This window comes from Triturus cristatus, chromosome 4_2 (assembly GCF_964204655.1).
Source record: "Triturus cristatus chromosome 4_2, aTriCri1.1, whole genome shotgun sequence".
Lineage (NCBI taxonomy): Eukaryota > Metazoa > Chordata > Amphibia > Caudata > Salamandridae > Triturus > Triturus cristatus.
Genome location: NC_140586.1, coordinates 36919056 through 36991144, shown reverse-complemented (window position 1 = coordinate 36991144; position 72089 = coordinate 36919056). Strand labels below are relative to the sequence as shown.

At 46.3% G+C, this 72089-nt stretch overlaps 1 protein-coding gene across 4 annotated transcripts; it reads right to left on the bottom strand.

Annotated features, from left to right (window-relative positions):
* Positions 1-22944: 22944 nt before the first annotated feature.
* Positions 22945-67361, bottom strand: NABP2 (nucleic acid binding protein 2). Of its 4 annotated transcripts, XM_085600312.1 has the most exons (8): positions 67236-67305; positions 63913-64040; positions 51049-51157; positions 48104-48242; positions 47601-47672; positions 27836-27917; positions 27368-27437; positions 22945-24550 (listed from the first exon to the last, which is right to left on the bottom strand). In XM_085600312.1, exons 3-8 carry the CDS (start codon positions 51125-51127, stop codon positions 24369-24371), a joined length of 624 nt encoding a protein of 207 aa, XP_085456438.1. In that variant the 5' UTR covers positions 51128-51157; positions 63913-64040; positions 67236-67305; the 3' UTR covers positions 22945-24368. The 4 variants fall into 4 exon arrangements, with proteins under 4 accessions (XP_085456438.1, XP_085456437.1, XP_085456440.1 ...); XM_085600311.1 differs by lacking the exon at positions 63913-64040 and having other exon boundaries at positions 67236-67361; XM_085600314.1 differs by lacking the exons at positions 63913-64040; positions 67236-67305 and adding an exon at positions 66647-66740.
* Between the last annotated feature and the right edge of the window lie 4728 nt (positions 67362-72089).

Here is a 72089-nt window from a genome sequence, read left to right as displayed (position 1 = left end):
GCTTGTGTGAAGCGCCAGCTCTTGGAATGCCTAACTATGAGAAAGAGTTTGAGCTCTATTGCAGTGTGCGAGTTGGGTGTGCACTTTCTGTATTGGTACAGAAGCATGGAAAACTGAGACGACCCATTGCATATTTTTCAGCTGTATTAGATCCTGTAGCTGTAGCATTGCCTGGTTGTCTGAAAGCAGTGGCTGCTACCTGTAAGAGTTTGGAACAGAGTGAAGGAATTGTGATGGGATACCCTGTAAAAGTGTTTGTACCCCATGATGTGGCGATCCTTTTAACAAGGAGCCGCACTCAATTTATGAAGCATAGTCGTCTAAGTATGAGAAATTCATTTTGGGTGCTACGAATGTGAGTCTTGTGAGGTGTCTCAATGTGAAACCCTCAACATTGCTGCCTGATGCTGCAAATGTGGAAGTGAAAGATGACGTGGATCATGATTGTCTGGAAGTGCTTGACTTTTGCACCAGACCGCGTCCGGACATAAAAGATGTGCCTCTGAAAGAAAGTGAATATGTGATGTTTGTGGATGGGTCATGCCTGAGAACGGAAGAAGGAATATTGAGTGCAGCGTACGCAGTATGTACTGTAGCAGCTGTATTAGAAGCGTCTTATCTGAAATGAGTGAAATCCGCTCAGGTTGCTGAATTGTTTGCATTGACAAGAGCATGTAAATTAGGAAAGAATCTGAGAGTCACTGTGATTACTGATAGTCAGTATGGATTTGGAGTTGTGCATGCCTTTGGGCAGATTTGGTCCCAAAGAGGGTTCTTGACATCGAGTGGAACACCTATAAGAAATGCTGAAGTGGTTGGGTAGTTGCTTGAGGCGATACAGCTGCCTAAGCAACCGGCGGTAGTCAAATGCGCAGCCCATTCGAAAGGTGTCGACTACGTGTCGGCTGGAAATGAATTCGCAAATGACCTAGCGCAATATTGTGCGCGTAACCAAAACTCAGTTAATCGGAACAGGGAAAAGGAAATGAACTCATGTCCCTTACTTTTTACTAACACTGTGAATACTTGGGAGGAGGTGAGGCAGTTACAGGAAGAGGCAGGAGAAGAAAAAAAGAAACAGTGGATAAAATCAGGATGTGCACCACGCGAGGTAGACAAGGTTTGGGTTTATTGGGATGGAAGACCAGTTATGCCTGATAGCATGATCTCTACCATGGCACGGATGTACCATGGACAGGCACATGTGGGCAGGGATGCTATGATCAGACTTTTCAAACAGACGTGGTACAATGCCAAGATCCGGCTTGTAGCCGAGAGCCTTTGTCAAAGATGTCTTATATGTCAGCAATACAATCCAGGAAGAAAAACAGTGGTGAGCTTGGGAACAATAGGACGGGAGGGAGGTCCTTTCACTAGAATGCAGATTGATTTCATTGAAATGCCCCCATGTAATCGGCTAAGGTATGTTCTAGTCGTTGTTTGTCTGTTTTCACGCTGGGTGGAAGCATACCCAACCAGAAGGAGTGATGGGGTTACAGTAGCGAAACTTCTATTGAAAGAGTTTATTCCTAGGTTTGGTTTCCCAGTGACGATTGAATCAGATAGAGGAAAGCACTTTGAGAATGAAATCATAAAATTGATTTGTGAAGCATTGAATGTACAACAGAAACTACACTGTACCTACCGTCCAGAGGCTTCTGGGGTAGTGGAAATGATGAATGGTACCATTAAGAACAGATTGGGAAAAATGAGTTTGACCACAGGTTTAAAATGGCCTGATGTCTTGCCTCTAGTACTCATGACTATTAGATCAATTCCTGATAGGAATACTGGATTGAGTCCCCATTAAATTGTTATGGGTAGAGCAATGAGACATGTTTTCTATCCTGTCAACAAACTACTGCCTATATCTGATGACTTTGTGTTGGATCACTGCAAGAGGTTGGCTGATTCAGTTCATTCTGTGTTTCATCAGGTTGGATCGGATGCAACCACCCTTGAAAAGAAGCCAGCTCATGATTTAAGTCCAGGAGACTGGGTGAGGATCAAAGTGCATAGAAGGAGAAATTATCTAGTACCACGTTGGGGAAAACCACGTCGGGTGATTTTGACAATGACGACGGCTGTGAAATGTGCCAGAGTAAAGAACTGGATTCATGTGAGTCATACTCTCCGAATCCCGAGTCCTGCAAATAGACCTGAAGAAGAATATTTGGGAGAGTCGGATACCAGTTCGGAGTCAGAATCCGAAGAAACTAGAACCAGACCAACTCCGAGAGGTGGAGAGTTGGAACCAAGCCAAGTTGTGGAATTAGAGAATTTGCCATTGAGGAGACGACTGGAAATTTCTGATACTAGCTCTGAATCAGATACTGAACAGGTGAGAGTACAGGAGAAGGTACAAGAAGACATTGAGGAAACTGGCAAAGAGATCCTTGTTAAAGAGGCCCCACATGCAAGTACGAGAGAGATTCCATCGGAAGTCATAGAGCTAGAAGGTGAGGAATTAGATAGAGAATAAGGGTAAGATTGTTGCGGAAGACCTCCGAGGAGGTGTAGGGACTATACACATCCAGGTAGAAAAAGTGACAGTAAGTCAGCAGGAAGATTGTGTGGAAGAAACACGAGGAGGGAGAATTGTAGATATGAAATAGGATATCGTGAAAGAAAAACTCAAAGAAGGTAAAGGTCAAATCGAGACCGAATCTGAAGAAAGTGAAGGAGAAGCACAAGAAGGACGAGTCTTGAGGAAGAGAGCTTGGAAAACCGAGTGAGGTGAGAAGGGAACTAGGTTAAAAAGGCCAGCAAAGGAGGAAATTTGGCCAAACAAAATAAAAAGACTGAGATATCGATTGACTAGAGTGAAAACACCCAAAGCAGAACAAGTAAATAAAGTGTCTAGCCAAGAGAAATCGGGAGACACTAGTCTGACACACTTGAGGAAAGAGAAGCGAACTAAGAAACCCAACCAGAAGTATAAGTCACCGGAATGGACGTACGTGGCACTTCCTGAATTACAAGAGGAAGCAGATAGCCAAGAAAGCCTAGGTGTGACTGTACAGGAAGTGGTTGAAGAGGAAGAAGATTCGGAAATCCTGAGAGTTATCTTGTCTGATATCAGAGAAAAAACGGATGTTCAGGAAATTCTGAATCGAGGTTGTGAAAATAAGGACAACGACGATCAAATGCCAGACTGAAGTGGCAAAAGAAGATGCAGAAAGATTGAATGGCCAGATAAGACATATAACCGAAAAGGGAACCAAGTAGGCGCTTAGAGCCTTGGGTTTAGACGAAAGTTAGTTGTGAATAAAAGAGGCTAAGTCAAAAGACGCTGATCATTTCCGAAATGGCAAACACAGAAGGCTGAAAACCTACATGTGGGTTCCTTCGAAGATGGTGCAAAGTGTGTTGTTGTTGTACAGGATTACTAATGCTTCTGTGGAGTATATTAGCTATAATAATTTCGTTTAAAGTAACATTTGAAAACCTAGAGAATCACACTGAAAACAAGACTAATATAGAAAAGAGTTATGATACTCATGCAACTAGAATAATAGATAGAACCGACTTACATAAGGATAGGTCTATAACTGATTTTTCTAATAACGTTTTTTCAAAGTTATTGTAGGAATATGTGAAAACTATTGATGTTAGAGATTATTATGTTTGCATGCAGTTACCTGCATCAGTGTCAGAGGGTGCTACATATCACCTCCTTCCTGTGACATACAGGATAACATGTAGTGTATTAGCAAGTTTGTTTTATAAGACAGGGAAATTAGCGTACCATTATTCTGATGTAGATAATGTTTTTTCACAAGTACCCGTTGTTCCTGAACTGAATAAGATCAAACCTGGTAAAACTTTAGGTGAATATTTCCTACATACTAGAGAATTAACTTTAGAAGAAGTGTTTAAAAATAATCTTACCTGTAGTTTAAGAAAGGAAGAAAATACCTTGTTAGATATGGTGGAAGAGAGGAGAATTAAGATGCAAAGAAAGGTACCTGAGGATAAGAGAGAGTCAGCAGTTTGGGACGTAGGAAGAGGAAACCTTTCAAAAGGAGAAAGAAGTCCAGCAATGGCTTTAGATTGGCCTCAGAGAGGGAAATTGTGTATCAGAAGAAATTAAACTGTTTATGATAATGATTTTATAGGTGCGAGTGATTGCCATGATACATATAGAATCATGGGAGGATGGGGATTTAATGGAGGAAATGATCCGTTATTCCCTGGGTTATATTTTATCTGCTGGAACAAAGCGTATTATCGGTTGCCGGACCATTGGTATGGCACATGTTACCTAGGCCTGGTCTTCCCGAAAATATTTCATGTGGGAAGGGGAAAAGATGATGTGCACGAAATAGGTAGGCAACTAACACGTAGAAGGAGGGAAAGTTGGTCAGAAATTGTAGGGGATATTTTTGGAGCACTGATACCAGCCGTTGGAATATCTCTGAATGCGCATAAAATTAGAAAATTGTCTACAGTAGTGGATCGCTTATCGACAAGCACTGCTGGAGGGTTCTTACTGGTAAATGCCGAAATGGTTGTCATGAGAGCCATAGTGATGCAGAATCGACTTGCCCTTGATATCATTTTGGCAAAAGAGGGAGGAGTCTGCGTAATGCTGAAGGTGCAACATTGTTGTACTTACATTCCTGACGAGAGTAAAAATGTAAAGAAATACATTAAAAACATAACTGCTTTGCATGAGGAAATCGTTCCATTGGAGGTTGAAAGTGTTTGGGAAAGGATTGGTAAAGGGTTTTCTGCTATAAAACGCTTCTTAATAAAAATAGGTAGCTCATTTCTAGGTAAGATTCTAATACCAGTAACTTGTGTGGTAATATTAATATTGATTGTGAGATTAGGATGTGTGTGTGTAAAAAGAAGAAAGTTGTGAAATAAAATAAAAAGAGAAGTTGCAAAGAAAAGAGAAAGAAACAAGGGAAAGAGAAATGGGCATAGACTCAGGGGTTTCCCAGGGTCAGGTAGGTACAATTGTTACACCCTCAGTGGCACAGGGGCAGCCGAGTGCAGAGTGAATCAGGCCCAATGTTATCCTATAGAAGGCAGGGGGCCCTTGGTTGGTCACTGCTGGCTAGCAGGCCACGCGGCTGTGGGAGCTGGGCTCCTGGTCACTTACTCAGGGCAAGTGGGGAAGTAGATTAGAGTAGAGGTTGCACTCCCAGGGGCACTCGGGCAGCTGGGTGCAGGGTGCTTTTGAGCCGTCGGCGCTCAATGGATTTCAATGGAGAAGCTCAAGGACGAACAAAGGCTGCAAGCTCGGGGACGAATATTCTTTAGGTGCGCCCACCGCTTCGAGAGGTAAGTTGGGGAGTTGGAGGATATGTAGGCACCCAGGAGTTGGGCACAGGGGGCCGCTGGGCGCCGGGTGCAGGGGTGCCTTTTGGCATTGGGAAATCTTACCCTCTGCTGGTCGCGGTTGGAGGGGTCCCTGGTTCTGAGGCTGCAGGCGTCATCAGGAGCGTCGAGGTGGGTTCTTGGGTGCTGGATTCGAGGTCACAGTCGCCGGGGGGACGTCCTCGTGGTCTTTGTTCACTCCGGCACAGGCCAGGCTTGGCGGGTGCAGAGTGTGCAGGAGTCGCGGTTCTTGGCTGATGCCAGGGGCTTGTTACTTGCTTTGAGCAGTACCACTGCTCGTGGGAGTCCCAGTTAGAGTCACAAGGCAGTCAGGTCCTCCGGGGTTTAGCAGGAGCAGGTTTGAGGGTCAACAGGCCAGTAGGGCTGGGGCCAAATCAGTTGGTGCCTTCCTCTTGTTAACAGCTGCACGGCAGGTCTTCTTGGTTCTTGATCTTCTTGCTTGTTTCGGAATCTGCATCTGAGGAAGGAAGGTTCAGGGTGCCCCTAAATACTAAATTTAGGGGCGTTACAGGTAGGTAAAGGGCAGGGACCTTCCCTGGGGTGGGTACACTCCCAATCCTGCCACTCTCCTGTGGGAGGGGGGCAGTAGCCTAATCCTGATTGGGCAGGGCTCCCCATCTTCAAGATGGCGAGAGCCCGGAGATGTGCTTCATCTCGCCTCCCCCACCTGAGGGGTGGGGTTGGCAGAGGCTGGCACACCCCCTTTCCTTCCTTGGGGTTTCCCGCCAGTCTGCCTGCCAGAGTGGGGGTCAGAACGGGTGGGGGCCAGTTGCTGAGTACAGCAAGTGGCCTGGAGAAACTCACAAAGGCAGCATGCCTTTGAAGCTTCCCCTGCCCATCCTGGGGGAGGAGACCTAGCACCTCGCCCAGGATGTGCATTGTTGCAGGCCCAGGAGAGCGGATGGCTGTCTACCCAGGGGTCCAGCAACATGTCTGCTGTGTGGCAACCTAGGCAGCCCCTCAGACAAGACGTGGATTGTAGGATAGGTTCAGGGGGCAACTTTAAGTTGCCCTCTGTCGTGCATCTTACAGTAAATCCCCCACTGGCATTAGTGTGGGTGTACTGTGCTGGGAAGTTTGATACCAAACTTCTCAGTCTTCAGTGTAGCCATCATGGTGCTGTGGATTTCGTGTTGACGACCTCCCAGCACCATATACTCTTAATGGCAGCACTGCACTTACAGTGCTGAGGAATGGACCTGGATACTGTTGGGGCACAGGGCTCATGCACCTTTGCCCACACCACTGGCATAGGGCACCCAGCTAGAGGGGTGACGGAGGTATGCCAGGGCAGTGTGTGTTGTGGGCGTGGCACACAGGGATGTGTGTCATGTCGACTCTGTTTTGTTCTGCACCAAGACACTCAGCCTGCATAGGCAGTGTGTGTGTCAGGGTACAGGGTCTCTAAGGGTGGCACAATAAGTGCTGCTGCCCTTAGGGGCCTTCTCTGGTCACAAGGCCCTGGGTACCTAGGGTACCATTTACCAGGGGCTGACATGTGACCAGAGATGCCAATTGGGTTTTGGCTGTTTAGCCAGTTTTTAGTGAAGGAACACAGGCCCTGGGCACCTGATTGGCAGGAGCCCAGGGCACACCAAGGAAAAGTGCATCACTTATCAGGCAAAAAAGTGGGGGGGTTACTGCAACAGAAACCCACTTCCTTACATGGACCACTATTAAATCGCTACTGGAAGGGGAACCTCCTCTTAAGCAATTTTTATTACTTAAATCTCAAACCAATGCACAAAAATACAGAAACAAATATACATCATAAATACAAATGATTAAATATATAATTTCACCCCAAACAAAAATTATGCATAAATCGAGATATGAATTTTAATGTGAAGGTTGGCGCTTTTCAAAATTGTATTTTATTATAAAAGACAAAGCAATATGTTTAAATCTAGCTTATCGTCCAATCTACTGTTTGCTGTACTTGTGCTGCTCCCATTAATCAAGCTACAGATAGAGCCTCAAATTTCTTCTCATTTACAGAGTGTATTAAAATTTTCACTGTAGCTTTTTATGTATATATACTTTATTATTTTCTACCATTGTTATTTCATTTCCTGAATAGTCGCAGACCCTGTGTATGTACGGCAGACCGAGGTAAGAATTGCTGCCATACAGCTTAAGTTAATTATGGAGCAGATTGGCAAGAAAGGCATTTCTAGAATGTGCAAGTCATTGGTGGGTACCACACCGGACCTCCTTAGAAAGCTCTGGCAAAATGGTGGTTGGACCGGGGTAGGAAGCTAATGGGGGTACTGAATGATGATACGTTGGTGGTGAGAATAGCCTTGTGGTCAGTGGCCATCTCATCCTGCTTTAGACTGATTCAATGTAAATACGTTCACAGAACATACTTCCACCCGTCCAGACTTTGGCACATGGGAAGTGCCCCCATCCGCACCTGCCGACGTTACACCACACCCAGAGGCTCCTTTCTGCACACGTTTTGTGAATGCTCAGTGGTTGTGCAATATTGGCAGCAGATACATCATGCACTGAGGAGGGTACTGAGCTATGCAGTCGAACTGAACCTTAAAGTAGCAATGCTCAGCATAATGGAAGGCTGCAAGAGGTCAAGGAGGGCATGATTGCTGTTGTCAATAGGTTTGTTGGTGGCCAAAAGGGACATTGCATGGCACTAGAGAAGTGAAAAAGCTTCTACACCGGGTTGGTGAACAAGAAGCCTGGATTACTGCCTCAAAGTCGAAGAAATGATTTATAAGGCAAGGGGATGTCCAAGCAAGCATAAAATAATGTGTCCATCTGGAGGGCTCAGTACCACAAAATTAGAGACGGGCAACAATTGCTGCTTTCTGTATATCACATGCATGGCATAACATTGCTCTGTCTGATGCTGATGATAGTCACCTATCATGAGTTTATAATATTTAACATAAATAGCTGTACCAAAAAAAAAATGTAGATTGGACACTGATCTGTAGCTGCTATGAACATTGGGAGAGTAATTGCCCCTTCTTTCCCACGCAGATTTCTTTTTAAAAGACTGACTGGGTAACCTTGCAATATTAAAGTCTCCCATATTTTCATTTAGGCGAACTTTCCCATATTTCTGGCCCTCGGATACCTTTTCAGGGACCACCTACTATCCATATCCAGAGGATACACATATCTATTTCACAGACAAAAAATCTGTCTACTGTAAGCTTTTTTATTTTTTTTTAAATACTAGGACCTTCACGTAAAAAGGGTCAGTGAATTGGCCAGTCGTGTCCACAGCCCTTCTTTTTCTCATTTTCACAAAGCGATCACCATATCTACAACTAAACGTTATACTCCCTTTTGTGTCACGTCTGGCAGCTCTTCAGAAGCCAGGCAATCCTTCAACCAGAACGTCATACCGCCTCTTTGTGAACTGAAGCGGGATACACTTTGGGCCTCATGTAGGTAGCCAAATACCGGTCGGTAACGGCCGATTTTCGGTAATTATACCGTTACCGACCGGTATTTTGGCTATTGGTATGTAGGGGGACAATTTTTGGTTTCGGAATTTACCGAATCGGTAAAATTACCGATTCGGTAATAATACCGAATCGGTAATGTTACCGAATCGGTAATGTTACCGAATCGGTAACTTTTCCGAATCGGTAATTTTACCGATTCGGTAAATTCCGAAACCAAAATCGAGATGTAGGGGGAGTGTGTGGGTGTTGTTAAGAGTCGGTATTTACCACCAACTTATAGTTGGTGGTAAATAATGAATGTATGTGTATGGGCATTTTGAAGCGCGTAGCAGTGTGCAATGTGGCATACATACATGCCCTTAGGGCATGTATGTGTGCCACATGTGCACACATGGCCGAATCAGGGGTGCAACAGGGTGTCAATGTGACACCCTGCCACCCTTGCTTGTTCTCCACCATTACCGAATCGGTATTTACCGATTCGGTAATGAGGCATACCTTCCCCTCAATGGGAAGGTATGCCTCATTACCGAATCGGTAATTACCGAATTGTAACGAATCGGTAAAAAATACCGACTCATTACCTACATACGAGTTACCACTTCTAAAATACCGATTCGGTAACGTTCGGTATTTTAGAAGTGGTAACTGGTATGCTACCTACATGAGGCCCTTTATGAGGAGCAGCAAGGCAAGTTCTTTGGGTCAGTGAAGGTCAGGCTGGACAGGGCTCCTGCTCCAATCAGGAACAGCACTTCTTTTGTAAGTTCAGTTTGGTGCAAAGCCCGACTCCTACTTTTCCCAAAGTGGCAGCCATGAAGCAGTATTAGCCACAGATGGAGGATTGCAGACAGCAGAAAGACAATGCCTTGAGATATAATGTGGAGAAAGAGACGCACAAGGACACGCCTGAAATTTGTAGAGGGCCATGTATAAATGACAGTCATTATAACCATAGCATAGTGGACACAGAAGAGAGAGGTAGCATTGCATTGGCATTTACCCCATGCATAATGCAATTGTGCAAAAGAAGTTTAACACGCACACACACACACACACACACACACACACACAAAAAGACACACAAGAGGTGACCTGGTGGCATTCAGACTGAGGCAGTGCTCCTCACCCTGTGGAGTACAGTAGAATGGAGTTTACAATTATCCCACTCAAGGACAAAGATTGGTCAAACCAACAACAACCAACTATTTTTTTTTGTCAAACCGTTTTTATTGCAGGACCAAGTATATTGTACAGCAACCAGGGCACATATCAGTAAGGCGGGTTCCCCGTCCTCCCCTTGACCATTATTTTGTGCATCATACACAGCCGTACTGCCCACATCCCGGAGGCCGGGCGGCAACACTCATTCGTATGGTACATTGAGACAATACTGACAAAAACGAGCTTCCGGTGGGGAGACCCGCTGCCCGCTTTTAATCGTTGTCCTCTTGCTCCCCCTGGCCCGTGCAGAATTTATAATCTACTTCTATAAAACCTTAACCTTGCAAGTCCACCCTCCGCCCTCCCCTCCCCAGTGCCCCACCCCCATTGCGCCCAGTTAGGAGTAATTAACATATGTGGTAGGCAGCAGGAGAAAGTCAGTGATCCCTACTCGTGTGTGCTTGGCACGGGAGCTGATGTCGCACCTCCGTCTGCCACGTCAGAGTTCTCCTCCTCCTCCCCACTGACCAGGCTATCCCGCAACGCCTGCACTAACAGTTCCCATTCCATTGCCGCCGCCTGAGCCCTGTCATCCGGTCTGCGGTGAGCCAGCTGGTATCTGAGTGTGCTCTCGCTAGCCGCCCATTTGAGGAATTCGTTCAGCCACCTTCGGTGTGTGGGACCCGCCCTCGACTTCCACCCTTTCGTCACTTCCCTCTTTGCTAGGATAAGGCCCATATCTATAAACTTGCTGGATATTTTAGTCTTGGGCGTGTGCGGGAACCAGTGGAGTATACAAACGGCCGCGTCGTATTGTAAGTCTCTGTCCGCAACGTCATTCAACGTGCTGCCGACCCCCTCCCAGTACTCCTGCAGGTTTGGACAGGTCCGCAACATGTGGGTCAGGTCTGCTCCCACCCTGTTACATCTAGGGCACGCAGCTTCCGCAGCTCCGAAGTATTTCCTAATTTTGTCTGGGGTAAGGTATGCTCTGTGGAGCACATAAAAGTGAATCAATTGAAATCGCGCATTTCTCGTGCTTTTTCTGGCCCTACGCACCAACTGCGCCCATGTGGTGTCAGGGATGTCCACCTGCAGGTCCAGCTCCCACTTGTTTTTTAGCGCAGTCAGGGGCTGAAGGGCCTCCCTCACCATCCGTGAGTAAAGGCACGTCACTGCCTTGAAGGTGCCAGCCGACATCATTGTGTATTGGCACACCTGCGTCGTTGCGGGCTCAAGTAAACCCTCACCCCAGTGTGCCTGCACGGCTCGCACCACCACCGCATGTAAGAGGTAATCCCCTCTTGGGAGGTCGAAGCGATCCCGCAGAGACTGAAACGGGGACAGCATGCCGTCCTCGTACAGGTCCCCCAACATCTGCAGACCCGCCTCCTCCCACAACTGCAGCCTCGACCAATCCCCCCCATGAGGGAGTGCCGTTACCATACCCAGTGGGATTTCGGGCGCATATGGGTGTCTGACTCCTGCTCGTCTCTGCGAACTGTTCCAGCATAGGCGGAACGTGCGCTCCTCCTGGGCCAGGTCCCCTTGTGCCAACCTCTGTTGGAGGGTGATGTAGGCCAATACATGGCGGGGAGTGCCCGCGTCCCTTTCCCTCTCCGGGCCACGGTATACTCTCGCTACTTCCTGCGTGAAGGACTGCAGTTGCGCAGCTAAGTAATAGAGCTCGAAGCTCGGGACCGCTAGGCCCCCCTCGTCTTTTGCGCTACTCTGCGTCTGCCCGATCCCCACAGGAATGATGTTATCAGCGACCTGAGGTGCCTAAAGATCGCTCCGGGAACCCACACTGGGAGTGCTCGGAAGAAGTATAAGAATCGGGGCAAGGCGATCATCTTCAGTAGGGATATGCGGCCCATGACCGATAGTGGCAGGGTGGCCCAGAAAGACATGCTTCCTTGTAGGGCGCGGATGCAGCGCCCTATGTTGCCCTCCAGCAGGTCCGAGACGTCATGATATACGTGCACCCCCAGGTAGTCGAGACAGCGAGGCTCCCACCTAATCAATTGGCAGGCGGGGGGCTGCACCTCCTCCCGCTGCAGGGGGAACAGACAGGTCTTATTCCAATTAACCCTGAGGCCAGACATCCTGCCAAAGCGCTCCAGGAGCTCCTCCGCCCCCTCCACCGCGCTGTCGGAGTTCTCCAGAAAGAGGAGGAGGTCGTCCACGTATAATGATATGAAATGGCGGTGCCCTCTAAAATCCAGCCCGCCACAGTGGTTGCCCAGTCTGGCCATGGCCACCAGAGGCTCTATCGCCAACGCGAACAGCAGGGGGGACAATGCACACCCCTGCCTGGTGCCGCGACACACCTCAAATTGCTGTGACACCAGCGTGCCCACTTTCACACGAGCCTTCGCCGAAGAATATAGCACTTTTGTCCAGTGGATATAGTTGTCGCCCAGGCCGAAACGCCGCATCACCTTAAACAGGTATTCCCATTCCAGGCTATCGAACGCTTTTTCAATGTCGACCGACAGCACCAGGGGGGTCCGCGCCTCGGGCGGCGGGTCATTTACAAGCCTAAGCAACCGCCGGATATTGTGGGTGGTGTTGTGGGTGGGAATAAACCCAGACTGATCCTTGTGGATCAATTCCTGCATATGGCGCAATAGCCTGGTCGCCAATATGGTGCTAAGGATCTTGTAATCGGTAGTTAACATTGATAGGGGCCGGTAGGACGCAGGGTCAGTGCTTTCTCTGCGTGGCTTTAGTAATAGAATCATGATGGCCTCACGCATGGAGCGCGGGAGCCGTCCACTGTTCCTGGCCTCATTATAAACAAGTTGGAGCCGGGGAGCCAACCGCTCCAGGTATTGGCCGTAAAACTCTATGGGCAGGCCATCCAGGCCCGGGGTTTTATTGCGGGCCATCTGCTTCACGGCTCCCCTAATTTCCGCTAGCTCTATTGGGCCACCCAGGGCATCTGCGTGCTCCTGTTCCAGCCGCGGTAGCTGCAGCTCGTCAAGGTATGCCTCTACTTCTTCATCCTGTGCCAACAATGCACTCTTGTATAAAACGCACGTAATAAGACCGAAAGCCGTCCAAAATGGCCGGTTGCGTGGTGGCTATATGGCCCTCCTCGCCCCGTAAGGCCAAGACAGGATGACTTCTAGTGGGGTTCGCTAAGCAGGCCAGCAGTGTCCCAGCTTTATCCCCCTCGGCGTGTGTTTTAGTTAGGTACGTTCTGTAATCGAAGCTGCGAAGACGCTCCACCTCCACCGCAACCGCCTCCCGCTCCTCGCAGAGTCTGTCCTGCAGCTCGGGCCGGTCGGGGCGCGCCACTTCGGTCTCTCGTAGCGCGCGTTAGGCTCGGTCTAAGTCGTCCAGCAGGGTCTTTCGTACTCCCGCATATTTCCCTATGCAATGACCCCTCACCACGATCTTAAAGGCATCCCATTCCGCCGCCCTAGAGGTCGCGGTACCGTCATTCTCTACAAAATAATGCCCAATCCTTTCAGCGAGCGACGCTCGGAACGGTGGGTCATCTAGTTTGTCCGGCCGCAGTCGCCACGTCGGGATCTGAGAAACTACGTTCATCCAACCTAGCGTCAGGAGCAGGGGGTTATGATCGGAGATGGTGCGCGCTAGATATTCCGTCTTGGCCGCCGCGGGGAGGACCAACGGAGAACATAGGAAGGCGTCTAATCGGACATGAAGGTCATGGATGCCGGAGTAGAAGGAATAGTCCCTCCCCTCAGGATGCTGAGCGCGCCAAGCGTCGGTCAGAGCCCATTTGTCCTGCCAATCCGCTCTAGCTTTCGCCAACCGGTGTACCGGGGACGCGGGCAGCGGCGGATGTGATCTTTCTAGTGTAATATCAGCTATGGAATTGAAGTCCCCCCCTAAGAGTACTGGGCCCGCTAGGTATCCAGCCAGCGCACCAGAGAGTCGCGCGAAGTAGGTCGCTTGGTCCACATTAGGCGCATAGATGCTTCCTAGAGCGATGTGCCTGCCCCTGAGTCTGCCCTCCACCGCAACGTATCGACCCTCCGGGTCCGCTATGTGTTTGGTCACCTGAAAAGGCGTGCCCGCCCGTATCCAAATTAATACCCCTCTAGCAAAGGCAGAATTCGTGGTGTAGAACAGTTGGCCCTACCATCTACGCTGCAGGGCTATGCCCTCCTTCTTCGTAAGGTGGGTTTCCTGCAGAAACGCTATCTGCACTCCCCGACGGATCAGATAAGCATGTACCTTGTGCAGTCTCGCCATGGAGTGGAGCCCCCTCACATTCCAAGTCACACATTTTATCGACCCCGCATTAGCCATTGTCCCACAGTGTACGGCATTGAACACAGGCAGTCCGTCCCCAGGCGCATATGGTGGCACTATTCCCTCCCTCCCTAAACACAACCCCTAACTCCCCCCCCTGCACTGCGCCTTGAGCCCCCCCAACTACTCCAGGCCCCCCCCCCCCAGAACAGGACCTAACTTCACAAAAGCGATTCCCATCCAAACTATGCTTGAGCAACCGCGCTCTCACAAACCCACTAATCCGCAGTCTACACTACGGAGGCCGTATGGGCCCTGTAGGGCGTTGACTAGTCACAAGATCCCAGCCATCGACTCGTCCCCCCGCCCCACAACACTCATGAAGCTCACGAATGTCCCAGCTTACTGTATCCTGCTCCGGTGTCTGTTATGGCGAGCCCCGGCCGCCGCTGCACATCGGAAGTCTCTTGTGCGGCGCTCAGCCCTCGATTATGTCCTCCGAGGTCTGAGGCGTGACCACCGGGCCTTTCGTGCTGCTAGAGTCTGAGTGTCCCGACTCGGAGTCCGTGGCCAGGTCCTCCGAGCCGGAGGCCCGTTCGGACTGAGCCAATGCCGCGCCCGATAAGTCCATCACCGCCTGCAAGGCAGCCCTTCTGCCGTCCTCCGTCTGGGAGTCAGTCGGTCCCCTGGGCCCCCGCCTGCGCCCACGGACCCTCTGCGACTTCCTCACCGGTCGCTGCTGTTGCCGGCCCCCAGTCCCTTCAGCCTTGGTCCCGGCCGCGTCCGCCCTGTAGGTGTCCCACCAGGTCCATGCCTCCGCCGCCGTGAGGAAGAACATCGTGTTACCATCAGCCACTACTCTGAGCCTGGCAGGGAAGAGCAGCGAATACTGGAAGCCCTTGGAGCGGAGTTCCTTTTTGATGGACAGGAAGGAGGCGCGCAGCTTTTGGGTCTCGAATGTGTAGTCCGGGAACAGCGTGACCCTGCTATTGTCCACCTGGAAGGGGCCCGCTTCTCTGGCCCTCTGCAGCAACCAGTCCCTGTCTTTGTAGTGCAGGAGTTTGATGATCACGGGGCGAGGCGGTTGTCCCGGTCTAGAGGGTCTGGCAGGTACCCGGTGCGCGCGTTCCAACGTGAAGAAGGGCGATAGGCCCTCCGGGGCCACGACCGTCCGCAGCCAACCATCCAGGTAGCCCACCATGTCGGAGCCCTCCTTTTTTCCGGCAGGCCTACCAGGCGCACGTTGTTGCGCCTGCTGCGGTTTTCAGCATCCTCGGCCCTCCGTTCCAATGCGTGTATACGATCCAGTGCCTCCGTTAGTCGGCCCTCAGCAGATTTTTGCGCCGGTACGAGGTCTTTCAGAGTGGACTCTGCAGTCTTGACCCTGTCCGTGAGCTTGCCATGGTCAGCCCGCAGGAGTCCCAGCCCCGTTGCCACCTGCGCTATGTCTTGGTGTAGTGCGTCCTTCGTGGTCGCGATGGCCTCCAGGATGCGATCCTGCATCTGTTGTAGGTCCGTAGGGCTGTGTGGGACCCCTGCAGGTGCCTCCGAGGCGGGGCCTCCGTCACCTCTTCCCCCTCTTGGTTTACCCATGTTGAGGCGCAATGCTCAGTCCAGCTGCCCCCAAAGTCCCGTGGCGGGCGATATGCCCCTGCCGCCGATACTGTAGTCCGCCTGGCGTGCGCCTCCCAGCGGGGTCGGCCGGCCAATGGCCCCTCAGCCACGTCCCCTCACCCCCGCTGCAGTCCAGGCTCCAGAGCCGCCTCCCCGTCAGGTCCGCTGCTCCTGTGCAGCCGCGCCGCAGTCAGCCACGGTGCCCCAGGTCGAGCCGCCTCCCTCGGTGGGGTCCAGCGCCGTCTCAAGGCCCCGCTGCAGTCAGCTCTTCAGATGGCTCCACTCGGGGAGCAGGGGAGGGCCACAATGACGTGCGCGGCGTGTGTGGTGCCCCCGGACAGGGCACGGGGCCCCGGTCAATCCACAGTACACTATTGCTAGCGGTGCCGGCCCGCCGGCCGCACCGCCCCCACTCCGCCAAGCAGGGCCCGGGACAACAGGAGGCCCACCGCCGCCGGCGCAAAGGAGAGTCCGAGTCCTCGGTGGGTCCAGAGAGCGCGCGGCCGCCCCCCGATCTCCAGAACAGGGGCGCCGGGCTATGCAGCGTCCGTCTCGGGGAGAGGAGGAGCAGAAGATGGCCGCCTCGCCGGCCCCTCCCGACCGGCCGCGGTCCGTTACCAGGAGCGCCGAGATCCCGCAGGCCGGGCAGACGAACTCCAGCGGGGGACAAGTAGGCCACGCCTCGGCCTCCAGAGCTCGCGGCGCCCCGCAGGTCAGGGCCACCAGCCTTTGTCGCGGCCGAAGAGGGGGGGGGGGAGGAGCCCCGTCGCGGCGGACCCGAGCACCCGGCCGGTCCCTCTAGCGGCCGGCGCTCCGGAGATCCTCACCCCAGCAAGGTCCCGTCACTCCGTCCCAGGGCGTCACCTCAACCGCAGCGCCTCAGCGCCTCCGTGGGTCCCGTCACTCCGAGGCCGGGGCAGCCGCCTCTTGGCTGCCAGAGCTCCAGCGCCGCAACGCTTCCCTTCTCCGCGCCGGTTCGACCGCCGGGGCGCAGCCCAGACTGGAGCAGAGCCCAAGGTGTCTCCTGGTACCCCCCCGGTTTTCCTCGGGGTTCCCAGGCGTTTTCAGGATGTTTGAAGCGGAGAATCGGGCGGGAGGTCGGGAGCCTCACTAGGCTGCGACCATCCTTGCCGGCTGCTAGCCACGCCCCCCCAACAACAACCAACTATGCAGTAACCCACAGTTCATCAGGGAAGTTATTACCCTGGGACAGAAGGAAGAGTGCTCCCGTTGGCCCTTCACCAGCCGTTCTTTCTCTGTCTGACAGCACACAAGGACAACTAGGACTTTTACCAAACTGAAACAGCTGGAGATCCTTACGAAATTAACAGACTATTCCAAATGTGGAGTGCAAACAGATGTGCGGCAGAGGCCTTTGTACTGATTGTAAGTATGAACGTTTCAGAAGGGTGCTTTTGCTGGAGTGGAGTGAGTATGAATCTTTTCAGAGCCAGAGTGCTTTGCATGTTTTAAGATGGATAACTCGGGGAATCATCAAGGGATGGGGCATTTTAAGCTTTGTGCATTCTCAGGCAATAAGAGATGCAAGGATGCCACATGGGTACTTAATGTTCTGTAAAACGACTCACTGGATGCAAGCTGGTAAGCAGATGACCCATTTTGGCTGGGCTGGTCTCTGTGTCTACTGTTATTCAAGGATTTTCTATGCTACTTAGGAATACTTGGTGTGCCGGGCGTACAAGTTCACTGCACAACACAGCCAGATTTATACTGTATTTCCAAGGCCCTTCTTTGTGTTCAGAAGCTCTCCAAAAATAACTCAGTGGAGCAAACCATGAAGAACAAGTTACTTACCTTCGGTAACGCTTTTTCTGGTGGATACAGTATCTGCCTGTGGATTCCTCACATTGTGAATATCCCCTGCGCCAGCAACATTCGGAAATTTGTGTAGCTCTCCACACCGACGAGGACGACGTCACAATAGAATGGCTCAGCTCGCAGCTCCGCTGACGTCACTGGAGCCATGAGAGGGCCTAGTCGGCGTGATGACGTCAGTTCCACCCTTTTTTTCCATGCCTTCGAGGCACACGGGCGGACCGACAACAATATATATACAATATACACAGAACATAATATACAAACCAACACACACAGTGTGAAGTCAATGCAGGAAAGCAAAAGAAATAACACTTCCTTTGACAGTAAAAAGATAAATTTGACACATTATTACTACTAAAGGTATACAAGGGTGGACAACGGGGAGGCGGTGGGTCAGTGAGGAATCCACAGGCAGATACTGTATCCACCAGAAAAAGCGTTACCGAAGGTAAGTAACTTGTTCTTCTGATGGATACATCTGCCAGTGGATTCCTCACCTTGTGAATAGATTCCCACAGCAGTCCCCACTCCCGGAGGAGGGTGTCCACCCTTCTATACCAAAAAGTCCTGAAGGACGGAACGTGCAAAGTGTCCGTCTCTCCTCACCTCGGAATCTAAGCAGTAATGCTTCGAGAAAGTGTGGAGGGAGGCCCAAGTTGCCGCTTTACAAATCTCCTCCACAGGAACACCTCTAAATAAGGCAGATGTAGAAGACTTTGCCCTGGTAGAATGAGCCCTTATACCCTCTGGAGGTTCCTTACCGGCCAAAGAGTAACAGATCTTGATGCACAAGATAATCCATCTGGAAAGGGTGTGCTTGTGCACCGCTCTGCCTTTCCTGCAGCCAATGAAGCCCACGAAGAGCTGGTCATCCACTCGAAAGTCTTTAGTTCTATCGAGGTAAAAGCTCACCGCCCTCTTAGGGTCCAAGCGGTTAAGCCGCTCCTCTACCTTGGAAGGGTGAGGGGGAGGATAAAAGGTAGGAAGGGTAATGGACTGCCCCAGATGGAAAGGAGTTACCACCTTAGGCAGAAAAGCAGCCCTGGTCCTGAGTACCATTCTTTCAGCATGAATGGTCAAGAATGGGTTTCGAACTCAGAGCTTGAAGCTCACTTACCCTCCTTGCCGAGGTAATGGCAATGAGAAAAACAGTTTTAAAAGCCAATAGCCTCAAGGGACACTTATGCAAGGGTTCAAAGGGAGAACCCATCAAGTAAGTTAAGACAAGATTTAAGTCCCATTCAGGCACAATAAATGGAGTGGGCGGAAATTTGTTGGTAAGGCCCTTAATGAACCGTACAATAGGTGATTTAAACAAGGACGGCTGATCCGGCAAACAAAGGAATGCCGACAAAGCCGATAAATAACCCTTCACAGTAGCTACAGCAAAACCTTGCTGAGCTAGAGAGAGAGCAAACTGAAGGATGTTGGATAAACGAGCCCTCAAAGGGTCAATAGACTTCTCCCCACACCAATGGACAAATTTGGACCACCTATAGGAATAGATAGACTTGGTGGACAAAATCACGTCAACCACGTCAGGCGGGACAGAAAAAGAATTCAGGTTGCCCCGTTCAATCTCCAGGCATGAAGGTGTAAGCTCAGGAGGTGGGGGTGTAGAACCTGCCCCTGCGACTTCGAGAGGAGGTCTGCCCTGAGAGGGAGACAGAGCGGAGGGCACGAGGAGAGGTGGAGAAGATCTGTATACCACACCCTTCTTGGCCAATCCGGGGCGATCAATATGATTTGGGCCCGGTCTTGGCGATTCTTCCTCAGAACCCGAGGAATCAAGGGTATGGGAGGAAACGCGTAAAGGAGATGTGAGTCCCATCTCAACTGAAAGGCGTCCCCCAAAGCTCCTTGCATCGGATACTGGAGACTGCAGAATGACGGGCAGTGAGCATTCTCGTGAGTGGCAAACAGGTCCACCGAGGAGTTCCCCCCTTCAGGACTGGAACAACCACTCCATTGTAAAACAAGGGAATCATTTCCTGTATGTCGAGAATCTTTTGAGGAGGTGGGAATGCTCGACACACAGTAGTGTCCACTACTGCCCCTATGAACAGGTTGCGCTGAGAGGGCACCAGGTGAGATTTAGGCACGTTTATCGAGAAACCCAATTTGTACAACAGCTGAGTTGCAACCTGCAGATGATGAGGCACCTTCTCTGGCGACTCTGCTTTGATCAGCCAGTCGTCCAGATAGGGGAAAACTGGAATCCCCGACCTTCTGAGATGGGCTGCCACCACTGCCATCACCTTGGTGAAGACTCAAGGTGCAGTAGTAAGACCAAACGGGAGAACCGCAAACTGATAATGTTGCGACCCTACCGTAAAAGGGAGATACTTCCTGTGCGACATCAGGATGGGGATGTGGAAATACACATCCTGCAAGTCGATCGACACCATCCAGTCCTCCTGTTGCAGCGCTTGAAGAACCTGCGCAAGGGTGAGCATCTTGAACTTCTCCTGCTTCAGAAAAAGGTTCAAGATCCTGAGATCCAGTAGTCTGCCATCCTTCTTGGGTATCAGGAAATACCGGAAGTAGCATCCCTGACCCCTTTCCCGCTCTGGAACCACCTCTATCTACCTTTTTTCAGCAATGTAAGTACTTCCTCCTGCAGGAGAAGAAAGTGGTCCTCCGAGCAAGCACCTTGGCAAGGAGGGTAATTTGGAGGCAATTCCCGAAAAGGAAGAGCATAACCATTTTTTACAAGATTTAGAACCCAAAAGGTCTGTAGTGACCGATTCCCAATCTTGTAGAAAATGGGTAAGCCGACCCCCCACAGGACCAACATGATCCAGAATGGTGGATCTAGGGCTGCTTTGCAGTGGTAGGAGGGAGGGAGGAAGAGGAGGAGGAGAGCTGACGACTTTGTGGACGACCTCTGTTCCTGCCCCTGTAGTTCTTATACAGGGTATTTTGCTGCTGCTGAGGCTGCCTATAGGTCCGAAAGGACGACCTCCCAAAACCTCTGTACCTCCTGTAAGAGGAACATCAAGGCTGTGCCTGCAGGCCCAGAGACTTAGCCGTGGCTTTGCTGTCCTTGAACCTTTCCAAGGCTGCATCTTCTTTCTTCCCGAACAGCCCAGAACTATCAAACGGCAGGTCCAAAAGTGTTGCCTGCACATCAGGAGAGCACTCCGACCATTTAAGCCAAGCACTTCTCCTTGTGGCAACCGAGGAGCCCATGATCTTGGCAACAGAGTCCGCACTGTCCAAACCACTCTGAATAACCTGTCGTGCAGCCGCCTGAGTGTCCGACAAGACTTCATTAAAATTCTGCCTGTCCTCCTCAGACAATTTAGGAGCCAGCTGTTTTGTAGAATCCATAAGAGCGTGTATATAATGACCCAAAAGATAGGTGGCATTTGTGGACTTCAAGGCCATACTCGCCGAGGAGAACACTTTCTTGGCCGACTGATCAAGCTTTTTCGACTCCCTATCAGTAGGAACTTGTGGAAATGCCCCAGATGACTTCTTTGAACAGGCAGCTTGAACCACCAGACTTTCAGGAGAAGGATGGGATGTAAGAAAGTCTGGATCTCCTGGAGCCGCCCTATACCTCCTAGCAACAGATTTAGACACTGCCGGAGCTGAAAAGGGCTCACGCCAAACCTCCATGATTGGCTCAGTGATGGCTTCATTAAAAGGAAGCAAAGGCTCTACCACAGTGGAGGGAGAATGAAGAACCTCCTTCAGGATGTTGCATTTAAATTCAGCCGTTGGGAGCTGCAAGTCCAAGAGCTCCGCTGCTTTCCTTATGACAGTGTCGTAAGGAGCCACATCCTTAGAGGGAGCATCTGTAGGAGGAGAAAGCTCCCATTCTGGGGACAAATCAAGGCCACTTGCCTGTTTTAGTTCCTCAAACAAGTCATCTGACTCTAGGAGCTCACCCTCTTCCATTTCTTCCACCTGATACCTCTGCTCTTCCAAAATTCTCTGTGCCTCTCGCCTGTATCTAATCCTCAGAACCGGCTTTCGGCGGCGCCGCACACGACTCAGACGGAAACGGAGTCGAACACAGATCCGGAGGTACAGCCTGAGACGAACGAGGTCGAGTTGCTGGAGCCGGAGAAGAAGGAAGCAGCGTAAACATCCTCGGCGCCGGGAAATGCCATGACGGCGCCGCTGGAAAGAATGGCATAAAGGGAGCCTGAGCATAGGCCTGAGGAACCCCCAAATTAAAGGCCATTGGACCCATGGGACCCGAAGGTGCTCCAGAGGGGTACATAGTTCTAGAAAAGACACTATACATGGCATTCAAATAATGCGATGGGTCTGGTCCCGGGCCAGGAAAAGGGGGGTAAGGCTCAGACTGAGGCATTACCGGACTCGGGCCAATCGGCGCAGACAGTGGAGTCATTGGAGTCGATGACTCATCAGGAATAGGAGCCTCTTCCACCGGAGCCAGAGAATGCGTTGGAGATGGAGCCGGAGCCGGATAGCGCTCCGGAGAAGCTGCAGGCGAAGCCGGACAAACAGGTGAAGCCGGATTCGACACAGAAGGAGAGGGAGAAACATAGTCCTTACGACGTCGAGGAACTGGTGAAGTCGATCTCGGAGCCGTTTCCTTATCCGAACGGCGTATGCCTCTTCTTCTTTTTATGTTTCTTTGACTTTGAAGCATGACCAGACATCGACATCGAACCCGACCTCGACCTGGATTTTGATCTCGAACGCCTTCGACCTCTCTTCTCCTTCCTCATCTTCGCTATGAATAGCTTGGCTTCTCTCTCCTTTAATGCTTTTGGGTTCATCTTGCGGCAGCAAGAGCACCCCTCGACGTCGTGATCCGATGACAGGCACCAGTCACAATCCTCGTGTGGCTCCGTGATGGACATGTGTTTTCCACACTTTCTACAGGGCTTGAACCCTGACTTCCTTGTCGACATCCTTAAGAAAGAAGCAAGATGAGACCAGAAACACAGCAGAAACACAAAGTAACTAGAAAAGCTACGGAGAGTCCCCAAAAACCGTTAGCGTCGACGGCGCGGAAAAAAGGGAACTGACGTCATCCCGCCGACGAGGCCCTCTTATGGCTCCAGTGACGTCAGCGGAGCTGCGAGCGGAGCCATTCTATTGTGACATCGTCCTCATCGGCGTGGAGAGCTACAAAAAAATTCCGAATGTTGCTGGCGCAGGGGATATTCACAAGGTGAGGAATCCACTGGCAGATGTATCCATCAGAAATGTAGAAGCACGCTCATTTGCAGCACTGGAAATATCTGATTAAGAGACCTTCCTTCTGTGGTTTAGAAGTCTCTCTTCTCTTTTTGGACCTAGGGACCACCAAGAATGGACACCAAGAGAGAGAGGGGCAAAGGTTTTATTCACACAATCATGTACAAGACATTCCAGTGCCCCACTCCATCCAAAACTTTAAAAAAAGCGAACACATACAAATATGTTCAATAAAATCATTACGAACATTATTTTCACCATGCGCCAACTATGGACTCCTGTGGCACTGAATGATTATTTGAAGGGAGAAAGAAGAAAACACACTCCATCGCCAATATCTTTTTCCTCCATGCGGTTGCTGAGGATTCCTTTCTGAGTGCTCACAGCGTCTCTCAACAAAAGGCACCAGCTATACGCATACTATCTATATTAGGGTATAGAAAGCAAATGGAATTTTTATCAAGGCCGTATTTCTTAGCATTAAAAATCTATGCAGTCCCTGCTCCTACTTTCATTTGCCCCGCTTCCTGATTTTGTCAACTCAGTCCCACAAGCTTAAGTACGCACGTGCAATGCAACACTGGGTCTTCTTTGATTTTTAACAAAGAAGACATTGTGCAGAGCATGACATTTTTACCCTATGCCTTTACCATGTCAAACGATGGGTAAGAAACTGAATGGGCATCAAAACTGAATACCCTAGCGGTAAACCCACCAGAGGGCGAATTCCAAGGCCCTGAGTAGGGAAATCTTTATTCAGGTCTATTTAAAGGGCAACAGAATGGAGAGAATCTTTGGGGTGCACTATGGCAGCAGAGGTTATGCCCATTTCCATGATTCTCGAGAACATAGTAGATGATTGTGGGATCTCAAATGGTTTATAGCAGCAGAGGATTACAGGATATTCGATGAAGGGGTGGATGTAGCAGCATAGACTTATGAAAGTGAACCTCTTGAAGGCACAGTGTATGGACAGGCAATGATTGGCAGCGAGAATTTGCCAGACCTTGATATAGCATCCCCTTCCCAAATAGTATAGACAGCTTGTCCCACATAGTTAAAAAAATTCACATATATGCATGACATTGAATTGTATTGTGTTGATAAGACCTCTCTGACACACTTTGTGCTAGGCTGTAGACCATGCAGGGTAAGCAGATGTTCAAGGTATACCAGAGCTTATCAAAGTTTCCTGTGGGACAAGAGATCAGTTCTTCGTAATCCTGAGGCCTCCCATCCTTTCCTGGACAACAGATTGAGGTGGGACGTGACAGAACCCCGAACCCATCCCGCCCCCCCAACACAACTCGCACCCCGTCCCAAAACCTGAAAGCGTTTTAAAGTCTGCTCAGTTGGCAATATCAGCTGATAGTGGTTCTGGCCTCTTCAAACCATTCAGCACTCCCACATGAAACTCACTCCTAAATGACCCCCACCTTCCCAGATCCTCATTTTAGGAGCTCATGTAGTAATCTCAGGGGTGCGCCAGGGCTCAGTGCTGAAGTGAGAGAGGTGATGAAGTGATGGCCACTGTCGTCAGGGGGAAGTCTCTTATCGCTTGCTGGTCCTGCGTGTCTCTTTGCCGTTGCTGAGTGGGTTTGTGGTCGAGGCACTTCCATTGGGCGGGTTGTTCGGTTGGCTGCGTGTGATCCTGCCGCCAGGTGGGTTGGAGCCTTGCGCAGGGCCACCAGGGCCAGTAAGGCTTACTCCATTTCCATTCTGGTTACTTGTAGCTGAGGATAAAAGGATAAATACAATTAAGCAAATGCTGCTAACAAACGACTAATCACCACTGAACCTCAAAATGAGATGTAATTATACCAAGCTAAGTCCCTCAAAACTCACATCCTCCATCTTGTAAAAGTATGAAAGAACAGAATTATAATGAATTGAGCCCAAATATATAGAAAACATATATCTATTGAACCTTTATTTTGTGACAGTTTCCGAGAGACCCTTGTTTTCATGCTGTTATATCTTCGTTCAAAGCAGGAACAGTTTTTAGGTCTAGCTTGGCAGCACAGCTGGCGCCAGACGTAATGTAATCAACCTACAAGAGAGCTTTCAGGAGTACCACAGAGAGGGGCTTTGTTTGACTCCACTCACATGATGATAGCCAGGAGTACATGTTAAAAATGATTCCCCTCCATAAAGCTATGTTTATTTGGTTTATTTATCCGGTTCTTCAAGCTAGGAGCAGTATGGCTGCCTGAACATGAACAGTGTTTGTTTTTCGCTGGTAGCAACACAGCTGGGAAGAGGGCAGTCATGAGGAATGTGTTGCAGCCCCAGCACCCACCCATTCCATTAATACATTTAGACCTCAGATTGGAGTTTTGTGTGAGCTACACTAATGCACATGGATTTTTAAGTCTGGTTCAGTGCTCTGTCACCTGACCTTATTTGATCAATAAAAAAGTAAAAAAAGATTTGAGAGTACTACTGAGCTAGGGGCTTAGGCTCCAACTACATGATGGTTCACATCAGTACAAGATTTGATTGGACCAAATGTGTGTGCTTCCTCTAAAAAAACTGCTTGTATTTCACTTTTTGTCTTGTGGTAATTCTTATACTCGCTACAACAGGACTGAGTTGATTATGTTGGCAGGCCAATGATCATAGCTAATAGCCCAATATGTTTGTTATGAGAAAGGCACTAGGCATTTAAATGTAGTTTGTTATTACTCCATACTAAAGCATACAGACAGCTATTTTGTTACACGGAATTTCACAAATTGCCATAGTAGGCCGTGGATATAGACCGTTTGCTCTGTTATAATCCTTGTTAGGCCCGCTTAGTGATAGTATTTTGCATAGTCACTGTTATTTTGTATACCTTTCTTATTTTAGGATTGTGTCTGATGGTTGTCCGGTGGAAAACTTATGCTCAAAACTGTAGGCCTGAGCTGGTTATGTACAGGGAACATGTCCAGTGTCAAAGATCTGGTCTGATTTTTATGGAACATTATGACAAAGACAGTGAGTCTTAATTGTGAAAGTATTTGTCAAAGCAAGTAAACCTTTCACAGTTGGTTATCGCAATGTGTTACAGACAGGTATTTTGTTACATGTAATCTCACAGTTTACTGTATTCGGTAAGGACGTTGGCATTGGCCACCTTCTCTGACAAGCCACGGAGGTTATCACTGTGATTATTCTAGTTAGTCCCCATTGAGAAGAATTTTATATTATTTTGCAAGCTGTATTTTTCTACATATTTGTAATCCTATTACCTTATGCATGATGGCTGCCAGTGTGTGTGCTTAATAGGTCAATATTGGGTAAGGTGTAAAGCCAATGGTAAAGGGTTAATCCGTTCATTGGGAAAAGTCATACCAGATTTCATAGGGTTGATCTGTTTATTATGAAACATTATGACAATGGCAGAAGGCCTGACCTACTAATTGCAAAAAGCATGTCTTAAAGACAGAAGGCTTTTAAAGGATGGGTTGTTATTACTCTGTGCTTAAGACTGTAGGCAGGTTTTTCTTACCTAAAATTTCAATTTATTATCCACCCGAGCATCGAATAGAAGATTTGTACTGTAAGATACCCTGTTACGCCCAGTTAGGTGAGATAGTATTTTGCATTTGCAATTTCATGACTCTATGCCTAATGGTCATTGTGTGCAAAGCTTACACTCGGCACAGTAGGCCCAAGTTGTTTATGGTGACAACCCAATGATAACAGCTATAGGCTTGATTGGTGCGCGGGGCAATGTTATACCAGAGGTCATCGTTCCGGCCTGTTTACTATGAGAAGTTATTACAAAGGCAGCAGACCAGGCTTATTTATTATGCATGTTTAAAACCAGTCATCCATGTAAAAATTTGTAATTATGTTAATTTCGAAAAAGTCACTTATTATTGCCTATATAAATACATAATTACTAAAATTATACAGAAATGACAGCTCTGAGTGTTGCATTTCCAGGATGATTGGATTTCTTATCTGGGCTCAGAAACAGACACAAAAAAGACCAGAAATCGATAGTGTACCCTCAAAGGCTCTAGCAAAATTCCGGAACTTCAAATGGAATTGGTTACTTGCAAAATACTTTACTTACCACTTGGGTCAGAGTAAAGAGGTTAAGAAAAAGTAAATCTGCAATTAACTGACTTGTTTGCATGACGACATTTCGAAAGCTAAGTGGATCATACTAATTCAGCATTTTCATCCAACATTTTTTTTTTTAATCAAGAACCTTTTAGTAACGATCACTCCACTCAAGCTGAAAACTTTCAGGATCTAATGCAAACACTATAAAAATCACACATGACCAGGCACTATGGCCAGGCCAAAGGCAGCCACGCGCAGGAATTATCCGACTCATGTGTCCAGTGCAGCGTACAGGCCTGCATCAGTCTTAACACAAACCCTTTCTCCCCCACACTCTGGAATGGGGATCAGAGCAGCAAGTGCCAATTGTAGCATTTCACCTGAGGCACAGCTTGGCGCAACGGCAGTTGCTGTAGGGAGGGTAACTGCTTCTCTTCGTCAGCTGATGACGGTAGGGGTTAGGACGGGCAGTGGTAGAAAAAGCTCTGTACCTGGAGGTGCTGACGAGCTGGCACTAGCTGCACTGGCACTGGACGTTGCTCCCTCGTTCTGTGATGGGCCCTGTGGGGGTTGGAAAAAAAAGGAATCAGAAAAGCCAGCAGCATGATCACCAATGTATCTACCCTATGCCCTAATACTCTCTTCCAAACATTTTGGGCCTTGCAATTTCTGCACCCTGTGTGTGCCATCCCCCAACACTTACACTTCCTCGATCCTCTCCACTAGTTTACCACCCAAAACAATGACTGCTTGCAGCCATCCTCCTATTTGGTTCCAGGAGCTTCCAGTCCAGCTTCATGAAAACCCTACCGTGCAGGCCTGCACTAGTCACCCGCTGTTTCTACAAATAACCTCTTTTGCTGCCCCACACACACACTATTCAATGCCACTTCAATTCAATGCCCATTCTGTTCCAGAACTGCCCCACCCACAATCATTCCTCAATTTCCTAGGCTCACCGATTTATTTTGATTCTGCTGATTTGCATATTCTGGGTTGGGCTCACTGAAGTTTGGCACCTCGGAGTACAGCATGCAGAATCTGGAAAGGAAATTCAGAGCATCACATGAGCCTGAATATTTGTGGCGAGGGAAATAAGAGACCTGAAGCAGGAGACGACAGCAAGCAGCTACGGCCCTAGTCATGCAGTACAAAATCAAGCAAAGGGCGGGGGCAAACTTGGGTAGCGAAAGACTCCTCATTTAATGTCTGGCAATGGCTACAGGCACTGAGCTCTCTTATCGTCTCCCCAGAATATTCATTCAGTTCCTCCTATACAGAACCCCCTTCCTGTCAATTCCCAACCAAGCATCTATGGCACAGGGTCAAACCACAACATGTAAACGTTCACACTGATTGTTTGGTGGGTGCCAACACCTTTCAACATGTGTTTTGTCCTTAAATTATGTGTAAATCTAAAACAAGTTTTGCCAGTCTTGCATACAGTCTCAGGACCTAGTTTGTTGCAAGGAACAACCAATGCAATGACTGTTCCACAGAAGGGGTGATGATAACTAGAGTCCCAGGCTTGTCTTCTCAGGATGCCAAATAGGTCAGTGGAGATATCGACACAGACCACCAAATAAGTGGTCCAAAGGAAACTGCAGCAGGTTCAGACTAGGCCTGGGCAAAATTTGGGAATTTTTGCATTACGCTTCTTACAAGAAATTCCCAAAATTAGAACATTACGCCACTTCGAATAATTATGTGCCAACTGCAGAATGGGGCAATGTGCTGTTGAAGTTTACTGCAAATGCATCTGAAAAACCGGATGCGAGCGGCTGTTGTTCACGGTGCTGTGTCAATGCATCCTTGCGCCAACAATTACCGCAAGGAGGCAATTCGTACAAAAATACAGCAAGAAGTAACAGATTTACATTTTGCATACTTTGTCTGTACTTTCACATAATTACGCAAAAGCAAATTACTCAAATTTTGCACACCCCTAGTTCACATTGGAAACTAAGGTGTGGAAATCTCAGGAATCTGGGATTGGAGGCGGCCAGAGGAGATGTGCTATTTAGAATTCGGCTGCAATGGTTGCGGCGGCAGGCGGTCGGGTGAGTGAGGAGGAAGAAAGCGGAGTGAGAAGCAGGTGAAAGCCTTGCAGCGGCAGCCAGGGACGGATTGGTAATGCAGGCACTCTGGCGAAGGGCCGGTGTCTCAGTGCCCTCTGTGGGCCGTTTTTTCCCCCTTTCCCAGTCCACAGAGAGCACTGTACAGGGAGAGGAAAGCAGCATCGCTGTGCGGCTGTTCAGCGATGATCAGCTGTGGCCTCTCCTTCACCCCCTGCCACGCAGATGGTGGGCTTGGGAGCAGATGGTTGTGGCCAGAATCGGCCTCCCAGCGGGCCAGGTGTTGCTCAGACCATTGACCCATTTTTACCTCGGCCCCCCTGGGGCCCACGCAGCCCTGAAACAGTGTTTGCATTAACACCTCGCCCACAGCCCTGCTCATTAAGGGCATAGGGAGAATGGGTCACACTGCGGGGGCCAGGTGATGTTGAGAACTGGCACCATCTTCACCTTAGCCTCCCTCCCCCCACCCCATGTTGGCCCAGCAGCAGTGTTTTTGCTTTATTCCCCTCTCCTGCCAGGCAATTGCCTCGAGGCATTGAAGGGCTGGGGAGGGCTGAGTAATTTACAAATAGCTGGGGCCTCGCTGTTTTTCAGGTGCTCCTGCGCTGGAGAACTGGGGAATAATATTTTAAGAGAAAGGGGCCTCGCTGTTTTTCAGGTGCTCCTGTTCTGGAGGGCTGGGGAATAACTTTGTAATAGAAAGGGGCCTCGCTGTTTTTCAGGTGCTCCTGCCCTGGAGGGCTGGGGAATATTTTTTTAATAGAAAGGGGCCTCGCTGCTTGTCAGGTGCTCCTGCCCTGGAGGGCTGGGGAATAATTTTTTAAGAGAAAGGAGCCTCGCTGTTTTTCAGTTGCTCAGCTTGTAGGACATTGTCTCCTTGGCCCTGTGTCCTTCCCAAAAACAATATCCTTCCACTAACATTCCTTGTGTGTTTCATGAAAGGGAACACCCGCGCATGTTGGCCATGCCCCGCGAATGTGGGCCACTTTTTTCGTCAGTGCCCGGGCCAAATTGTAATCCCATTTTGAGCCTGGCGGCAGCTGCATAGCGGACCAGGTACGCAGCTGGTAGCGCAGGTTTTTTATAGACCACCCAGCACAAAGGACAGCAGTGGTTCGGACACTATGAGCCTGGCCAAGTGCTGTAGGGGTGCAGAGACAGCCAGCTTAGTAGCCGCTGAGGCTTGCACCCACACCGCCTTACTCATTCCTATCACTCCATACCGCCGCTTACATCGCCGCATTGTCAGTTTGCTTTCCCCAATCCCCGCTAGAGGTCTGCCTCAGCCTGCCTTCAGTGGACATTGTTAGCTGTTAATATCGGTTGACAGCAGAAGGAAGTTGAAGGAAGTCATGTGCAGGATTAACTGGTCGTTTATCTAGGAGCACATTGAGGACTTTGCCGTGGAGGTGGGAGGTGTGTGAGACCACTCTACCATCCTTTTCTACCAGCCTGCACTTGTGCCAGGCGAAGTGAGCGCAGTGCTTCATATAGGCCACTGCCGAGGGTAAAGCCTAGGTCCCGCACAGGCGGCTCCGTTAGGCTCGGGGAGCAGCTTGCAGCACTTGAAGTAGCTCCCGCTCACCTTGTCCAACATACCCTTCCTTCAGACGTTTACCTGCTTGTCCATTTGGTTTATCGTACACATCTTGTTTGAGGGCGACTGGCCAAAGAAATCATCCAAGCACAGCTGGGGCTGCTGGTAGGGCCCTGCGGGCTGGTGCTTCACTTTTGGTGCTAGCTTTTGCTGCTGCTCCCTCCAGTTGAAATTCGAGGAGCCTGGGTGAAAGGGTCCCCTGTTCCATCTCTGGCACAAAATGCAAACCCGCAGCTCTTTGTTAGTAAACATCAATAGTGAGAGGAGCAAAAACAAAAAAACAAAAAAAAACAGTACAGAAAAAGAAAACACACCTCCTTGTACGCAGTAAATTCTTCAGAGGTGCAAAGCAAGAATCTCCCTATCATCACCGGAAATGGAATCACAGGTTAGGGAGCCTGAGTGCTTAAAGGTGTTGGTAGCCCAAGATACTGGCATCAAAAAATATTTTAAGAGCAAATACAACGATAAATATGACTTGGGGGGGGGGGGGGGGAGGCAGTCACATGCCGCTCTCATTGATTTTACTAAGGGTTCACTGCAAAACCTATGCTTGCCGACGCCACTACTGCCTAAGCTGGCCAAATCTACCATGTCTGATTTTGGCGCAGAATCACATGATGTCAAAAATGCAATACCCAGGAGTGGGAGACTTGTGGATAAAGAGATACTTCCATCTAAGTATTGCTCCTCAACAATGACTTTTTTTAATGCGGAAAGCCTGAACTAATTGGACCTTCTCATCACTAAGGTTAGGACCTCTGCATTGGATTAAGGGTTATAATAATAATAATAATAATAATAATAATCCACATTTGTAAAGCGCGAACAATCACCCGTAAGGGTCTCTAGGCGCTGGGGGCCGTCGGGAAGATTAAGCAAGCTATTGCCCAGAGTCACATGGTGCTGGGCTAATCTGCCACTGGCACCAGGGATCGAACCGTGATCCCCAGATTCCAGAGTCAGTCACCCTGGCCGCGGCGCCACACCTCTTCCTGCTGGTAGGCCTTTGCTTTCTTAGGGGCCAAGCACACCTCGCCTTTTAGGAGAGACACACAACCATCTTATTCGCCACTGGAGCAACGCGCCCTGGACGCAAAGTTGGTGGACAAGGTTCCACTATCTCCTAGAGTGAAGGTGATCAACACGGGTCTCATGTTTCTGCTGTAGCGCAGATTAAATCTTCACCACAGCTAGAGTGCACTATCACCGGTTTCAATGACGATCTAGATGTATCTACCTGCCAAAGTCAGTGTATCACTAGAAGGCCTGGAACTAATGCATCTCTAGCAATAAAGACTTCTCCTGCCTCTCCGTCAGTTGCTAGTTACTCACATCAAGTCTGGACTTCGAGCAAATGGTCTGGTAAAGAGAACACTCAGTAGAATTCAATGGAAAAAAACATTTCTTCACTAGGGAGAGTGGCTAAGATGCATGCGGACAAATGCTGTTCAAATTATGATCCAGCAAAACATGGCAGATCACAGTAAAGCAATTGTCTATAATTAGATAAACTCTAATCACTCACAGGCAGCGATCAACGCCAAGTAAAGATGTCACGTGCTTTCCCATAAAATGTTGGTGAAAACTAGCCAACCTCCCAGCTGTTATGTCATCTCTAACCCCGGACTTGAAGAGAGAGATTCAAAATGTACAGACCTGCTACTATTCTACTAGGCTCCCTACAATAAAGAGAGGAAGGCATGGATTCTGAAACACTTTGAACTATTATCACGACACCCATGCCCAGGGAGGGTTGAAGGCATCAGATGCTACTTCTAGCAAGGAGAGGCAACCAAAGAATGGAACAATATGAAATCAGTTTGCCTTCTCTGAGTCGGTGCGCCAAGCCAAAATTAACAGTGCACAGCTGCATACTCTCCCATCATGTCAACAAAAACAGAAAGAACGTTTACGAGAACTCAACAAAAAAACTATCTTAAAAAGGGGGCCTCATCTGAATTTTTTTTCCCCGGTTTTCTTCAAATCAGGGCCACTGTGTGAAGATAAAAACATTGTGGAAACTAAGATTAGCATCGGCAATGGTCAAAATACCAATAACGCTAGATCTCCCTCCTCCAGAGGTCTGCCTAGGTCAGGGGATGCAGAGCAGCCAACAAATACTGCCATTATTGCAGAGTGCTCTATCTTCCTCGATAATACTGCCACGCTGAGCCTTCTTCATTTGCAAAGCAAGGAAATAAAGAAATCTACTGCAGCAGCAAGTGCCAGTTTACACAAACTTCGCAAACGGAGCATTGGGTTAATCTCATTATACCATCAAGGGGGGATGGGGCCTCATGAACAAATGCTCCTGCGATGGCGGCCCTTGGGGCTAAGACGTCGCATCATTGGAAAACTTGTCCATGCACCATGCCCCAACAATAATAGGCAGAAAGGACTGGTAAGCCCCCAAAACAATTGTCCGGGGAACCCTGGAGGCCCTCCAAATTGCAATGCAATGGCTACACCGGACGATACTGAAGGGGGAAAGCAACACAACGTTATATTATATCCTGCATATGCTTCATGTGGCAAAGACGAAATAGAGGAACTTACTAAAGTTATTCGTGGCTATTCCAAGCTTGAGAAATATAACCTCCAGTGATATAGATTTCATTGCCTTAATTGCAGGTCTAAAGGAGGAAAATAATGAAAGAACAGAAATCTGCTTCCTTGATAAAAGCACTGGCCAATGAGTTCATGCGGAAAAACAAAAGTTTGAACAATGGGGCATAAGGATCGTCAAATCTATTAAAGCAAAATATCCGCCAATCTTTGAAATTCCCAGGCAGCCAGCAAGAGATCACCATGAAACGAGACCTGTGCCTTTTAAGAACTCTTGGTTCTGCAAGATGCCACTGAATAACTAGAAAGTACATTTAACCAAAAAACGCAGAACAATTTAACAATGCATAAAGATCTTGAATCAGGCAGAAGGGCCTGTTGGCTAACGGATGCAACTGTAAATAATTGGGCCAGGCCACCAGGCACCATCCAACATCAGGCCTAGGCCAAGCTTAAGCCTGCATTCCAGCATGTTTCATATGTGATCATGGAACATTAGGGGCTATAGTAATTTAATCTCCTTGCGTGGATACTTCAATCACTTACTCAACTTCAGCATAATTTGTTTAGAAGAGACCTGGCAAGTAAGCTCAATTCCCTGGTTAGATTACACAGAGTATCATTCTGCAGCAATAATATCTCATTATAAAGTGTGATCATATTAAAACTTACTACATCGGCTAAGCAAAACAGCTCACTCAGCTCTTTTGTGCTCGCAAACATTTATATAAATCCCAATAAGGATAAGAAAGGGGAGACAACACATTATTTTATCGATACCCTGAATCAATTACGACCCAACAACTTTTTTTTTTGTTTTTTAACAGAGTTTTATATAGCGCAAACTTGACCCGAATCGGGTATCAGAGCGCTTTACATAGCACCAGTTGCATTACAATAGGGCCATTCATTTTTTGTTAGACACGGGGAGATTAAGTGATTTGCCCAGAATCACAGGATGTTCAGACTCGTTGCCAAGACTCGAACCCAGTTCCACAGAGTCGAGGTCGACTGCCCTAGCCGTTAGGCCAACTCCTCTCCTTAAAATCTGTATGGCTATTGACAGACTACTTCAATGCTAACCTGCTTACGATAACGAATGAGCAGGTATGGCTCAATAGTGAAGACAGCTATGGAAAATGTAGCCATTAAGCATATCTGTCCATCAGAAGCTCAATGTTTTGCACTACCCAAACATCTGCCTTGAATACCATAGGTTTGTGTTCTTTGATTGGCAGGAACATCACCAATCAAGATGCTGCATATACACACACGTCCCATCAATGACTGGCAACACTTGACTACCTGTAGACATCGATTCAGCACTTTCATTGGGCCTCAAATTTCAAAATTGACCATACTCTTATGAGTGACAATGCCATATTGTCTTGATCTCTCACTCTGGATGCCACCATTTTGCATAAAGAAATCATACTGGGACATCAATCTGACGTGGAACCTGCCATAACGATCCGGTGGGCGGCAGATCAAATGGTAATATGATCACGCAAATACAAGCATACCTACTGCCCTCGCTTTTCTTCAAACCTCAACATCTAATTGAAGGATGGTCAGAATTCAGATACGGTTTATTAAAGTTTCTTGCTCCATCGCTGCCATGTCCTCAGCCCCATTGCTCCTATTGCCCACGTTTTCCTAAGAGCCAAGATCTCTTACTGCTAAAAAGACACCTAAACAGAAGCATAAGGATACAGCAAATACAGCCTAGAAAAAGACACTTAAAATCCTGTGCAAAAATTATAGGCGTCGCCTGCATGAAGAAAAACAGCGTTGGAGGATGTAAAATGGAAGGATGCTTTTCAAGCAATAAAAGATACAGTTTCTAAAAAATGTTGGGTCATGGTTCAAAACTTGTCACAAAGCCCCCCCAAAAAAATTATTCAACATCTCAGCATCTGGATTGTTAACATACATTTCCTTGCTATGTGTCAACACTCTTACTTCGCTACCTGTGCCAACGATCAATCAAGATATAACAAGAACTGGTACCTCTGATGCAATCTCAAACCTTATTATGGAGGACATGGTTGTCAATGCCTGGGGTATGACACGCTCAGCAGGTGTTCCTGGCCCAAATGGTCTCCCAAATTGTATGTTCAAGGAGGGAAAAGGCTGACCCCGTTCAATGATTGTCTAACTAGAAACCAGGTGCAGAAGAGCTGGCAGGGTTCCCATCTAGTTACAATCCTCCAGAAGGATTGGATGTGGAGAGGAAGTGTTTTGCAAAAAAAAAAAATCATTCCAGCCACACAAACAGGTTTTCCAAAAGGGCAACAAGAGAGATATCAATCTGTTATATATAACGGCACTAATTAACTGCTTTAAAAAATAGGGTGCAGGCCCCATTTTAAAATACTTTATCAATTTTGCCACAGAGTTCAATAAAGTTGACAGAGGCTTGCTTTGAGCCAAACTAATAGCTTGGGGTATCCCACCACATCTCTAGACTGCCTTCATGAACCTTTACTCAAATACATGGGTGATAGGGAGAGTTTTCAGCAAATGGTCAACATCATCAAATATCTACACAGAGGCCTCAAGCATAGCTATATTTTAGCCCCCTTACTTCTTAATCTGTATTTAGTCCATTTAAATAACCATCTAAACTTAGCCAAACTTTTCCATCCAAAATTGCAGGAAGAGGTCTACAGTTATTGCAGTATGCCAACGATACTATTTTATAGCATCAAACAGCAATAGGGGTACAGAGATCCTTGACCATCTTGGCAGATTACTGCAAAAGTAATAACTTCAACATCAATAAGGCAAAAACCAAGATTCTAACTTTCGGAAAAAGGAACATCAAACAAGGGGCTTGGTTCATTAATGGTCAAAAATTCAAAAGACTTCCATCTGTGCAAATTGAGGCACTGTTTACAACGGCAAATGCTTCTATTTTTGCCATTCAGCGCCTCCTTAAATATCTTTTAGGCCCGGTTCTCTCTGCCATTTACAAAGGTATTGACTACAAACTTATGCCCAATCAATCAATCAATCAAAGCATTTATATAGCGCACTACTCACCCAGAGGGTCTCAAGGCGCTAGGGGAGGGGGGTCCGCTACTGCTCGAACAGCCAGGTCTTGAGTTGCTTCCTGAAGGCGAGGTGGTCCTGGGTCAGGCGGAGGTGGGTCGGGAGGGAGTTCCACGTCCTGGCGGCGAGGAAGGAGAAGGACCGTCCCCCTGTGGTGGCTCTTCAGATGCGGGGGACGGTGGCGAGGGCGTGGCCGGTCGATCGAAGCTGGCGTTTGGGAGCGTAGAAGTTGAGGCGGCTGTTGAGGTATCCTGGGCCTTGGTTGTGTAGGGCTTTGTGTGCGTGGGTGAGGAGACGGAAGGTGATTCTCTTGGTGACCGGGAGCCAGTGCAGGTCTCTCAGGTGTCCGGAGATGTGGCTGCGACGGGGGATGTCCAGGATGAGTCGTGCTGAGGCGTTCTGGATCCGCTGAAGTCTTTTCTGGAGTTTGGCGGTGGTTCCGGCGTAGAGGGAGTTGCCGTAGTCCAGACGGCTGGTGACGAGGGCCTGGGTGACCGTCTTCCTGGTCTCGGTGGGGATCCACCGGAAGATCTTTCGTAGCATGCGCAGGATGTTGAAGCACGACGAGGAGACGGCGTTGACTTGTCTGGTCATGGAGAAGGTGGAGTCCAGGATGAAGCCCAGGTTGTGTGCGTGGTCTGTTGGTTTGGGTGCGCTGCCTAGGGCGGGGGGCCACCAGGAGTCGTCCAGGGGGAGGGTGAGGATCCCAGGATGAGGACTTCCGTCTTGTCCGAGTTCAGTTTCAGGCGGCTGTTCTTCATCCATTCGGCTACCTCTTTCATCCCTTCGTGGAGGTTGGCTCTGGCGGTGGCAGGGTCGTTGGTGAGGGAGAGAATCAGCTGGGTGTCGTCGGCGTAGGAGATGATGTTGAGGTTGTGCTGGCGTGCGATGTCTGCGAGGGGGCTCATGTACACGTTGAAGAGGGTTGGACTGAGCGAGGAGCCTTGAGGAACGCCGCAGATGACTTCGGTGGCTTCAGATCTGAACGGGGGAGGCGGACTCTCTGTGTCCTTCCGGCGAGGAAGGAGATGATCCACTCCAGTGCCTTCTCCTGGATTCCGACGTTGCTGAGACGCTGCACTAGTGTACGGTGGCAGACAGTGTCGAAGGCCGCGGAGAGGTCTAGGAGGAGGAGGGCCGCTGTTTCTCCGTTGTCAAGCAGAGCTCGGATGTCATCGGTGGCTGCGATCAGGGCGGTCTCGGTGCTGTGGTTGGCCCGGAAGCCAGACTGCGAGAGGTCGAGGGATCCGTTCGTCTCGAGGAAGGCGGCCAGCTGCTTGTTGACGGTCTTCTCGATGACTTTTGCAGGAAACGGGAGCAGCGAGATGGGGCGGTAGTTCTTGAGGTCGGTGGGGTCGGCTGATGGCTTCTTTAGTAGGACTCGTTGGTCTACAAAAATTGCCTATAAAGCTGGTTGGATCTGGTGCAATGCCAGTGCTAAAGGTGTTTATTTCAGCTACCTGCTTGTACGGTCTAGGCTCAGATTTGCCTGGAGTTCAAGCTGGTTCATCAAGATTATGTTCTGTATCCACGTTTTCTTTCTTTGTGCCAAGCTAACATCAGCTAAGCCGGGATAAATCAAGCAGCTTCTGTGGGGTATTATTCAAGATAAATCTTCAGAAATGCACAATTTTTACTAGGCAGCGATTAATCGGCTAGCAGCCAAAGAGCATATTCAAGCTGACTTACTACTGAAACAAATGATCAAAAGTACTGGTGATACAAGCCAGGCTTATGTCAGCTCATGGTGATTTATAAGCCATACGTTCAAAAATGAAAGCTCATTTAATAGTTAACTATTCCATCACATTTATTGTGCCCATCTAAACTTCACATCAAGACACAACTACTCATGCTTGGCCTGATTCCACTAAAAGCGTACAAATATGGGCAATTAACAGGCGGTCAGGATGTTTTATGCAGGGGTTTTCGCTCCACAAAGAAGACTCTCTCCCATATCCTCTGCCTACGCTCCTTTCTGTTGCACCCCAGACATTACTGGTTTGTACTTTTCTTCGGGCAATTGAATATTAGATCCTGCAAAATTGAAGTTGAAGAATGTCTGAAAGGGGAGTCATGGCAATTGTCTGCAAGATTTTTAAAATTTATGAAGGATGCCACAATGATGTTGAACGCCGAGTCATTACGGAATTAGTGGGTCACTTAAGTTGCTTCGGTTGGTGCTCAGACGGACTATATCGAACAACTCTGTTTTAATTTTTAAGTCAAAGTGTCTGCTCTATTACCTTCAGCATTAGAAATTATTGCTTGTTCCTGTAGACCGTGATATGTACCACATTGAATTGCATTAGCACCTTTAATAATCTAAGGAGAAATGCTTGTATCTGTTGTGACTTTGAGGTAATTGTTCATGCTCCTCGAAAGGCTACATGTTTTTCAGCTTCCATCTAATTTGCACAGCAGCCCTTGCAAATGAAATAGGTCTCATTCAATTCCAACAGTTGATCTACTGGCCCGTAGCTGCAGGCTTTAAAATTAATTAGTAAAATTAATTATAATCTGCATTGGAACTACTGGGAAGGAGAGATGTTGGTTTTTAATAAGACTTTGAAGCAACCATCCAAAACTCATGAACTTTTAAGACCTAGTAGTGCGCCCCGTGGTGCATGCCTGAACCCTGGACCATTGTGTGATTCAGCTTGTCAATGACGAGGAGACAGGTTCACTGCAACTCTGTCTCACGGCCCAGCCGGCATACGCGCAACGAGGCTGGAGCCTTGAGGGGGACCGGAGGACGATTGGTGAGATTTTTAAAGGAAAGACTCACAATTTGAAAACTCCGCACCGTTTCAGTACAATACCCTATACACATAGGGGTTATTACATTCAGTCACTACCTAGCAACACTCACCCGTTTCTACAGCATTCTGGGAGCTGTAGTTGTGGCAGAACTGCAGTGGAGTTGCAAACATGTGACCCTGGGTCAGCGGACTTCCGCCAATGGTAGTGCTTCTGGACATTTAAAGGTGGGGGTGGAGTTACCCTTTGCTAACAGCAGCATCTGAGGAAGGCCGAAGGGCTGAAATGCATTATGCACACGCTGTCATGAAATAAAGATCTTCTAACGTTCTCCCCCGAGTGGCCTCTACCTGTTCTTAACGGAGTGGGCGTTCTTTGGAGATATATATATATATATATCATGTCAGTAACGTGGGCCAGCAGCGGCAAACAGGATTGAGGATGAGTCCACTTGCAGGGTCCATACAGGACAAGATTTGTGTGCTATCCGGACCATATTTCCCACAATGCACAGTCTCATTCGAGCTTCCCATTGGTGGGAGTGCAATATGAAAATGGCGAAGTAGGTTCAGCGCTTGCACACACCGTCTCCGTTAAAGCCTCTGAAGAGAAGCATATGGAGCTTCGAAACGCGTCAGGCAATTCCACTACGGAGCGGCTCCTACAAGCGGATCCTCGTCCATGCCTATCATAAACAAAGCTGCTGATCGAGTGCTGCTCACCAGGTGGACAACCTTTGGAGCAGAATATAACACGCGGCCGTCCTGCCGCGGAGCTTGCACCACCCCGCAACGTTACGGGGGCCACCTGACATGGTAACTATCATGTCAGTAATGTGGGCCAGCAGCGGCAAACAGGATTGAGGACGAGTCCACTTGCAGGGTCCATACAGGACAAGATTTGTGTGCTATCCGGACCATATTTCCCACAATGCACAGTCTCATTCGAGCTTCCCATTGGTGGGAGTGCAATATGAAAATGGCGAAGTAGGTTCAGCGCTTGCACACACCGTCTCCGTTAAAGCCTCTGAAGAGAAGCATATGGAGCTTCGAAACGCGTCAGGCAATTCCACTACGGAGCGGCTCCTACAAGCGGATCCTCGTCCATGCCTATCATAAACAAAGCTGCTGATCGAGTGCTGCTCACCAGGTGGACAACCTTTGGAGCAGAATATATATATATATATATATATATATATATATATATATATATATATCCAGGCTCGTTGGGGTGACCACAAGGCAAGCAGCACTCGAACACGACACTCTTTTCCCCAGTAAAAGCATTTATTTGGTATGCACAGCTTCGCTTCTCAGTCTATTAGCATACGACTGCCACCTGACGCGTTTCGTAGTTCACTTCCTCAGAGGCACCGCAGTCGAAGGAAGCAAGCCGGGCCACATCCTCCTTTTTAATCCAATCATCCGCGGATATGCAGCTGCTCTGGATGAGACAAAACGCAATGATTAATGGGAGATGTAGTCCGTAATTACTTATCCATAGATGGTTGCTTCCTCAATAATTGCAAGTTCATAGCTCTACATTGAGCCCCAAGGAGTGAAGCCGCGCTCAATCCATGCGCCGTGCTCCACATTGAGCCCCGTACCTCGGAACTCGTGGCCCCCTTCACATGGGGTGGTGCTCGCTCAGCGGCTGGCCTGCCGCTTGTTATATCCAGGCTCGTTGGGGTGACCACAAGGCAAGCAGCACTCGAACACGACACTCTTTTCCCCAGTAAAAGCATTTATTTGGTATGCACAGCTTCGCTTCTCAGTCTATTAGCATACGACTGCCACCTGACGCGTTTCGTAGTTCACTTCCTCAGAGGCACCGCAGTCGAAGGAAGCAAGCCGGGCCACATCCTCCTTTTTAATCCAATCGTCCGCTGATATGCAGCTGCTCTGGATGAGACAAAACGCAATGATTAATGGGAGATGTAGTCCGTAATTACTTATCCATAGATGGTTGCTTCCTCAATAATTGCAAGTTCATAGCTCTACATTGAGCCCCAAGGAGTGAAGCCGCGCTCAATCCATGCGCCGTGCTCCACATTGAGCCCCGTACCTCGGAACTCGTGGCCCCCTTCACATGGGGTGGTGCTCGCTCAGCGGCTGGCCTGCCGCTTGTTATATCCAGGCTCGTTGGGGTGACCACAAGGCAAGCAGCACTCGAACACGACACTCTTTTCCCCAGTAAAAGCATTTATTTGGTATGCACAGCTTCGCTTCTCAGTCTATTAGCATACGACTGCCACCTGACGCGTTTCGTAGTTCACTTCCTCAGAGGCACCGCAGTCGAAGGAAGCAAGCCGGGCCACATCCTCCTTTTTAATCCAATCGTCCGCTGATATGCAGCTGCTCTGGATGAGACAAAACGCAATGATTAATGGGAGATGTAGTCCGTAATTACTTATCCATAGATGGTTGCTTCCTCAATAATTGCAAGTTCATAGCTCTACATTGAGCCCCAAGGAGTGAAGCCGCGCTCAATCCATGCGCCGTGCTCCACATTGAGCCCCGTACCTCGGAACTCGTGGCCCCCTTCACATGGGGTGGTGCTCGCTCAGCGGCTGGCCTGCCGCTTGTTATATCCAGGCTCGTTGGGGTGACCACAAGGCAAGCAGCACTCGAACACGACACTCTTTTCCCCAGTAAAAGCATTTATTTGGTATGCACAGCTTCGCTTCTCAGTCTATTAGCATACGACTGCCACCTGACGCGTTTCGTAGTTCACTTCCTCAGAGGCACCGCAGTCGAAGGAAGCAAGCCGGGCCACATCCTCCTTTTTAATCCAATCGTCCGCTGATATGCAGCTGCTCTCCCGCAAGCTGTATGCCGCCACAAGCACAAGTATGTGCTTAGAAAAAGACCTGTACGACGGCTAAAGGTCTCATATGCAGTGCATGCGCACTGCGTAGGCGAGACCTAAAAAAAAGTAGTGCTTGAAAAGTGACCAGCGGCAGGGCAGAAGTAATTCATCCATGCTCCAGCAGAGGGTAAAACATAAGAAGCGGATGGAAAGCCCAAAGAAACTACTGAATAAGAAACAAGCAAATGAGAATGACAATATAGCCAACCAATGGCTTTAAGCCCAGTTTTCACCAACAGAAACCTTGCACTTTCTCGTAGGCAAGACCTACAAATTTGGGCCCTTGCACTTTCTTTTTAGGTCCAGCCTGTGCAGCGCATACGCTGCTCTGCGTGGCGTGCTGTATTCAGGTAGAGACTTGAAGCTCTGCCCATTTTTTTTCATTGGCTTGTGTCACTGTCAATTGTAAACTGTGGCTGTTCATTGGTCAATAGGCTTAGTAGTCCTTCCTTAGTACCGCCTTGTCTCATTTTGTAACATCCCACGGCGACATCCCCTGTTACGTGTGTTGTTACTCAGTAGACTTTAATTACAGCCTCCGAGCACTATTTTCTCAAATAGCTTTGTCCTGCCTGTTGCTGCATGCAGGATACGCTCTCTTCTAATGCTTTTTCAAAAATTTTATAGCATGGGCGCTGGCATTTGCAATGCAATAGGTCTCAAATTTGCGAGAGTTTAAGCTATTGGCATTGTAAATGGCAATGCCTTTTATTTATCGGTTTTAAAAAGAACACATAAATAAAAGGTATTGTCATTTACAAGGCCAGTAGCTCAACCTCTTGTAAAGGCGAGACCGATAGCATTGCAAATGCTTGTTTTTTCTTCAAATTAAGCACTTCATCTGTGGGCGGGACACAGATTGGCTCTCTGCCCATCGGACCAGACTTCTTTTAATGGAACAGTGAAGTCGACTCTGCGCTTTTCCTCAAACACATTGTAGAGGCATTTTTTGACAGCTAAATGGGTCCTGTCTCCCATGAGGATCAAAAGGGGCTGTCTGGGACTGGCATGGCGGTTTGTGCTGCCGCTTTTCTTACTGAACTCGCCAAGGAGCTTTGCCTCTTTAGCAACCTCATGTGATTGCATTGTGCCAGCAAGGCTGGATGCCAAAGCAGCTCTGCTGTAAAATCAGGGATTACAAGGATGAGTAAGAGGGGGCAGGAGGGGGCGTGGGGGTAGGGAAGAGGGAGGGGGCTGAAAATAGAAACAGAGAAAGATAATGTAGAACCAGGAAGAATGGAAAAGGGGAAGAGACCAGAGAAAGAGAAGGAAGAAAATGGTCAAATATGAGACCGAAATTGGAAGAAGAAAAAAATAATATACAAAGAAAACGATAACGAGAGAATAAAAAGAGCAGCAATGATTGGAGCAGGGTGATGTTTGAAGAGAAGAAGATGGACAGAATAAAAGACGAAAAATGGAGGAAGAAGGAAGGCGAAAGTGAGGGAAGAACGAAATCAAAGAGGGGAGGATGGAAAAGAATGAAAGGAAAAATAAATTTCAAAGATTGCAAGAAAGGGAAAATATAGGAAAAAAGAAAGAATGAAAGAAGTGAAGGAAGGAATTAAAACAGAAGAGTGAAGTGTAGCAACACAGCAATGAAGGATAAAAAAACTTAAGACTTGAGAAATGGAGATGGAAATAACATAGGTCCCAGGAATGTAGTGGATAGGGTACCGAGGAAAAAAGAATTAACAACGAAAGGAGGGAGTAAGGAGGGCAGGCAAAAAGAAGTAAAAGCAGGGGGGAAGGGGGAGACGGGAAGAATTGAGGGGACAGACAAACGAGGGCAAGGGCAGGAGTAAGGAGGGAGGAATGAAGGGCGGAACCAAAGTTGGAGAGAAAAAAGGAGGAAGGAAGAGAAAAGGAAAGAATGGAGGCAGGACGAAAGGATCGAAGGAAGGGTGAAAAGAAAAAAGACAAGTAAACAAATGAAGGAAAGAAGTGAGGAAAAGTGAAAGACAGTAATGGAAGAATGGAGGAAGGAAGGAAATAAGTAAAATTGGAAAGGGATTAAGGAGACAGCATGGATGAAAGATGGAAGCACGCAGAGACGCAGGGCAAAAAGGAAAGAATGTAAGACAACAGGGTCAAAGAATGAAGAAATAACTTAGCAAGAAATGTATAGAATTGGAGTGATAGAAGAATTAATGGAGAAAGGAAGGAAAGAATGAATGAAGGATATGAAAAAGAAGGATGAATGACAGAAGGAATTAAATTAGCTACGAAGTGGAAATGACAGGAGGAATAACAGAACGAAAGAAGAATGAATAAATGAATAACAGAAGGAAGGGATGGTGGAACATGCAATGAAAGAAGCTAACGAAGAACAGTAAAAAGGAAGACACTAAGGAAGGCGATTTAAAGAAGGAAAAAATGAAGAAAGGATTCAAGAAAGACATCAGCAGAAGGCAATAGAGTGGTTAAGGAAGAGAAAAGAAAAGTAAGAAGCGAAATAAAAATAAGTACCAAACGAGGAAGGAAGCAAGGAAGGAAGGACGAAAGGAATGATGGAAAGGAGGAAGAAAGGTAAAGGAGAAAGAACAAAAGGATCGAAAGAAGTAATTAAGCCAATCAAGGACAGTAAAAAGGAAGGCCCTAAGGAAAGTGACTGGAAGAAGGAAGGAAGGACCAAAGAAATGCATAAGGAGAAATCAAGTGAGTGGTTAAGGAAGACAAAGGGGAACAAAGAAAGAAGTGAAAGAAAAATACAAATAATCACAAGACACAGAAAAGAAGAGGGAGGAAGGAAGAAAGAAAGAAAGAAAGAAAGAAAGAAAGAAAGAAAGAAAGAAAGAAAGAAAGAAAGAAAGAAAGAAAATTAAGAGCGTAAGAAGGAGGGTCAACTGAGTGGTTAAGGAAGAGAAAGGGGAACAAAGAAAGAAGTGAAACAAGTATACAAATAATCAAAAAACCAAGAAAAGAAGGAAGGAAGGGTGGGAGGGAGAGAAGAAGTAAGGAAGGAAGGAAGGATGTATGATGCAAGGGGAGGAAGGAAGAGAAGGGAGGGGGGGGGGGGAAGGAAAGACGGAAGCAATCCAGGGTGGGAGGAAGGAAGGAAGGAAAGGAAAGGGAAAGAATGGAAGGAGGAAGGGCGGAAAGAAGGAAGGAAGCAAGGGAGGGAGGCAAGAAGGGAGGGAGGCAAGAAGGGAGGAAGGAAAGGAAAGAAGGAAGGTAGGAAGGAAGGAAGGAAAAAGGAAAGAATGGATGGAGGAAGGGAGGAAAGAAGGAAGGGTGCAACGGAGGGAGGCAGGAAGGAAGGAAGGAAGGAAAGGAAAGGAAGGAAGGAAAGGAAAGGAAGGAAAGGAAGTAAAGGAAGGAAGGAACAAACAAACTAAAACTGCAAGGGTCAGTCAAACACCTCCTTTAATTATAGATAAATAGGTGTCTTTGTTTGAACCCGGTGCCCGGTCTGTGCGTGCTCTTTCTCCGCCAGCACGTTGGGTCCTGTGCTCTAGTTGTCACTCACTCTTCAGTTAGCCGAGAGAGGGCACGGGGTGGCCTTCTATTCAGAAATGCGTGTGTAGCCCCCTCCCACGCCCAGCCACCCCGCTAGCAGGCACTGCCCGACCGCCCGTGTTTGTGCTGAAACAAAACGGGCTACAGAGCAGGGGCTGTCGTGGGGCCTGAACCCCGCTCCTGTCAGATAGTTTCCTTCAACTTTTCATACACATGTGCAATATTCACATTTCAGGTTCTAGCACTATTCATTAGGAGCAAATGGTAATCGAATCAGTGACAAATTCACGTATTTCTTTATACAGTGTACTGTATTTGCGCAAGTGCCTACGTTATTCTAATGCGCGTCTTTATCGGGCACCTGACAGGATTTGTTAACAAATGCTGGTCAAACTCCAGTTTCAAGTTATCAAGCGATCTCTTGAAACCTGGTATACGCGTATATGTGGTGTTGGTATCAAATGCAGTATAAACCCAGTTTAAGGAGTCTGTGGAAGGGCGAACGAGGAACGTCCTAGTTTACAATACGTGCCCATACCTGGGTGCACAGGCAACTTATTAATGCGGGCTGAAGAAGTAAAGTATGCCCAACTCATGATGTTGCAGTCTGACACACTAACAATATCTAGTGGGAGGCTCCCTTCTTGCATGTTTAACATTCTGAAGTTGCCCACGCGGCACGGGGGGGCACCGGGGTGGAGATGTGCAGTCAGCTCCTGAAAGCTGGCGCAGGTTCCACTAGACACAAACCGTCCACTGAAGTACCATCAGCATAGAAAAAGATGAACTTCATGCAGGGGGCTGTCATCCTGCATTTGCCCGGCCTTCTGACTCGGAGACAGCAGGTGGAATTAAAATGGTCCTGTTGGTGATATCGTGCCCTTTCTCGGCCTCCCATCCCACAGCTACATCTCTGTCCCGCTAACCTTCGTCGTAGTTGTAGCTGCGCACATTCCAGTGCCGCGCCATGGCTGCGGGGAGGGCCGCGCGCCACGCTCAGGTTCTCTCCGGCCAGCGCGTGCCCCTAGAACCCTGTTTCTTTAGGGGCCATTCATTGGTTTGATTTATTTTGCTTAGAAACTCCAATAAAACATGTTGATCGCACACAAAGGGAACGCTGAAGCCCCCGGCTGCACCCCGTCGAGGTGGAAAGACCTGTGGGGTGCTTCCGGCGCCCCCCGTTTGTCTCTGCAGTCCGGGCGCCTCTGTGAATGAGCGGCTCCGCTCCGGCTGCAACCAGCGCTTCTCTGAGCCGGGAGGCAGCGCCGAGACTCCACCTCCCCCCAAGCCCCAGCCTCCGAGCTGCCTCAGACTGAGGAACAGCTCCGCAGCTCAGTGCATTTCTGAGGCTGCAGGAGGCAACGCGGGTCTAGTCCCGCAGCCCCAACCTCACTGGAGCGAGGCCGAGCTCTGAGACGCAACCCCGGCACGCTCGCGCGCCGCATCTTTAAACTTCCAGCAGAGAGGATTATAAATCACTGCTGTGTAACGCCAGCCTCCGGGGACAGGAGATGTGCACGCGTACGGAGTGCACGTTTCCTGTCCGTACGCGTGCACATCTCCTGTCCGCACGTGCCATCTCCTGTCTCCCTTCGGCACAGAAAGCGGCAACAATAGATCTCGCCAAGGCGAGCAGTGCGCATGCGCTGCGTCACTGGCGAGACCTAAAAAACTACTCACATACCTGGTGTCCGTGTCCCGTCTTGTCGACTTGGAAACGAGTCGTGGGAATCCTGATGTGATATATATGTACATATATATAAATATATATTAGTGTTTAGGCATGTGCAAATCTTCAACCATTTGTGAACTACGGCCTGCTTTTCTGTGTGCTGCAGATGCTGACACATATTGAATTTGATGGAAAAAAGCTCTTGCACTTCAATTATGGATTTGGGTGGGTTGGCGGCATGCTTATTTTTTTAGTGATTGTTTCTTAGATCATGTTTTTTAGGATTCGTTTTCTATCTGAACCAGTCGACAATTGTTCCTGTGACATATTTTATCATAACCGGTCATTGGTTTTGATTTTTCTCTTTCTTATTGCACAAAAAATGTATGACTTGCAATGATTTTAATTAATCGTAAAAGGAATACATAAACTTCAAACTTAAAAAAATTAATAATCAAACTTCGGTAAGTCGCTTTTGAATCAATGCATCCACCAACTCCACTCTCCCAACCGCAAGTGAGAAGTGAAGACATTTTTTTCCAATCTATTGCTCTGCGTGAAGCCATAGCTGGGCTGGAGTCTTCTGCAGCACCAATGAGCGTCCTCACATTCAAAAACACAAAACTCAGCCTCTGCGCCACACTTGTTTAACAGGGAGGAGGACTTACTCGCCAATCTTTTGCAGGTCCCCACCTCGTCCTGTGTACAGGGTTAGGCAGCCCTTAAATACTGACGCATACCTTGAAGAAAAAGAACAAAAACTGTGAAACACTTTCCACATGGTATAAAAAACCACTTTAATGCTACAGAATAATGGAGGAAACAGTTACTATTAAGTAGTGCACTGGTGTGCAAACTTGTGAACTAGAACAATGTACTCCAATTGGGCTTTTTTGGAGAACATACACACACGGGTCACATTTGTAATCTTATATACTACAATTCTTCCTTGCTCCGAAAACAAGAAGGGTTGTAGTACTGGGTTCCAAATATTTGGAAAGACAGGTTTCTGGTTCTCTATTGGCATGCAAATATTAACCAGAGGTACAGTGATTCTCAAACCAATAGAGAAAAGAAGATGGCTGATAATAGGTCCTACCTGGTGGTGCCACAGAGACACACTGCAGCTTCAGCAGCGAAAGGTCATCAGCACTCCACCAGTCTGCCTTACCCCTTGGTGAGACGGATGATGTCACCAGGCTGAATGAGGTTCCCTACATCGTCCCACACTGAAATGTTGATGCTGCCGGTCTTGTCTGCCACCTTGCAGGTCCGCACCTCGTGGCCGTCTTTTGTTTTTGTTACCCGCCCTGTAAAAAATGCACAGTCACTCAAGGGTGTCCTGTGGTCGAGTTTACTAGGGAATATAAACATTTTAGGCAGTTGCAGTCAAACCATTAAGGACCTTTCCCTTCCCTTTACAATCCATAGTTCATATAAAAGCAATACCCTTCTCCCTTCTTCAGTAGAATATGTTGGCTTACTATAGTTTTCTCCACCATTTTGTCTGTTTTGTGAAACTAAATGGATGCTTAAATCTCACGCTAGAATGCTTATTTGCATATTATACAACTTCCTAATACCCTTTGCCCAACGTATCCAGCACGTCCTATTTTATTTCCCATTTTTTCGTTTTTCTGTTTGAGAAAAGGCACTCGCAGTTGAAAGCAATAAAATTAACTGAAAACATTGAAGCGAATATAAATGTTTTAAATAATTTCAAAGGTCAATAAAATCATGGCGAATTTCCTTTTACAAATGTAATCAGTGTGGAAGGGCAGGCATTTCAGAAGACATTCCCAGGATTCTAAGCAAAAGTGAGCCAGTTGACATTAACACAATTTGCAATTACAAATGGAACAATACTACAAATGAATCCACGTGGGCACTTAACACGATGCATCAGAATTTAGCAGATGGGATGTAGATCCCACTGTAAGACTTGGAGCTGCAATTCTTCAAGAATAAAAAGGCTTGAAAGGAATTTGGGCAATGAAAAATAGAATCTAGGTCATTTATGCATAAAAGCAAGGTTGTTATTTTGAATACCATACGTTACTATTTATGAGAGGATTTCTCTGAGCCACAGAGATCAGGCCACAAACCCAATCCTCAGTGGTGGGCCCTGCTTCTTAGGGCGAGGAAAGGTTTCAATGTTTGTCAATGCAGGCGTGGGCACTGTAAACCGCAGGAGATGGCTACATAGCCCAAGAATCTCAGATGAGCGACTATTACCATTAATGTTACAATGCAATATAATAACTGGAGAACGTCAGCTGTATCAGTCATGTTGCACCCTGTAAAAAATGCCACAGCACTCGTTCTGAAACAGCTCCACCATCAATATTAAGAGGCAATCCCAAGGATGCAGACCCTGCACTGCTAGAAAGTGGATCATGGAGTACTGTAACATAAGTACGATAAAGCTTTCTACAATAGGGTCCCAAGGATGCAGATATTGCACAGCAGATTATGGGTGGCTCGGAGATCCAGAAATCATGTGTCCAAACATACCTAACATACGGAGAAAACCCCAACTGGAGACCCTGTTCCACGAAGAAGTCCCATTTCCCAAATTTGACATGGTCTGTCAACTTAGGCTACATGACCTCTTACCATGGGGTCCAATATACTTGGGGTGCCAAGATGACCTGCACATAATGCACTTTGGAAGGAAAGATGGGAAGGGCCTTGGTAAAGTCAAAGATATCACTTCTCACCTGACCAGGTCGAGGGCAGAAACCAAAGCTGGAGCCACTGCACCACAGAGAGCAAGTGCTGAGGTATCCCAGAACGATTTCATGAGGTGGAGGGGAAGCTCTTGATCCCAGGCCTCTTGCTTGACCAAATAACCCAAGGCAGAATAAGTCACTTATGTCCTTCCTCCCCCCAGAAATAATTACAAGTCAAGATTCTTATGCAAAGTAACAAAATCAAAATTCACCAGTGATGAGCCTAAAACTAGCTTCTGGACTTTGGTGCCTTAACCTATATAATAATATATCTCAAACCCATATATAGAGTGCACAGCAAATTGTACTGTTTCTGGTTACTAAAATGGGTCTTGAGCAGCTCTTTGGAGACAATGGAAAGGCAAGCAGGCAATAACCATTGGTACAGGTCTGCTGCCATCAAACATTACAAAACCCTAATCTATAGCCTCTGATTCTCCCTATCCTGTGCCGTTTCTCAGAATAAGTGAACTGCATCTGACCTGAGATCATGTGCCATTGTGAGTCTACAGGGGCATGAGAGGGGTTTTGGGCATAAACACTACTCACAAGTGCCCCCTCTCCACTAAGGACAGAAAGCAAAATAAAAAGACCAGCAGACAGTTTGGATAGGTTTCTACTAATCTGCTAATCTGGATTATTGGACCTGACATACTGGGATTATTATATTTTAGTGCAGGCATACACAGTACTACGTGGCCCTACTATGTAGCTAAACCCTATGGGAGAAATCCAAACACCCGCCATTGTGAAACCACAGACATGTTATACATAACAACCCATATAAAGCTAATGTACCCAATAATTGACCTTCAACTTCCTCCCAACAGCACTTGCCAAGACACAGATACAAACCTCCACACAGCCCGCAACACAAGATCTGGACAATATTTATCTCTAATTGACAGTAAAAAAAAACATCTGCCTAAAAGATGGATAAGCAACTGCAAAATGCCCTTCGTCAAACCTCTCGGATACCAAAATCATACAAAAACAGCTTCTTGAACATTACACTGTCACCAAAAAGAGGTCGATGACAATATAACACTCAAAATATATTACAGCAGGATGCCTCATAATCTGGTCTGCCATGAAACCTTTGTAATTCCATGCTGAAAAGCCTCGAGAAATTGGTCAGCTCTACCAGGCCATACTAATGGCAGAATGTGTGCTGTAGAAATTCCAACTTATATCAAGAAGGGATAAAAGAGTTGGTAATGTTGGTCACTACTTTCTGGGCTACCTCGCCACTATTTAAATCTTAAATGCCCCATTGCTACGACTCTCCTCAACAAGGTAGTTTAGCATCCACAAAAAGACAAGCTCTGCATCATTCAAATCCTGAGAATGCTGCAGCCTTGCATCTGGGTAAGTACACACTCACCAGTTTCCAGGACAATAAAAAGGACGTTGAGATTCTTGAGGCCAGGCTTCACATCCTTGACAAACGTTTCAGTGGCCATCCCGGGGACCTCCACGTTTCCAGAGCACCCCTGACAGTAATAAAGGAAGAAAATGTTACACTTGTGCACAAATGGAATTTGTGCGCAGAACAGAATGTGGAATTTCAGGTCTATACCTCCCACATATAGTTTTGCAGGTTTTGTAAAGCACAGCTTTCCTAATGATTTGACCTCCTGACACCTTTGACAGTCTCTGTGGTGAATACTATGGCTCACCGCTTGTGAGGGTCCCTCTGTGAACCCTCTTTACAGTGTAGGTCTGGGGGGAAATTAAAGTCGCACAAAATAACAATAACTTATTCTGATATTCTTCTATGAGAAATAGTAGTAAGTACATCTAGTTCTCGAATCTCCCAATAGATTATCAGTTAGATTCCTTAGTCTCATCGAGAACAATAGCTCTCAAAGTTTATATAAAAGTTTCCAAACTCACACATTCATTCGTAGTACCTTACCATTGCAAAAACTGATATTTAAACTGACAAATATCCCCAACTGGTAAAGTTCTTAAACTAAACACATGACTCCCACTTACACACTCTAGCGGTCATATTATTCATGCTTAGCTACTGCGCTGTCCCCCACATACAAGGAAATATCCCTACGCACCAGTTAATGCTTGATGGGACAACTAAAAAAGGTACTGGGGCAGCATTTGGTAGTAATCTTTTCTTTACACCTACCTTCCTCAGGAATATTACAAATGTTACTGATAAAAAAGGCCGAGTTGCTGTCATACATAGGCTCTTACTCGCGCTTTTCCCAGTCCTGGATGGCAAAAAAATCCCTCACGAGTCTATTACTTTAAGAAAATGGGTCATATTTTCACACTGCATATCCTACTAGTTCCATAATTCACATCTGAATGTACCAGCACAATACCCAGGCCTCAAAAGATCATAAAGATGTTACTTGAACAATCTACTCGACCTAACTGTAATGTACTTGACCCATAAACTGGTCTCATTATGTCATCCTCGGTAAATATTATTTTGAAGAGCCACCTTTTTCTCCATTATCACATGAGAGCACCTGCCAATATTCGAGTTCAGCATTCCTGCTGTACAAAAAAAAACTTATTTGGTTTGATTTAATATACTAAATGTTTGCCCAATGCATAATGAAAATCTAGCTTACATATAGGGTACACATGACCCCTGATTTGCCTCTTAGTTCACTAATCGCATTGCCACCAGGACAGGAGTGTTTCTCAGTTTCAGCAAACATATTTATCATTTACACATCACCAAGTAAAGTGTTCTGATTTGTTTTCATCCTACTAATTTTTTTTCAAACAGAATTACAAAACAAAGGCTTTCATAAATATGGAAATTAATTTTGAAAAGTTTTTACAGTTCACTTTTTTAGCTATTTAAATGTGTGTTAAAATAAAACATAACTTCCTACAGCCTTTCACTTCACACTTTTTGTACAGCAAATTGGAAAGACAGTTCACTTTACAAAATCCTTGAACTCTGCAGTCTGAGAAAGAAAAGTAACTGTAGATGTAATTTGAATTTTGACCTAAGTATCTGAACAAAGAATAAATGTGACAAGAAAAAAGCAAGATTTAAATGAATCTTTAATGCATCTTCACTTTTTGGGTGAACAGAACACCTGTTTGTCAGCCTGCCAGAAGGGGCGAGTAAGCCTTAAATATCGACTGCCCTGATAAAATCTGACTCGCCATAGCGAGTAGATTTGTGGAGGCCTGATACCTTTTTACCACCTTGTTGTGCTCTTGTATCATGTTCTCCTAAGGTCTCCTATAAACCAACCTTCTGATTATTTGTTTCACAAAATTATCCTTTATTTGAGGAGACGTCTCTTTACTTCAACCCGCTGAAATTGATAATGCATCTGCGCACACTGCCTGCTCTCCCTATCACCACATTATGTGTTGTTTACAAGCATCCTGACGTGACCTAAAGGAAAAGGTCATCAACGTTCCATCTAGCCCAAGCAAGTTGAGGTGCTGTGGTATTTTTGGTGTGGGTTTTCCCATTTTACGACTTTTTACACTGGAAAATCCCTGCGTGCAAACACTGCACCACTAACTTTCCCAAAGATTTCTACCAGCCGATGCTATTCCCCTTGCCTTCCCTCACCCCACTTTTGTTGACTTGCAGCACCAGTAGACTTTTTTGCATTGTCATGCCTGAACACACAGACATGGAGGCTGAATGCATAGACAAGCTTGCCTCTGAGGTCACCTCCTTTTTACCCGATAGTTCTTGATCTCCCTGCATCGACTCTTTGGCGAAATTCTGTTTGGTGTTGTTCTGCTTACTTTTTTCTTTACACCTTTACTAGAGTGTCTTTCCCGTACCCGCATTTCTGTTTTTTTCTCAAGCATGTACTTGCCATAGTGTGTAATCCCATGGAAAGGTGAAGGTAAAGAAATTTCTCCCATGAGGTACCAGGACATCTACATAATGGTTTCAACTACAGCGTGATCTAGAGATTGTGCCCTGTAGGAGTCATGCGGCTTTCCACCCAACGTAAGAGAGTGTGATTTAAATCATTCAGTACTGTAGATTTTCCATTTAGTGTACACCACAGAAGCTAGAGGTAAGGAATGGAGGTCTTACAGTCAACCACATAACGCATGTGTCCATTATCCTTGGTTACATGCAGGCAAGCAGAGAGCTTCGTAGGGACGACTTAGCCTGCATATTACCATAGGTACTCTGTAAATGTAAATCAGTATTCTACTTGAACATGCCGACCTGCGCCTGGCTCCAGATATGCAGTTGATGCTCTACCCTAGGGGAGCACACATCAGTACATCAAGAGGAAGCCTTGACCATTAATCAGAAGCTCCAGCAATTCAGCTCTAGGGGAGTCAAAAGGGTGGGTTTGTTTACTTAAATATCAAACGTTTGCCAAAAGTGTTGTCGGGTTGTAGTGACTGAGCCACACCACTTTTGTGGTCTGACACCCTATGATGACCCTCAACCACCATCATTTGTTTGTTGTAACGCTTTTCGCCCTAAGTGGGATGGGTATTCCCAGACGTGGGACCCGTGCTCACTACGCCACTGGAGTCAAGCTATCCTGGCTGATGACGGCTGATAGCCAGAAACCGGTCCTAGGATGCTTGATTCCGGTCCAGGGAAGACATGGCTTGGCAGTTCGGGCTGGACTGTTCCCATGAGGCACAGGGTCAAGACTGATTTGCATATGGCCATGTCTAAACTGGGGTGGCGTAGTGGGCAAAAGAACGATGGATTTAACCCAGATCTCTTGACTGGGGGAGAATGTCTGCATTGTCAGCATTCCGTCCATCATTTGTTTGTTGTAACGCTTTTCGCCCTAAGTGGGATGGGTATTCCCAGACGTGGGACCCGTGCTCACTACGCCACTGGAGTCAAGCTATCCTGGCTGATGACGGCTGATAGCCAGAAACCGGTCCTAGGATGCTTGATTCCGGTCCAGGGAAGACATGGCTTGGCAGTTCGGGCTGGACTGTTCCCATGAGGCACAGGGTCAAGACTGATTTGCATTTGGCCATGTCTAAACTGGGGTGGCGTAGTGGGCAAAAGACCGATGGATTTAACCCAGATCTCTTGACTGGTGGAGAATGTCTGCTTTGTCAGCATTCCGTCCATCATTTGTTTGTTGTAACGCTTTTCGCCCTAAGTGGGATGGGTATTCCCAGACGTGGGACCCGTGCTCACTACGCCACTGGAGTCAAGCTATCCTGGCTGATGACGGCTGATAGCCAGAAACCGGTCCTAGGATGCTTGATTCCGGTCCAGGGAAGACATGGCTTGGCAGTTCGGGCTGGACTGTTCCCATGAGGCACAGGGTCAAGACTGATTTGCATATGGCCATGTCTAAACTGGGGTGGCGTAGTGGGCAAAAGAACGATGGATTTAACCCAGATCTCTTGACTGGGGGAGAATGTCTGCATTGTCAGCATTCCGTCCATCATTTGTTTGTTGTAACGCTTTTCGCCCTAAGTGGGATGGGTATTCCCAGACGTGGGACCCGTGCTCACTACGCCACTGGAGTCAAGCTATCCTGGCTGATGACGGCTGATAGCCAGAAACCGGTCCTAGGATGCTTGATTCCGGTCCAGGGAAGACATGGCTTGGCAGTTCGGGCTGGACTGTTCCCATGAGGCACAGGGTCAAGACTGATTTGCATATGGCCATGTCTAAACTGGGGTGGCGTAGTGGGCAAAAGAACGATGGATTTAACCCAGATCTCTTGACTGGGGGAGAATGTCTGCATTGTCAGCATTCCGTCCATCATTTGTTTGTTGTAACGCTTTTCGCCCTAAGTGGGATGGGTATTCCCAGACGTGGGACCCGTGCTCACTACGCCACTGGAGTCAAGCTATCCTGGCTGATGACGGCTGATAGCCAGAAACCGGTCCTAGGATGCTTGATTCCGGTCCAGGGAAGACATGGCTTGGCAGTTCGGGCTGGACTGTTCCCATGAGGCACAGGGTCAAGACTGATTTGCATATGGCCATGTCTAAACTGGGGTGGCGTAGTGGGCAAAAGAACGATGGATTTAACCCAGATCTCTTGACTGGGGGAGAATGTCTGCATTGTCAGCATTCCGTCCATCATTTGTTTGTTGTGACCCTCAACCACCACCATGTTAACTGATTTTAAGTGTGTTATGTTACCATAGCCTTAATGTAGGATGGGTTTGCATATGCCTGCTTCTCTTCTGTCCTGTAATCTTGCTGTCTTTTAGTAGAATAGTCTTGCCATGAATAGAAGGTATGGGATGTTGAGGTGCAGTCTTGTGGGTGGTGGTGCACACATGTGCTCAATGTTGTATACTGAGGGATTAAGTGTATAATGTTATTTGGGTTATGTGAATTATGTGTTGAACTATTGCCTTTGACATGGCTTCATGGCATTCTGATTTCTGACTTTACCTTGCTTTATGGCAGTGCTGACTATTGCCTTTGACATGGTTTCATGTCATCCTTGCTTTTCTGATTCCATCTTGCTTTGGGCGTTTGTGTGCATGGCTTAACTAACTCCATTTTCATAACTGAAGCTATTTTCTGTGCCTGCACGAAGCAGCAGTAGGTGGGGAGGGCATGTTTTGCTCTTCTCCTGTTTTTTCGCACTTTACTGACTAGAGAGAACTGGTTCTTATCAGAGGAATGTACATGGTCTGTCTCGGAGCCATAGCAAAGGCCTGATCAACCGATGCAGTGGCCTTGGAGCAGGCTGGTACAGGCTCTCATGAGAACGAGGGGGCGAGGCTTGCTAGAAGCTTCGTTGTGTTTGAATTTGTATTAAAAAGGGGAGCCTACACTGGCCTGGTGGAAGTTCACGCCGTGGAGCAGACGTGTTGTCACGGAAGAGTGGGGGTGGCTGGTGTCACCTCTGAGCTTTCACCCGGTTCAAGCAATGGACTCCCCTTGAGCAAAGAGGGGTGAAATGATGAAGCAGTAGGTGAGGTGTCTCTGCTACGAACTGTCTCTTGATTCTTTACTGATTCTTTCCTTAACTTCTTATTTTCTGATTCTTATATCCATACATATATATATTTCTACATATATGTTTGCCTTGATTGTGTTTCAATCATACTATTGATATGTTAGAGTCTGCTATGGTAGGTGCATTTGGCTTACCGTGTGGTGCTATTTACTAATAAATACATCCCAGATATACCAATTCGTCTTTTCCTTGTAGCAGGAGGTGTGGACTCTTCTTGGCCAAGTATTCTGTTGTAGAAGGATGGGTGAATTCCCTTCCAGCAGGTAATTGTGTTATAGGAAGTTGTTCTACTCCTGGCAAGTGATGTGCAAAGTAGGTTTCGCTCTAGAGAAGTGCTGTGTATATATTGTTTTCTTGCCTTGCCTTTGGGGGGGGGGGGGGAGTGTTGAAAGTTTGCCCACCTTAGGAAGTGCTGTGTATCTGTTATATTCCATAAGTTTGGAACTGATATTCTCTCCCTGGGAAAGTGACGGTACATACCTTGGTCCAGGGGAGATCTGAGCATTACATTTTGGCGTAGTCGGTTGCAGGATGTGAACGTTGATTTAAAAGGGGTAGAAATATGTTTTTTTAGAAATTGAAAGCAGACTCTTAGATATCAATTGATTTATTTGAATGGGGGTAGCCCATATGGTGTGCTGGCTCGTGAAGTGAGCTAATTGTGCTGAGTTAGAATTGGTGTGTGTGTGTTTTGTAAAAAGTGCTTATAAATAGCTTGCTACGTTAGGCAGAAAGGGCTGGATTGTTTGTTAAGGAATGCATATAAAATGTTTTCAGTTGCAAAGTGAATGTAAAATGTCAGCGCATAACTCTGAAAAGTGGGACTCTTCCGAGATTACAGACTCCGGAGTTGCGATGAAGGGTGTTAATCAGCAGGAGATTAATGACATTTTAGACAGAGACAGCGGTGTTATTTTAAAGGTGTTGGTTAATATGCATCAAAAATGTGAGCATTTGCAAAAAGAACGTAGTGAGTTGAAAACAGAGCTAGTTGATGCCCAGTTTGAAAATATATCTTTGAAGACAGAATTAAACGTGTACCAGGCTCTGAAGCTGTTTACTTTGACCAGCCAGAATGATTCAGATGTGATAAATGTAACAGAGAATGCAGTCAGACTACAAGCTACACAGACGGTTTTAATTAATTCTTCTGAGGAGGTTTTTCAGCCAGAAAGGAATGTGCAGGGAGGTAAACAGACCAGTGTTTTAGACTTGACGATCACCGGTTGCGGACATAAATTAGACATGACAGTGAAAGATACATTTTGCTTCAAAAGAGAAATGCAACAATATGATTTTGAATGTGAACAACAGCAGATTGGGTACAATAATTCTGATATGTGGTCACTTCAGAAATATGAAAATGTATTTTGTGAGTTAATTCAAGAGCAATGTGCCCTTTTTAGTTACAGGGAAGTGCAGGGTAAGAGGAGGTCACTTTTAAATTCAGATGCTGGACAAATGCTGTGCTTTTGCGCACTAAAAGATACTGGACAGGACAGAATTGGAGAAACTGTGATTTGCCTATGGGAGGAAGCAATGGTTATTAAGTGGCATGTACAGACAGAAAAACAGTTTGCACAGGATTTAATAGAAGGTCCAGGGGTGGAGTTTGAAACACAAGATTTCCCAGTGAAGGTGCCCCATGTTACAAAGGAAATTCATTTGAAACAGTACAGAATGCCAGATGGGCGTGAAGGGATTAGTGAGATCATGCAGGGCTTGACAGATGCAGAGGTGGTGACCCTAATCACAAATGCTTGAAATGATTTTGTGTGGCCTGTGTGCAAATGTGATAATTCTTGGCGCATGACAGTTGATTATTGTGAACTGGACAAATATATACCTTCTTCGACTGATGCTGTCCCAGATATTGTTACAGAAGTAGCATGGGACTTGGTATGTGACTTTTGATATTGCCAATGCTTTTTTCTTTTTGATACCAATAGCAGTTTTTTTTTTTATGAGGTGGTAGACTAATAACAGTTAAGAATTTCCTTCAATTAGTTAAGACAGAAGGGTGGAGCATTTTCAGATTAAAGAATATGAAGTCTTGCTGGAGGTCAGGAGAGGTTAAAGCTGTTTTTCCTCTCAGACATGTAAAGAGTTGTTCTGGGAGTGGGTGGCACGTAGAAATCTGGTGCAGGAGGAGAAATTAAATACACAATCTGTATTTTAGTGATGGTGAAGTGCTTGCGTCTTTGAGATGGATGTTTGGGAGGCTTGCAGGGAGATCATCCAGCAACGCTGAGAAGAGTTCAGGCTTTCTGCGAAGACTGAGGAGGAATTCCTACGGGAGGGGTCATCCCAGCTCCTCTCCCCAGTAGACAGAGACAGCTTCTTGGAGATAGATGTTTGGGAGGCTTGCAAAGGCGCAGGTTCCCCCCCCCCAAAAAAAAAACCTGTTGCTGTTGCTACGATATAGGAGTTTGGCTACTTTAACAGTAGAGGTTCCAGTTTAACCATTAGAGACATTAGAAGCATTCAAGAGCTTGATTCATTTATTTTGTGTATTCATTTAACATATATCCAGATATCTATGACCTATTTCTAGATGCACCTGAGTTATTGCTTTTACATGTATTTAGAGAATGCAGTCTTTATTTGCTCTAAAGTGATTATCATGTACTTTTGATGAGTTTTTCAGTTTTGCAATGTAGTATTTTAATCATAGTTGCTTTTTAGTCATGATTTGTTTTGAATTATATAATTTTGTGTAGCCACTTCAACACATGAGTTGCTGTTTCAACATGTGCTTTTTAGTAGTTGTGTCTTTCAATTTAGAAATGTAGTTTTAAATGGTTTTGCTTTCAATTAAGAGATGCAGTGCTTCATTCATAGTTGTGCCTTTAGTTAAGATTTTTTTGTTTTTGACATATGTGAATGGTGATGATCGAGGGTCATGGGGTGCAATGTAGTGAATGAGCCACTTTTGTGGTCTGACACCCTATGATGACCCTCAACCACCACCATGTCAACTGATTTTAAGTGTGTTATGTTACCCTACCCTTAATGTAGGATGGGTGTGCATATGCCTGCTTCTCTTCTGTCCTGTAATCTTGCTGTCTTTTAGTAGAATAGTCTTGCCAAGAATAGAATGTATGGAATGTTGAGGTGCAGTCTTGTGGGTGGTGGTGCACACATGTGCTCAATGTTGTATACTGAGGGATTAAGTGTATAATGTTATTTGGGTTATGTGAATTATGTGTTGAACTATTCTGATTTCTGACTTTACCTTGCTTTATGGCAGTGCTGACTATTGCCTTTGACATGGTTTCATGTCATCCTTGCTTTTCTGATTCCATCTTGCTTTGGGCCTTTGTGAGCATGGCTTAACTAACTCCATTTTCATGACTGAAGCTATTTTCTGTGCCTGCACGAAGCAGCAGTAGGTGGGGAGGGCGTGTTTTGCTCTTTTCCTGTTTTTTTGCACTCTACTGACTAGAGAGAACTGGTTCTTATCAGAGGAATGTACATGGTCTGTCTCGGAGCCATAGCAAAGGCCTGATCAACCGATGCAGTGGCCTTGGAGCAGGCTGGTACAGGCTCTCATGGGGGCGAGGTTTGCTAGAAGCTTCATTGTGTTTGAATTTGTATTAAAAAGGGGAGCCTACACTGGCCTTGTGGAAGTTCACGCCGTGGAGCAGACGTGTTGTCACGGAAGAGAGGGGGCGGCTGGTGTCACCTCTGAGCTTTCACCCGGCTCAAGCAATGGACTCCCCTTGAGCAAAGTGGACCTTTGAGATCTTTATCGGCGTTCCTGGTGAGGACTCCCAGGATTACTAGAGTGAGGATGGGTGGCCGTGCTTTTAGCTATACGGCCGCCACATTATGGAACTCCCTACCTCTGGCACTGAGGAGTAGTCAAGAACTGCTTTCCTTTAAAAGGGATCTTAAGACCTACCTGTTCCCAAGAGTAATGTAAACATCTTTATCTGATGGTTTGATTGGATCTCAGCGCCAGGATACCCTTTGGGTGACAGTTGCGCTTAACAAGAAATAAAAAAATAAAAAAAATTAAAAAAAGTGGGGTGAAATGATGAAGCAGTAGGTGAGGTGTCTCTGCTACTAACTGTCTCTTGATTCTTTACTGATTCTTTCCTTTCCTTCTTATTTTCTGCTTCTTATATCCATACATATATATATTTCTACATATATGTTTGCCTTGATTGTGTTTCAATCATACTATTGATATGTTAGAGTCTGCTATGATAGATGCATTTGGCTTACCGTGTGGTGCTATTTACTAATAAATACATCCCAGATATACCAATTCGTCTTTTACTTGTAGCAGGAGGTGTGGACTCTTCTTGGCTACGTATTCTGTTGTAGAAGATGGGTGAATTCCCTTCTAGCAGGTAATTGTGTTATAGGAAGTTGTTCAACTCCTGGCAAGTGATGTGCAAAGTATGTTTCGCTCTAGAGAAGTGCTGTGTATATATTGTTTTCTTGCCTTGCCTTTGGGGGGAGTGTTGAAAGTTTGCCCACCTTAGGATGTGTTGTGTATATGTTATATTCCATAAGTTTGGAACTGATATTCTCTCCCTGGGAAAGTGACGGTACATACCTTGGTCCAGGGGAGATCTGAGCATTACACGGGTTAAGCACCACCTGAAGCATCTGCATTACTTTGGAGGGGTCTTTGAAATCATACTGCCGTATCACTTACCAAATGTGCTGTGTTCAGTATAAATTCTATCAACAGGTTATAGATCACAATCCTTAACCCAGATTAAATTCCCAAAACAACAGATAATCAACAGTCCTCAGCTTCTACTCGTGCAAGAGTAGTATGAGGATTCATAATCTAAGAACACTGCACTAGCTTTAATTCGATGCCAGTTCCAGAACACACTGCAACTACCAGATGTAGTGCCTAAAGCTTGTACCAGAGCCATAACGAACAAGCAGCACATACCAAAGGCAGACAGCTTAATACCACAGCCAGTACAACATTTTGAATCCAAATTTGGATCTAATTCCAGAACTGACTTCCGGTATCAAAACTCACAACTGACATCAGATCTATAACTCACTACAAAACTAGAACCCACAGCCCGAAACACATAATATAATCCATCGCTAAAACTGGATGTGCTCCTTAATGGTAGTACCTCCAGAACTTACTCATCCCAGGCTCAAAGGCCAATCAGTATCATGGCCGTCAACAGGAAAAAGAGCCTAGCCCATGCCAGAATTAAAACAAATACCAGATCCAGAACTCTAAAGCCATTACCCGATTCCGAATCCTCAGTTGATAGAAGCTTCAGAAGTTTAGGAACTGACATATTTTGCTAAACAGAAAACCCTCTGTTAGACCCTGGATGCAGAGCCTACATCTGATTAAAAAATCCACAGGCGTAGGAAAAGTGGGGGCATAAGGGGTATTTATTCTGCTGTCACCAGATCTTGGAGTGGGGACGCAGGAAACATTTCCTTCTCCAAACCACCACCCCTCCTTCTAGATTCTGGGATCGCAACTGAAGAATAAAATGTTGCAGACAGAACAGGTCTCTCTTAAGCCATGTTGCAGCACATCGTCTGTCTTCTTAAAGCTCTGTAAACTAAGAAGTAAACTCAACCAGGCGAGCCAGCAGCTTCAGGGCAAACAGGAAATGTTATTTTATGTAAACGTTACTGCTGGACTGCCCGACTATAGAAAAATAAACACTGTAGGAAAGGCTCAAGACCTTAATGAACACAATTAAATAATTGGCAAAAACGAATGGGTCTCTTGGCACCGGCAGAGTATGCTCTTTAGGTTACAGCTCTTCAAGGAGACGCTTGTTAGTTGCAGTGTGATTTGAGACAATCATGTTCTGTCACAATGTTTGACCTTCAGTGTCTGTATAAACATTCAAAACAGAAAACCCTACCTTTAAATCTTGTGAATACACACGTATATATACGTACGTATAGTCAGTTTGATTTAAGGTGTGATAAAGGTTTGTTTTTTAACTCCAGTACTAACACCTATTGAATAACAATACTTTAATATCTGAACACAAAGCACTGACCTTTGGTGTTAAACGGTAGAGAAAAACATGTAAGCAATCTCTGAACTGCACAATAGGCAATCCTGTATTCACATTCCAATTTGTCACCTGAACAAATTGTGTGATACACAGCCCATCGCTTTACTATGTATCACTTTCCTTAACCATCCAGTTTGAGAGCACAGTCAAGTAATTCAGTACTGAATCTGTGCTCTACAAAAACGTCACGTATCTGGTTAATATAAAATAATATTGTTTTACATTTATTAAGAGCATTGGCTATATAAATAGAAAACATAATAAACTGACATATTTTGGGTAACTCATGGCAACATTGTCAGGAGATTGGAGTATTTCTGAATGTTTCATTTCTCAAAAAAATTACTTTCAATAAATTTCTCTCAATTTAGTAATATAACTGTGTATATTTGAGACCCTGAGAAATACTAAAACATACTTTTTTTTATTTTAAGGTCTTTATGATATTTTTTCATGATATTTATTGAGTGATTTTCATCTTTTGATGGCTCGGCTCATGCTTTGGCTGACAGAGCCAAACTAGACCCTAACTCTGCTCTCACCAAAAAATTGACTAAGCCCTTGGATAAAAGATTAATACCTAGCCGATTATACCAGAATCTCTAGCATGTGCCATATCTAGAAACCCCAGAATCAACCTGATCAAGGTAACCAGATCTCATTGCTCATAGACCTAAAACAAGGATGTGTCCTTTCCCCCTGTCTCTTTAACATTTATACAGTAGACATGGATGCCTGGCTTTCAGAAGTTGAGTGATCCACTAAAATTTGCAAACAGACCAGGGCCCAATCTACAGTATGCAGACGATATTGTCTTATGCAGCCAGACTCCTATCGGCCTTCAGCGCCAAATTACTGCCCTCCCCAGTTTCACTGAATGATCAGACTTGAAGTTAAATCACAGCAAAACAAAAGATATCTGTTTTTCGTTGAAAAACGGCCAGCAAAACAAAAAGTTCAAATGGAAAGCAGCAGGGATCAGGATGGACCAGGTCAGCACCTACAAATACTTAGCGGTGGGAACTGACTTCAAATTAAATTTCAAAAAGCACCTTGCACAACAAAGAGCCCTAGCCAACAAGCTATATTTTGCTTTCAACCTAATAAAAATAAAAGAAATGGGGAGCTCGTCTCAGTTATACTTGTTGCAAATCATTGGGGCAAAATTTCTACCCTTGATGACCTACAGTTTGGAACTCCTTAAGGGCAAATATGTAACCACTCTCAATCAATTACAGTCTGTTCAAATGCATCTTTCACTTACCACAACACATACCTCAAGCACAAGTGCACCTGGAATTCAGGTTTTTTCACCAACTCCCAGGAAGGATGGCTGCAACAATCAAAGTGTTCTGGAAGATGAGAGCTGCACCACACAAGAGTCATTGGCTACCTTGTGCTGGTCTGAAATGGAAAGCCAGCATATTTATAATAACGATCGACCACGCGTTAACAACCCTTAACCTCTCCAAAACCTGAAAGTTAAATATCAGCTTCACAGCGTTTAAAAAAATGTCCAACAAAGCAGCCAAGCTAAAATCTTGGACACTCGATAAATCAGACCTGGCCGGGAAAAAGCACGGCTGGACAGTTTTAGAAACTTACACTAACTGGGGTCCCCAACCATACCTTTCTCCAACCATCCAGCATTTTTTTCTATTAATTCACATGGGAACTTTTCCCTTAAAAGACCAGGTCCCGCCCTGGAAACAAAGCTGGCCGAACTCCCTTTGCCGTTTATGTGGCCAATGCAATGAAAGCCTATTACATCTTCTGTGCATCGGCCCTACAGTTAATCAACTTAGACAGAAATAACTCTGCCATGCCTTTCGGGTACTCAAGATAAAATCCTGCCGTAGTGCAGTGACAACATTATCGAATAGTAAATCGATCTAGCTTTCCTGCAGGGCCGCCAAGTTCCTATTATAAGCGAACATTCTATGATCAGCACATTCTGCTATGCTAGATAAGGAATTGCGCCTACAGGCACAAACACAATTGACAAAGTAACTTGTCAGCCAACCTAGGCGGCTATACCTTATTACAAGGTAATACACAGCTCTCATCCATCACGGGGGCCCCTGGTCCCCAAACTTTCGCCCCCACACAAACCTAAACCTGCCCGGTTTGGAAATTTCTGAGGAATTCTAACCAAAAGTTGGCATAAATACATCCAGTGCTTTAAATGGGTCGGTAGTCACCGGTACGGAGTACTGGCACTTCCAAATTTTCCACCCGTCAGTATCTCCATTTTTCTTTAGTCAGGGAGAGTACCTGTACCCTGACTGATGGCACAGCAGGATCAGGGTAGGTATCTCCGACAATGCAGAACAAATGCTGCTCTGCTTCTGGATCTCGCAATCGCACTGAGCCATGAAGTAGCTTTTTGCAGAGAGGCTGCTAGATTAGCAGCTCCCTTTTGAATTTCCCCAGACTGCTGGGGTTGGAGAGGGCTTGCGGTGTGATTAACAGTGCAGGGTCTAGGCAGACCCTGCACTGTTGAGTAGGCGAGCAATGACCATTCAGTTAAAAATGCATTAGAATTGGTTTAACTATTGAAGAACCACATGCGATTTCCATCGAATCGCCTCTTTTAATGCCGGGAAGCAGTCTGATCAAGAGAAATGAAAAAACCTTTAGCCTGAAATTTATTTTAAAACGCTGCTTTGCAGGATTTACAGGGCCCCGACGGCAATTTGGGCGATTGCTCTTGCGTGCACGCTTTCACAGCTTGGATATATGAAATACTTTTGAAGTGATTAAATGATTTATGCTTTTATTTACTGGAAAAAATACCAATCCTGATTTAGCAAGGTTTTTTTTACAAGCCTTTATTTAAAAATACAGCCCTCAACATTAAGCATGCTCTATCAACAAAAATAACAAAATATAGCACAACAAAATACTGGCCAGGTGGGAAATTTAGGGTATGGGTACATCATGGAGGGAAGAAGAGGAGGCAAGTGGGGGAAAAAACAGTGACAAAATGTAAGAGATTTGTGGAGAGTAAGCGGGAGGTGGGAGTAAGAAGGGTAGAACCAGGGAGAGAAGATTAAAGGCTGGGTAGAAATGGGAGGTGAATCAAACGGAGAGGAGATGTGGATATAAAGATACTGAACCAGCAAGAGACATGAAGAGCCTGGCCGTAGGGAAAAGGGCAGAGGCAGTGCTTTTAATGGGCCAGTACTCACAGGTACTGAGCACCGGCACTTCTTATTTTTATCACTATTAGTACCAGCACTTCGCTACTGCCTAAGCAAGTACAAGTATACATGAAAGGTAGGCTCATTGGCTGCTGGTGAGCACTAGACTGTCCGAGAAAATGCTGTCTCAGACAGCCAAGGCACTTCTGTAGTCCAGATCTCAACCACTGCTCACTATTCAACATAAGCTCCTTTGAATGTGTGGAATGCTTTTGTGTACATGTCTGCTTGTTTCTTTCTGTGTGTGTGCACGTTTAAGAATACACAGCATTGAGCCAAACAACTACAAATAACGGTATTAAGAAGTTGCAAATATTACAAAACAAGGAAAAGTTAACATATTATCCTGTTTGGCTTTCATTTTGTGTAACGATTTAACCGGTTTTGTTTACATAAATGCATTTCTGTTGCGTTTTGATATGTGCTGCAACTGGAATATAAGTCTTTATGTATCATCATGTCTTGCCCCAAGTCCCGCCTATAGCCCCGCCCACTTGCCACAACTCTAGCTCATTTTAATGAGTACCTGCACTTATTTTTTTCCATTTAAAGCACTAAATACATTTGTAATCACCGGGCACACTTGGCTGTTGTGCACTTTAATGGACAGTCGGTCTCAAAGTATGAGGGCATTTCTTTTGCACAGCATGATGTTTTAACAATTAGTTTTTGTTTTTACAATGTTTTAAGCAACTATTTTTTAACCTTTCTGTGTGGTTTGGCTTTGCAACGATTTCAATTAATCTATAAATAAATGTACTTATTGCTAGAAAAACACCTTGAACATAGATAAGTACCAATACTCACAGCCGGTATGAAATCTAGAATTCACAGCTAATGCAAGACGCAGATGAGGTAGCTGTACTATGTGTAGACTGCAGAATCCGTAGGCGATCCAACCCCGATTGAAGGACTGGGTTTTATGCTCGCATCTAATACCGAATATGTGCCCCTGAATAGTACCACATGCAGAAAACGCAGCCAAAATCCGGTCTGGCTTGAAGTACAAGTATAAGCAAGAACAGTATGTTCCCGAATCTAAAAGCACAGGGTTGCCGTAATCGGAAACTACGGTATGGACTGGGTGCAAAATTCACAGCCAGGGTTAGATCAAATACCCTCAACAAGCACTAGAATCAGAACAGCAGGTTCAAGGTCCAGAGCTGCCACTGCGTACTGTATGAAAAAGACGTACCCAGAAACAAAAACTGGTTTCGTAATCTAATAAAAACCAGTACCATATTTAAAAAGTGAATGTGTAATGTAAAGTGGTTTGTTGTAAAGTTCTCTACGCCCCTCGGCCAAGTTCTTGTTATAAATAACTACAAAAAATAAAACAAAGAACTCAGACGAAGTGTTAGATTTATACCTATAGATCGAACACTTAAGTACTTACACGGACTGTCGGAAATTCAGCCTGATGCCCACGATCCTTTTTATTGATATTTTTAATTGGTTGATCTTTGTCCCTAATGTTAGTACTTCCGGGTCGCTTAACAACCAATCCATTGGCATTAAATAATCAAGCAGTCGTTTGGCAGGTAGCGGGACTAGTAATGTGTAAAGTGACGTTGGATTTGCAGGATCTCAGCCAATCATGGTGCGCCTAACAGAGTTCCGCAAGCGCTCATTGGCTGTGGAGTCTGCACGAGACAAACAATACTAACACTACTTCGGTCCCCACGTCCTTTCTAGCTAGAATGTGGTATTGCTTTGTAAGGATGTATTGTCGTATGACCTAAAATGACAGCCGGGCAAGCTTTTTTGTATGGTGCTTTCAGTGCCGCCTACCAGTGGTGGTGCCGGTCAAGGGTTATCCGCAGGGCTTTAAGTGAGGATGTGGTCTCACGGCTAGACTGCCGAAATTGGAGCTGGGCAACCAGGGGTCGACTCCACATCCTGTGATTGTGAGCAAATCCCTTAATATTCCCGTGTCTACCATAAACAAGCATTTGCAATGCAATAGGTCTCGCATTAGGAAAGTTTGAGCTATTGGTATTGTAAATGCCCAATTTTCTATTTATGTGTTGGTTTTGAAAATAGCTAAATTAATAGCTTTGTCATTTACAATTCCAATAGTTTTAACTTTAGTAATTGTGACACCTATAGCATTTGTAAGGCAATATGTGTTGTATTTACGTGACTTAGATGTATTGATATTACAAATAACAATGGCTTTTAATTTTTTAAAATAATTAATACTTAAATACAAGTTAATGTAATATATAATGGCAATAGCTTAAACTTTTGTAAATAATTTTTGTGAAGATTATGTTTAGTGTATTTTATTGTGACGAAAATCCAAGAACAGAAGTGAAATATTAACATCATTTTGTGACATTTGTAATAAAGCTTGAAACATTGAGAGAACATATTTGAACCAGTTGTTGAATGGTTGCACAGATTGATGCTGTGTTGGCGCTGAGTGATGTTGTGGTGGCGACGAGTGATGCTGTGGTAGCGCATAGTGATGATGTTGTGCCCCTGAGTGATGCTGTGGTGATGCGATAGATAGAGTGAGTGCGATAGATAGAGGGAGGGCGATAGATAGATGGAGGGCGATAGATAGAGGGAGGGAGGGCGATAGATAGAGGGAGGGCGATAGATAGATAGAGGGCGATAGATAGATAGATCGATAGATATATATATATATAGATAGAGAGGTTTATATCTAGATAGAGTGAGTGTGATAGATAGATAGAGTGATGGCGATAGATAGAGTGAGTGCGATAGATAAATCGATAGAGTGAGTCCGATAGCTAGATAGATAGATAGAGTGATAGATAGAGAGTGAGGGCGATAGATAGATAGATCGAGTGAGTGCGATAGATAGATAGTGTGAGGTCGATAGATAGATAGATTTTGTGTGATAGATAGATAATTATTTAGAGTGATGGTGATAGATAGATAGCTAGAGGGTGATCGATAGATAGAGCATTGGCGATAGATAGATAGATAGAGTGTGGGCGATAGATAGATAGCTAGCTAGATAGATAGATAGATAGATAGATAGAGTTATGGCAATAGATGGAGTGAGGGCGATAGGTAGATAGAGGGCGATAGAGGGCGATAGATAGAGTGAGGGCGATAGATAGAGTGAGATAGATAGGTAGATAGAGTGATGGCGATAGATATATAGAGTGAGTTTGATAGATAGAGGGAGGGCGATAGATATACAGATAGAGTGAGTCCTATAGATATATAGATAGCTAGATTGATCAACCAAGAGAGTGTGAGGGCGATAGATATTTAGATAGAGTGAGGGCAATTGATAGATAGATAGAGTGAGTGCGATAGATATAAGAGTGAGTGCGAGAGATAGATAGAGTGAGGCGTATAGATAGTTAGATAGCTAGAGTCTCTGCAACAGATAGATAGAAAGAGTGAGGGTGATAGATAGATTGAGGGCGATAGATACATAGCTAGATTGATAGATAGATATAGAGTGAGTACGATATATAGATAGATAGAGTGAGGGCAATAGATATTACCTACTGGCGGTCACCAGTAGGTAGTTATAGTTAGGACCCTCTTACCATAGGAAATCCACAACATTCTATTTTGAATAACTTTGGCGCCGGTCGACGAATCCTCGCCAAATTTTCAAAATAGGTGGGGCGCTGCGCTCCGCTCCTACCCTGAAAGTCTCGGGGGGATTCGTCAAGCGGGGGCTGAGATAAAAGGGGGGTCCCAAAACGCGTTTTTCCCATGCATTTTTCCATAGGACCTTTAGACACAGCTACAGCCCGAACGGCTGAACAGAGTTCCTTGAAATTTGGCAGAGAGGTAGTCTACAGGTCAAGGAAGTGCCTTTTGTAGGTTTGGTGTAAATCTGTTCAGTAGATTCTGAGAAAATAGCCTTTAAATCAATATATATATCTGAGCCAGCTTACGGTGCGCTTACGGTGCGCTTACCGTATAGTTAGGAATTAGCATTTAAAAAACCTTGCAAATTCACTGAAAAAACCATAGGTTTCACACAAGTTATAGTTAGCTGTACATTTCACTCGTAAAAAACCAATGAAATTCCCCCGTTATAGTTAGTGCAGGCAACTATAACTCACGCGACCGCAATCCTCTGCTGATGACATATGTGTCTTTATGAAAAAAAAATATTTGTAATATATGTATAGCTAAAATTTAATGGAAGAAGACATGGGCAAATAAGTGTCTAAATACAGTATTAGCATCAGCAGAGGATTGCGGTCGCGTGAGTTATAGTTGCCTGCACTAACTATAACGGGGGAATTTCATTGGTTTTTTACGAGTGAAATGTACAGCTAACTATAACTTGTGTGAAACCTATGGTTTTTTCAGTGAATATATATAGAGTTATGGCAATAGATAGATAGAGTGAGGGAGCTAGATTTATAGATAGTGTGATGGCGATAGATAGATATAGTGAGGGTGATCGATAGAGTGAGTGCGACAGATATATAGAGTGATGGCGATAGATAGAGTGAGTGCGATAGATAGATTGATGTGTGTGTTTGTGTGTGTGGTTGTGTGTGTGTGGTTGTGTGTGTGTACAGGATAAGAGAACAGGTAGTTAAAGACGTTGGTGGGGTGTAAGAGAGCAGCAGATCAGCACAGGAGAAGAGATGAGAACATGTACTTTGAGAAGTAGGCAGGGTGGAAAAGAGCAGCAGATCAGCAGGATAGAAGATAAGAGAACAGGGAGTTTGATAAGGAGGTGGGTGGAAGATATGAATAGATTAGCACTGCATATTAGAACAGGTAGTTAAAGAATAAGGTGCTTTGGAAGGTATCATCCGATCAGCACAGGAGAAGACAATAGAATAGTGTGTTTGAGAGGGGGGGTGCAGAGTGTGAGGGGTGTGCAGAGTGTGAGGGGGTGCAGAGTGTGAGGGGGTGTGCAGAGTGTGAGGGGGCAGTATGTGTGGTCTGTGTGAGAGGGGGGCAGTGTGTGTGGTCTGTGTGAGAGGGGGCAGTGTGTGGTCTGTGTGCGAGGGGCCAGTGTATATGAAGGACCAGTTGCAGGCAACTTGTGAGGGCAGACCTCAAGACACAGAGAGGCGCAACTGAATAAAAGTGCTGTTAGTGGAGAGAGTGATCTTCATCAGAATGTAAGCAGGAAAGCAAAGAATGAAAGTCATACAAAAGCATACGTGTTTGAGTGCGTAAAGTAAAATAATGAAACACACATTCAAAAGTAAATAAATATAAGGGATGAATGCAAAGCACAGAGGCAGCAGGTGAAGTAGTAAGTCACACAGAGCCGAGATTCCGGAAAAGTTGCGAGAAAGAGAAGGCGGGGCGGAACTACACGGAAGGGGAGAGACGCATGGGCGGAGAGGAGCCTGTGAGAACGCGCTGCGGAGATCAAAGAAAAGCTTTGCGACCATATGGAGAGTGAGGGGGTGTGCTGCCTGGTGAGCTGAATGCGTGTGGCAACAGAGGGAGAGCGCGGCGCGCGCGCGCCACAACATTTTCAGACCGCAACGTCCACGTGAACTTTGTTTATTTGTTAAATAAAGTTAAACAATAATTCTAATTTAAGCACAAAACACATAGCACCAATAGACATTAACCGACGAAAAAACCAAAAATCTACTGATGCGTTTTAGAAACGCTTTGATCCTGTAACGTTTTTGTTTTTGTTAAAATTGGTGTAAGGGTGCAGTGTGTGTGACCTAAAGTACTGTGAGTGGGTAATGTGTGAGAGCAGTGTATATGGGGGCAGTGTGTCAAGGGGTCAGTGTGTGAGGAGGGGTCAGTGTGTGTGGTTTGTGTGAGAGGGGGGCAGTGTGTGTAGTCTGTGTGAGAGGGGGGCAGTGTGTGTAGTCTGTGTGAGGGGGGCAGTGTGTGTGGTCTGTGTGAGGGGGGCAGTGTGTGTGGTCTGTGTGAGGGGGCAGTGTGTGTAGTCTGTGTGAGGGGGCAGTGTGTGTGGTCTGTGTGGAGGGGTAAGTGTGAGTGGTCTGTGTCGAGGGGTAAGTGTGAGTGGTATGTGTGAGGGGGTCAGTGTTTGTGGTCTGTGTGAGAGGGGGCAGTGTGAACTTTGTTCATTTGTTAAATAAAGTTAAACAATAATTCTAATTTAAGCACAAAACACCTAGCACCAATAGACATTAACCGACGAAAAAACCAAAAATCTACTGATGCGTTTTAGAAACGCTTTGATCCTGTAATGTTTTTGTTTTTGTTAAAATTGGTGTAAGGGTGCAGTGTGTGTGACCTAAAGTACTGTGAGTGGGTAATGTGTGAGAGCAGTGTATGTGAGGGCAGTGTG

Coding starts and splice junctions, on each gene's coding strand:
- NABP2 (XM_085600311.1), bottom strand. CDS start 51,127: ATGGCCACTGAAACGTTTGTCAAGGATGTGAAGCCTGGCCTCAAGAAT. Junction 48,243..51,048: donor TTTTATTGTCCTGGAAACTG/GTGAGTGTGTAC, acceptor CATTTTTTACAG/GGCGGGTAACAAAAACAAAA. Junction 27,438..27,835: donor AGCAGAATCAAAATAAATCG/GTGAGCCTAGGA, acceptor CAACCCCCACAG/GGCCCATCACAGAACGAGGG.